Below are 67,933 nucleotides of genomic sequence, written 5' to 3'. Positions count from 1 at the left end.
CTTTGATTTCTTGGTTGACCCATTCATTGTTGAGTAGCATGTTGTTTAACCTCCATGTATTTGTGGTCTTTCCAGATTTTTCTTGTGGTAGACTTCTAGTTTCATAATGCTGTGGTCAGAAAAGATGCATGGCATGACTTTGCTCTTTTTTAATTTGTTGAGGCCTGTTTTTTGATCTAATATGTAATGTATTCTGGAGAATATTCTATATGCACTTCAAATTAAGGTGTATTCTACTGTTTTAGGATAGAATGTATCTGTTAAATCCATCTGGTCCAGTGTATCATTCAAAACCAAACACAAAACATGATTTGTGTTTGGATGATCTGTCCATCAATGTAAAGTCTCCCACTATTATTGTGTTACTATCAATTAGTTCCTTTATGTTTGTTATTCACTCTTTTATGTATTTGGGTGCTTCCATGTTGGGTGCATATATTTACAATTGTTATATCTTCTTGTTGGATTGTTTCCTTTATTATTATACAGTATTCTTTTTGTCTTTTTACGGACTTTGTTTTAAAGTATTTGGTCTGATAGAAATATCACTACTCTGGCTTTCTTTCAACATCCATTTGCATGATAAGTGTTTCTCTATCCTGTAACTTTCAATCTGCAGGTGCCTTTAAGTTTAGAATGAGTCTCTTGGAGGCAGCATATAGATAGGTCTTTTTTTTTTTTTTAATTCATTGTGTCACCCTATGTTTTTTTTGTTTGTTTGTTGATTTATTTTTTGGGAGAGGCAGAGAGAGTGAGCACAAGTGGGGGAGGGGCAGAGAGTGAGGGAGACAGAGAATCATCCAAAGCAGGCTCCTTGCTGTCAGTGCAAAGTCCAACATGGGGTTTGAACCCACAAACCATGAGATCATGACCTGAGCCAGTCAGAAGCTCAACCAACTGAGCCACCCAGGCTCCCCCAAAATTTCCCACATTTTTTAAAAGTTTACTTAATTTAAAGAAAGACAACACGAGAGAGAGCAGGGAGTGGCAGAAAGAGGGAGAGATAGAATCCCAAGCAACCTCTGTTAGCGTCGAGTCCGATGAGACTGAGAGTCCTACTCAATCTTAGGAACCAAGAGATCATGACCTGAGCCAAGATCAATAGTCAGATGCTTAACCAGCTGAGCCCCCCATCACCCTATGTCTTTTGATTGCAGTATTTAGTCCATTTACTTTCAAAGTAATTATTGGTAGGTACGTATTTGTTGCCATTTTGTTTTGTGGTTGTTTTTGTAGTTTTTCTATGATCCATTCTTTTCTTTCTCTCTTTCATGGTTTGCTGGTTTTCTTTAGTGATATCCTTGGGTTCCTTACTCTTTATTTTTGCATATCTATTACTGCTTTTTGATTTGTGGTTACTATTCAGTTTATATATAATGACTTATGCATATAGCAGTCTATATTAAACTGTTGGTAACTTGGGGCGCCTGGGTGGCTCAGTCGGTTAAGCGGCTGACTTCGGCTCAGGTCATGATCTCACGGTCTGTGAGTTCGAGCCCCGCGTCGGGCTCTGTGCTGACTGCTCAGAACCTGGAGCCTATTTCAGATTTTGTGTCTTCCTCTCTCTCTGACCCTCCCCGTTCATGCTCTGTCTCTCTCTGTCTCAAAAATAAATAAACGTTAAAAAAAAAATTAAAAAAAAAAACTGTTGGTAACTTAGTTTTGAACTCATTCTTTCCTCCTTTTCCCTCCATGTTTCAGACATTTGGTATCATATTTTATATCCTTTTATATTGTGCTTCTCATCACTGATTTTTATAGATATATTTAAAATTTTAAAACTTTTTTTTTTGCTTTAGTGCTTCCTATTTTTCTTACTCTTACTTATGGTTTTTGTTTTCCACTTACAGAGTCCCCCTTAACATTTTTTGTATAGCAAGTTTAGTGGTCATGAATTCCTTTATCTTTTGTTTGTCTTAATGCCCTTCTATTCTGAATTATAGCCTTGCTGGATAGAATATTCTTGGCTTGCTATTCTTGGCAGATTTTTCCCTTTCAGCCCTTTGAATATTTCCTGCCACTCTCTTCTGGCCTACAAAGTTTCCCTTGAAAAAATTAACTGATAGCCTTATGGGGTTTCCTTTATGTAGCTTTCTTCCTTTCTCTTGCAACTTAAAAAAATTTTTTTTATTAAAAATTGTTTTTAATGCTTATTTATTTTTGAGACAGAGAGAGGATGTGATGGGGGAGAGGCAGAGAGACAGACACAGAATCTGAAGCAGGCTCCAGACTCAGAGCTGTCAGCTCAGAGCCTGATGTGGGGATCAAACCCTCAAGCCATGAGATCGTGACCTGAGCTGAAGTCGGATGCTCAACCGACTGAGCCACTCAGGCACCCCTAAAATTCTTTTTTTATCAATATTTTTTTTGCCATTTTAATTACTATGTGTCTTTGTGTGGACCTCCTTGGGTTAAATTTGTTGGGGGATCTCTGTTTCCCTCTCCAGATTCAGGTTTTTCAGTTATTATTTCATCAAATATATTTTCTGCCCCCATTTCTCTCTCCTCTTCTTCTGTGATTCCTATAATGTGAGTGTTATTATGTTTGATAGAATTACTGAATTCTCTACATCAATTCTCACTATGCAGTATTTGCTTGTCTCTCACCTGTTCAGCTTATTTTCCATTACTCTATCCCTCAAGTCACTGATACATTCCTCTGCTTCCTATAGTATACTATTTATTCCATCTGTTGTTTTTTTAAATCCAATTATTGAGTTCTTCATCTCTGATATGTTGTTTTTATCTCTTTGTCAAGGTCTCACTGATGTCCTCCAACCTTTTCTGAAGTCATGATTATTGCTTTAAATTCTCTATCAGGTGTATTGCTTATTTCTCTGTTTCACTTAGATCTCCTGCTGTGATTTTGTCTTGTTATTTCATGGGGGACATATTTCTCTGTCTCCTCGTTTTTTCTGCCTCTCTGGGTCTATTTCTATGTGTTAGGAAAGTCAGCTCCATCTTCTCCTCTAGAATGTAAGGCTTTATAAAGAACAGTTTCTGTAAGGCTCTGCAGTACAGTGTCCCCTGGCACTTCAGGGAAGTCTCCTATGTGTGTTGTTTTCATCCCCCACCCACCAATGATGAATTAGTTAATAAATAATTATACATATAATACATAATATAATGTATAATACATGTAACATATAATACATAAACATATACAAGTACTTATTAACTAATCCACTGTGTGTATATGTGTGTAAAAGGGAATTTTTTTTCTTACAACTATATAGATTGATAGTTATTTAGATGAAGGACAGGGGACAGGGACAGAGGATAGGGAAAGACAATGGGAAATATCTAGAATATAGTTGGTAGAGGAAAAGCAAGTTACTTTGCAAAAGTATGTTGAACTATGGTTCATTTTTATAAAAAATAGTAATTACATATACATTATGTAAGATATTCTTAAATTTAAAAACCTTGAAGAATGCAACTGAATTTTTAGTAGTGATTTTTTCAGAATTGAGACAGGCATAATGAAGGAATTAATTACTGCCTTACATTTCTGAAATGTTTGAACAAAACCCATTACATGCATATATACATACACTTACTGTCTCCCCCCACACACATAAAAGGGTTAAAGTGTAATATCTTTAAAAGCCCTCATTCCGGGGTGCCTGGGTGGCTCAGTTGGTTAAGTGTCTGACTTCGGCTTAGGTCATGATATCATGGCTTGTGAGTTGGAGCCCCAGAATTGGGCTCACTGATATTGGCATGGAGATGGCTTTGGATCCTTTGTCACCCTTGATCTTTGCTCCTCCCCACTCATTCTTTCTCCCTCGAAAGAAAGTTTAAAAACACAATACGTAAAAGCCATTATTCAGATTTTCCTCATAAGAGAAAATTTGTGACATTTCTTTAAGTTATAGAACAAAAAAATTAAGGATAAAATTAAGAAAAATGAAGACTTTCTTTTCCTTTATGACTACTCCCAATCTTTTCTTTTTGATTGTGTTCAAAATGAGTCCATCTTTTATGCATATCTGTTTCAATTTTTCATTGATTTATTTGTCATAAGGCTCAACCTGTAAACATGTATCCAGTTTCCTGGGATCCATGACACTACCCAATATATTAAATTCCAGGCTGTCAATATTCCCCTTCACATAATTCAATAGTAGTCTGATCTGAGATGACGTTGCTGATGTGAGCACTAGATATAAGAAAGAGAGAAATATCTTTCTGTCAAAATACTAAATAGGGCAAAACTTATACTCTGAAATAACTTTATATCTAATTTATCATTAATGTACATTATAATCTTTTTTTTTTACTTGTTTATTTTCCATCCACATAATGCAGTCAGAAGAGAAATTAGGAAATGAAGTTCATCGCTTACTGGATTAGTTTTGAGGTGATTATGGAACATCAAAGAGAAAAATATTGATAGGTATCTGTTAGGAGAGAGCTCTAGTTCAAAGGTGTAAGTGTGGGAACTGCAGAGGCTTAGGAAGATGACGTAGTAGAAGGACTGGACTGTAAGTTCACCTTGTCCCACGTTTATAACTAGATATCACTCACATCTGAGTAACTAAACCAGAGAGTGATCTGAAGACTGGCAGAACAGCCTCCACAACTAAATGTAGAGAAGAAGCTGCCTCAAAGCGAGGTTAGGAAGGTTAGAAACGGTGTCTGGGGGCTGCCCACAGGAGGTGGGGAGCTGCAGTTGGTCATGAAGACAGGAAAGCACGGGGAGCCCACATGGGGGAAATGAATCCTCATAACATCTAGCCTTGAAAACTAGTGGGGCTAAATTCTGTGAGATTGTGTCATCAACCGGACTTGGAGCCTGGAGCTGTAAAAGTCAGCTGACTTACCACTGGGCGAGTGGGAAGGCAAATGCTAGTGGGAATCATTTGGGCAGTCTAAGTCCTTAGACAGTCTAGGGAGAGGCAACACAGAAGGGTGAGTAGCTTACACAACAGGAGGAGGGTCTGTTTATCCTGACTTCAGAGCAGTCAGGGAATTGTCCAGGCGCAAAGGGGCTGGCAGGTGGCATTTTCCTCTCCCACCCCCAGCATAAACACAGGGCCACCTTCAGGAGGGAGTACTAGAAGGACACTTGCTACCCGACCTGCTAGGAGTGTGCCCCACCCAGGAGTTCTCCTGAGGACTTGCCCACTCCAAGCCTACTGGCCTTCGGCCCTGGGCTCAATCCACGTTTTGTTAACTATACACGCATCCCTTGCACACACCACACTTCAAGGAATCTAGCCTAGGACCAGGGGCTCAGTGCCAAGTTTGCTAATGCCACCATCCCACTCAGGAGCTCTTCTGCAGTCAGTCTCCCTCACAGACAGCTTACCTAGGTCTCACTAACCTCACAGAGAGCACGCACAGCCCACAACGGGCCGAGAGACCATTTGCTTTATTGTGAGCATTAAAACAATTTTGCCACTAGGACCCTGATACATATATCTTTAAAAGCAAAACAAGGTTGCTTGCTTAAGTAATGTTGCAGGATTTTTTTTACCTCAGTACACGAGGTTCGTTGTCTAACTGCTTTGAACAAGGAAGAGGGGTACACAAAATAAGCAGCAGGCAAAAGTTTATTAGCATATAAGGCCAGAAAGGAAGAATGGTATGAAGGATGTCTTCATAGAAAGGGGGCATTCGAAAGGGAAGGCTCACAGCTATAGGCAAGGGTCCTTGTTTTAGAAGGTTCTGGTTGTTCCCCCCCGCCCCCCTTCCCTTCCCCTGTGTTCCTTCCCGTCCTACCCTTATTGGCTAGATAGCTCTAGGTGCTGGGCTGTCCATTCCTGACTGGCTCGATTTCATTGTATGAGGGGTGGTCTATGGCCATAGCATTTCTTGTGGGTTATACATTCTATGGTCTACCACTTATTTTTAGTTAGGTCTTTTGTCGAATTCCTGAGGGAAACCTGAGAGGGAGTAGGTGGTGTCTGTTACATTCCTAACAGGAACTTTAAGCCTGAGGGGGTTTGCTGTGGTCAGGCACTCACAACATTGGTGGAAAATCTGTGTTCTTCCCCCACCCATGGACCTCAGGTCCTAACCCTTTCCTCTCTGCCTACTGAATCTTATCTTTTCCTATCATAGTAATGTCTACACTTAAAATTTTTTATAGTTAATGCCAAATATTTTCCTTCTGATTAACATCAATTTACTCTTCCATCAAGAGTGTATAAAAAGTGTTGCTTTCTTGAGCCTTTGACAACAATATATAATTCAAACTTTTGAATCATCTGTTATCTGACCCATTTCCTTAATAGAAAAAATTGAACAGTTTTATTTTTACTAGCCATTAATATTTCCTTAAAGCTTTTTTTTAATGTTTATTTATTTTTGAGACAGAGAAGCACAGAGCCTGAGTAAGGGACAGGCAGAGAGAGAGGGAGACACAGAATCTGTGGCAGGCTCCAGGCTCTGAGCTGTCGTCAGCACAGAGCCCGACGTGGGGCTCGAACTCACAGACCGTGAGATCATGACCCGAGCTGAAGTCTGACGCTCAACCGACTGAGCCACCCAGGTGCCCTATGTCTTGTTGCAACTTTTTTCTTTCATCTTAGTTCATGTTGTGTTTTGCATAACAGAAAGTTTTTAATATTCTAGAATTTTATAATTTTATTTTTATATAGAAATCTCTGTAAGTGATCTTAAATTATACTTTAATTTTTTTACATGATTATATCAGATAGCAGTCTTTTTAGGTTTATGTTATAGTCTACCTGAATACTCGTGGCTTAAGCTTTAAATGATTTTTAAAGCAGGTTATTTATCTCACTTAAGAATTTTGGAGATAGATTGTTCAGGATAGGTGTAAAAGCTCCATCATGTCATCAAAGACCCATAATCTTTCTCTTATTTGAGTTGTCATTCTTATGAGTATTGACTTGCTGACCCATTAAGATCACTGCTATATTTTCAGGCATCACATCATGTTCCATGGAGAAAGAAGTGGGCAGAAAAATAGAGCCAGCTTTTCTGCCCTTTTAAACAGAAAAGTTAATGCTTTACTGGAAGCCCTAATAGACTTCTGGTTATGTTTCACTGACAAGGTCTGAATTACAAAGGGACTTCTGGATACAAAGAAGCTGAAAAAATATATACTTTTCAAAAAGACCTAGGTCTATTCTGCATTCTGGCTGTCATGCTTTTAAGTATGTATCTAAAAACATTTGCTATTACTCTCATGATTGCATACCTGTGCTTCTGCTATAGAAAAAAAATTAACTTTTGCACTCCTCTCTCCTATCTTTTCACACACATCCCACAGATAATTATTTTTGATTTTATAAAGTGATCAAAATTCTGTATACTTCTGCAAAGTAATTTGCTTTTTCTTCACCTATTATAATACAGATATTTTCTATTCTATCTGTCCATATATCTATATATCCTACCATTCATCAGACTTAAAATTCAATTTTAAGAAAAGAGAATTCTATTCTTTGTGTGAACAATAATCTATTAATTCACCACTGTCGAGCACTTTATATATTTATTAATAGTCTTTTAATGTAAAATCTAGTATGGTAAAGAGATCTATGGACCTGAAGTAAAAGAAAGTCATTTAATTTTTCTACTTCTTATTTTCTTTTCTTTTTCTTTATTTTTAAATGTTTTTATTTATTTTTGAGAGAGAGACAGAGAGCGCTCAAGCAGGGGAGCGGTAGAGAGAGAGGGAGACACAGAATCCGAAGCAGGCTCCAGGCTCTGAGCTGTCAGCACAGAGCCCGACGTGGGGCTTGGACTGAACTACCAGATCATGACCTGAGCCGACGTCGGATGCTTAATCAACTGAGCCACCCACGTGCCCCCTCATTTTCTATAATGTAGCAGGATCCTCACACCAAAAGCCATGATACCGAGGCTTTTCTTTCCAGGAAGCAACTTTATCTATGCGGATATGGGCTCAAATGCTTTGTACCTGAAAAACTGAGCCCCAAATGCTGGGTGGTGTAGGCTTTTACGCATTTTTTACTTCTTTGTCTCCCTTATATGGGTAATGTATAGACATACAGTCTGATTGGGTGGTCTCATGTTATAGGATCATGAGGGATGTCACCTAGCACATAGCCAAGTTACCTTCCCTTATCTCGAAGTCTTTTCTCAACACATTCCTTAGGGAGGGGACTCTACCACAATAATTTTAATACAAGGAAGTTGTACCCAGTCATCTCCAAAGTTATGCACAATTAAAGCTGCTTTCTTGTGAGGCCCAGCCAGCTCTGGTCATTTGTATGTGTGGAATTGCTTTGAAATACTCTAAAGAATTCTACCAATATATAGGTGATAATACTACCCTTATTGTGATTTTGCAATCACTCAGTACATTGAAAACATGAGTTTAAGACAGTAGACCAGGGACCTGGCCAGGGATCCCAGAGAAACATGGCTCGACTGCAAAGGGTTCAGACTAGTGGGAGGTTTATGTAAGTAAACCGTAGCCAGATTACTGAAAGCTTTGAATGCCACATTTGGATTTTGGACATAAAAATAAAGTTTATGCTGTTGTGTCAGCATTTAATATAAAGTTGTTTGTAACACTGGTTGCATATTCATACTACTGGGAAGATTTTTAATAAAGAATATGTGACCCAGAAGACATGCCTATGGATTTTCGTCATATTGGTTTGGAATGAGCCCTGGGCATTGGTATTTTAAAAGCCTCTTCACACTGATGTTTTAAAAAATGTGATTTGTACATTCAGACTGGATTGAAAATCACCCTTACAGGATAAAGTGGATTTCTCTATATTTTACACTGCATTTTCCCCACTTCTGCTCCCCTTCCTCCCACCCTTCTGGATTGAATATTTGTTATGAGTTTTGTGTTCCTATCACTTTATTATCTTAAAAGCCTTTTTAAAAAAGGCTGGTGCATCCTTGATCAGACTTACTCACCCTTGCTTGATGAACCTGGAATCACCAAAGCTTGAAGAGATTGACTCCGTGTATGGGCCACAGCTTTGCCTATACATTTCCTGTGAAGATGATCAAGATGCAACATACAAATGATCAAAGTGAAGAGATTGCCTGCATGATTGTAAATCATTCTAGATTTTCTGTAAGATTGTTTAGCTCTTTTTAAAATTTTTTTTAAATGTGTATTAATTTTTGAAGGAGAGAGAGATACAGTGTGAGTGGGGGAGGGGCAGAGAGCGAGGGAGACACAGAATCGGAAGTAAGCTCCAGGCTCTGAGCTGTCAGCACAGAGCCTGATGGGGGGCTGGAACTCAGGGAACTTAACAACGGTGAGATCATGACCTGAGCTGAAGTCAGACGCTTAACCAACTGAGCCACCCAGGTTCCCCAAGACTGTTCAGCTCCTAAGTGAGGAATAGCAAATCAGATTTGGGAATCTACTTTCAGTTTCATGGTTGCCCTTATTTAACTATTTGATAAGAGAATGTTACTCAGTTTCCTTGGAAATATAGGAATATATGCATTCACGGAATCGATTGAAAATGTATTCATGGGCTCCTGCGTGGCTCAGTTGGTTAAGCCTCGGACTTAGGCTCAGGTCATGATCTCACCCCTCGTGAGTTCGAGCCTCGCGTCAGGCTCTGTACTGACAGCTCAGCCTGGAGCCTGCTTCGGATTCCGTGTCTCCCTCTCCCTCTCTGCCCCTCCCCCACTCATGCTCTGTCTCTGTCTCTCAAAAAAAAAAAAAAAGAATAAATGTTAAAAAAAAAAAAAAGAAAGAAAATGTCTTCCGTCTGTTCATCCAAAATAGTAATTACTAAACTTCTGTGTTGCACATAATGCATATATAAAAACAGTCTATTTCCTGTTTGATAAGAAAAATAACATCAAATGTCTCGCACCGGTATGTAAAATGATTACAGATTACGGAAAGAAAAAAGTGAATACTCAATAGCAATTTGTCTTTCCATGTGTCTGCTGGTATAGCTACGCAGAGTCGATAATGTGAACTGCTGCTGCCATCTGCAGCGTGGAAGGCTTATTAAAAGCATGTTACCTCTGTGTATACGAAGAGGGAGTGTGGGGCAAGCTGAGGGCAAAATACAAGCTAGCACCACTCCCCCCTCCACCCCCACCCCAGGTGGGATATGTGGGCTATTCCTCAGGCACTCCTGGATGCCCAAGAACAAAGGAAAGGAAAGAAAACAAATGGCTAGGGGTCTCCATCAGTTTATAACTATCTTAGTAAATTACCAGAGGAAGGCAATCTTATCACTAGCCTAATCTCCAGAAACCTATAGACTCCCATTCCCTAGAGCCCCAACATCACCCCTCCCTGGTTTTGTGGGGAACAAAGGCAAGAAGGAAATGGCAGGTACAATTAAGTTTCCTTATAACCTGCAACTCATTGACAAATATTTGAAGCAGGCAGAGTAAACTGTTTCTCCAGGAAGTTCGTACTGTCTTCATGTTAATACTATGCTAGAGGGAAAAACAACTTTAGCTTGACAATTAGCAAGGCCTCAGGTATCTTTGAGTCCTCTTTAACATATCAAGTGTCCCTCTGGAGGCCTCCCTTTTGTCTTTACCTCCCCCAATTCCATAGTAAATAACCGGTCACTCTTCAAAACCCCAGGGCACAGGTTTTCCTACCTACGGGTCCTGTCCCTGTGCTTTAATAAAATCACCATTTTTGCACCAAAGAAGTCTCAAGAATTCTTTCTTGGCCGTCGGCTCTGGACCCCATGAACACATCCCCTATCACCAGAACTTCATATATAACTGGGTTTTGAACACCTTGCTTATTTAAAAGGTAAGAACTATTTATAGATTTCTCTATTAGTCTATGTATTTTCTACAGCTAGCTTTAAATGTATGTAGAATGTAGTATATTTTAAATTATTAAAAGCATATATGAATACGATCTGCACCAAAACGAATACTGAGATTATATTTGGTTATGCTGAAATTAATTTTGAACAAGCAATTAAATGATAGACTAAAATGGCCCTTATGATTCATTGATACTAGGAAATATTTTCTAAATCATTTATGTTTACCAAAGTTTTATAAAAGTCACTAAAATACAATTTAAATGTTTTTTTCAAATAGTTTTTTTTTTCAGGTTTACCCATTACTTACTTAATCTATCATATAGATTAGTAATACAGGTATCCACAAAGATGACCCCAGACATGCACTGTCAATGGATGAAAGATTTTAAGTTGTGTATATGTTGCTTTCCTAAACAGAGATAGCACAGTGATGAAAATACTACTTACTGAGATCTTAGGGGGATGAGAAATTTTCTCTCTTAGGTTTCTGAATTCCCTATGTATTTAAAAAATTCTCCTTTTGCCATTTCTTGTCCACTCATATTCTCATCATAAAAGGTAGACAAAAAGTTAACAACACTGTGAAACTTGCAAGTTACTTAACCTTCCTGAGCATTGATTTCCCTAACTGTGCTTTTGGGTTTATAATAATCCTTTTGTTGTTGCACTGCAGTTGAATGAGAATTGTATGTGAGAAGTGTAGCACAATATCTACAACATGCTCATTAATGTTAACTTTTACATTATGAAACAAATCATTTCATCATGTTTAGTTATGTTCAAAATAACCAAGTTTTCATATTTTATTTTTTTAATTTTGAAAATTTAATATTAAAAAAAATTTTTTTTAGAGGCAGCAGGCATGAGTTGGGGAGATAGGCAGAGAGACAGAGAGAAAGAAAGAGAATCTTAAGCAGGCTCTGTGCTCAGTAGAGCCTGAAATGGGGCTCAATCCCATCACTCTGGGATCATGACCTGAGCTGAAGTTAAGAGTTGGATGCTTGACCAATCGAGCCACCCAGGTGCCCACAAATTTTCATATTTAAAATCTCTTACATTTCTATTGTAATTGATTGTTAAAAACTTGACATTTATAATTAAATGCAAAATTCCAAGAAATGCATTTTCAATTTTTTTATAATAATATTTGGCAAATAAGATACTGGCTCATTCAACAAAATCTAGTATGATTATCTCCTTTTCTTTAACAAAATTTTAGTTACTTCATTTTTTATCTTTAAAATAGATCATAGATTTCTTAAATTATATAACTTAAATTTGTGATGCCTCATTGAACACCTACACAGTTGGATAAACTACAACACAGGTCACTAGATACAATGCTCACATGTTTTTATGACAAAAAATGTCGTAGCATAAGAAATAAACGAAATCCATTTGCATTTAGAGAATTTTTATTAAAAAGGCTTTTTCTTTTTGAGATAGTTCCAAACCAAAATGTTGGAAGAAAAAAATAAAAGTTTAAATGAAGGAAAAATTGCTGAACTTGATAACTCAAAATCTCAAAATATTGTCAACAATAGTTTCTTTTCCCCATAACTTTAACAATTAAAGAGACTATGTCAGAACTGTTAAAATAAGAGTAAGTTGTGAAGTATTAATATTTTATATTATTTCCTATGTTCACATTTTGATAGCAAACAACAAATCTAAAAGAAATGTATATAAGCCTCAATGAATTAGTATTTTAGTGAACTGCTACATATGCTGCTGGGCTAGACTCTGATTCTTCATATCATCGATCAAAACCCCTCTTTTGTAGGGAAATTTGGGTGACTTGTCTAATGAGTGTTAATTCCTTTCCTCCAGGATATTATGGATAAGGAAGGATATTAAAAAGTGTGTGTGTGTGTGTGTGTGTGTGTGTGTGTGTGTTGTGTGTGTGCGCGTGTGTTTTTTTTTTTTTCAGTACCTGTTGTTTCACCCAGACTCCGTTTGAGTTCAGTCTAGTTTGTAAATAATTTTCAAAGCCTATAGAGGATGCTTTGGTCCAGTATAGACAAGATGCATCCAGGAGAAGCTATTTTTTGAATCATGATGTAGCACTACTATTGGAGGAACACCTATGGTGCAGCTGAGGGGAGAAGGGTGGCCTCATTGCTCAGAAGAGTCTAAATTCATTAGGTGCATCCTGAACTCATGGGGCCTCTTCATTCTTGGTGATAATTACAGTGTTTCTCACTTCTGTGTCTTGTGCTGTGCTCTTGGCTTGGCATTTTTTTTTTTCCTTTTTTAAGTAGACTCCACACCCGGTGTGGGGCTCAAACTCACAACCCCGAGATCAAGAGTTACATACATGCTCCTCCCACTGAGCCAGCCAGGCAGTTTGCTCTTGGCTTGGAATGTTCTCCTAGGTGTACACTTCTGCCTTTGACCCCACCTGGCCGGGAGGACACACATAGACTCATCTCATGACTTGTTATCCTCTCTCTAAGGGCTCTAATCTGTCACGCTAAATGTATTGACTGTCTCCTCTTTTTGTGCCTGGACATACGTTCTTTAATGTTCTTTAACACTGTAGTATTGTATGGGTTATGGTGAGTGGTATGGGACTGGGGCTGCACAGAGATGGGCTTTTCCTTGAGTTCTTGATATCCCTTACATCTCTTATCCAATCAAGTGCCCAGTTTTGTTAATTCCTCTTAACATATTTAATTCCTCTTCCATACCTTACCTTGCAAGACTCTATATGATCTAGCCCTGACCACTTTTCTTACTGCAACTCATGCCTCCCTCTCTCTTGTTTATTATACCTCATTTGCACAGGCTTCCTGTGTTTCTCAAGCTTGCCAGCAGGCTCTTGACTTGGAGAGTCAGGTGAGCCTGGAACTCACTTTTCCATCAACTACGAACTCTGTTTTTCCATATATTCTAATGAATTGCTGCTGCCTTTTCCCCTTTCTCTGCTCAAATGCAAAGGAACAGCAGCTCCATTTTTCTCGATTTATTTATTCTCAAGTACTTTTCTTCATGAAAAGAAAAATGATTGTTCATCATAGCAATGGGTAACAATCAAAACCAGTATTAAACTTGTTTAATCAGTGATTGATTACAAAAGTGCACACATGTATGAAAGAAATTCAGTAACATTCTCTGCAATCTACTTTTGAAAAATCAGTAATCAGCCGTAGCTGTACTCCAGTGAACATCTCTGACAGTCAGCCAGTCAGAAACTGTCTTACTTTGGTAAGTTAGTTTCCATAGCTAAAGTCAACACTCTAGCTTCTACACTTCTCACTTTTCCAAAAACCCTGTGCAAGCTTTCTCCTTTGCTTATAAACTATGTCTTACAAACTCAGCTCTCCCTTGCCTGAGTAAGCAATAAATTCAACTTATTGTTTTAGATATTGAGGGATGGACTCTTGATCAGTATTTATGATCACCTATGATAACGTGATATTTTTTGTTACCTGTTGGTTAATGTCCATCTGTATTAAAATACAAGTTCCAAGAGGGCAAGCACCCTGTTGCTTTGTTCACTGCTGGAACATCATACTGACAGAGATGCCTTGTACATAATACCAATGTCCTAAATATTTGGTGAATGCATCTTTAGAGTAGGAATTGTTGCCACTTAGCATAATGTCTCCACTGCCTAATATAGTGCCTAGTACATAGAAGGAATTCCAGAAGATACTAGTTAAATAAATTAATGAATAAACTCATGGACAGTACATGTTTTAGAATATTTTTTAGGCATGTCCTTGAAGTGAACCAATGATTATTTAGATCTCTGTGTGTCCATATAGGTCTTTTGTACTCATCTCTCTCTTCAGAAATATACTAGATGAAAAGATGCCCACTTGCCTCTTTGACATCTTCGTCTGGAAAACTTAAAGGAATTATAAAATCAGTATGTTTGAAACTGAACCCATGCTTTTTATCCCTAAACCAGATCATCCTCTAATTTTCTATCAGTACATTTACTGATAGGCTGGGAATTCCCTTTCTCCCTCAAATCTTGATTTTCAGTCCAGCATCAAGTAATGGTGATTTTATTCCTTAATGGATCTCGAATCTGCTCACTTCTCTTCCTTTGCATGAGTGCCACATGTCCAAGCTACCATTAACTGCACCTAAGCTACTAATTGGTCAATGAACATCCTTTCCTATACTCTTACCAATCTAAACTTTAATTATAGTTAACTCTCTTCTTATAAACTTTTATGAGATGCTTTGCTGATGAGACAAAGTCTAGAATCTTTAACATGGCCACAGGCCCTATTCATCCCATCTCATACCATATTCCACCTCACTGTCTGAACTCTAGTTACTGGCCTTCTTTATGTCACATGAGATTGTCATGTCTTCATCCTCCCCCATCACAGAGCTCAGCCAAACACATTCCTCCTTCTGCTCCACTTATTGTTCATATATTAAATCTACAGTTACTCCCTCACAACCTGACCAAGCCAAATACCTCTGCCGAACTTGGCACCTTGTCCATCTCCTATAAACACTTGTAGTTAAAGTCTAACCTTGATGTGTGTCATTATTGGATTAATAAGGATCTCTTGGAACTCTAAGCTCCACCAAAGTGGGGGATACAGTATTTTTGGCATACTGGAGAGAGTCAATAAATATTTATTAACTTAAGGAAAGAATGAATGAATAAATGGGAGGCATTTGAATTTGGTCAAATCTTTCCTAGTACATCTCAGAATAAACAGGGATGGAGCCTGTGTTCTGAGAGTGTAGTGGGGCCAAGAAGAGTCAGTAAACCAGAAAACTGTGATGTACAGGGGATCTTACTCATTCTAGAGCTATATGCTTTTTACTGAATATTTTACTGAAAAGTGAGAGAGTCTCGCTCACCTCTCATGAACTCCTGTTTGGTGGGAAAGAAAAAAGAAAAGTAGATCACAGAAGACATGTAAAGATTAATTTCACCTGTAGTAAGGAAGAGGAGAAAGGATGGATCTTAATTTGTTGTAGTGTGCAATTCAGGAGCAAAGTACTACAGGTTTTTGTTTAATATAGCCAACTTTAAAATAAGTGCTATATTCTAAGAAGGAGTTTTATCTTTCGGGAGTGTCCATTAGAAGTAGGTGTTTTACCAGTCAGAGCGGCAAAAATTAACCACTCAGGAAATGTAGAGAACCCTCTTGCACTGTTGGTGGGAATGCAAACTGGTGCAGTCACTCTGGAAAACAGTGTGGAGATTCCTTAGAAAATTAAAAATAGAACTATCCTATGACCCAGCAATAGCACTACTAGGAATTTATCCAAAGGATACAGCAGTGTTGATTCATAGGGGCACATGTTCATAGCATGTTAAAGCTCAATGTTTATAGCAGCGCTTTCAACAATAGCCAAATTATGGAAAGAGCCTAAATGTCCATCCACTGATGAATGGATAAAGAAGATGTGGTTTATACATACAATGGAATACTACTTGGCAATGAGAAAGAATGAAATCTGGCCATTTGCAGCAATGTGGATGGAACTGGAAGGTATTATGCTAAGTGAAATAAGTCAGTCAGAGAAAGACAGATATCGTATGCTTTCACTCATATGTGGAACTTGAGAAACTTAACAGAAGACTTTGGGGGAAGGGAAGGGGAAAAATAGTTACAAACTGAGGGAGAGAGGCAAACCATAGAGACTCTTAAATACAGAAAACATACTGAGGGTTGATGGGGGATGAGGGAGAGGGAAATGGCTGATGGGCATTGAGGAGGGTACTTGTTGGGATGAGCTCTGGGTGTTGTATGTAAGTGATGAATCATGGGAATCTACCCCCAAAACCTAGAGCACACTGTATACACTGTATGTTAGCCAACTTAACAATAAATTATATTTAAAAAAAAGAGCAAAAATAATGCACAGCCACCAGCTCATAAAAAAAAGTAGGTGTTTTAAACTTTTTACTAGTTTTAGGGTTCATTTAAATAATTTTTTAAATCGAAATGTTGGTCATATTAAAATGTAGTATTTTTAAGTAGTATTTTTCTCCCATTTTTCCCACCATGAGAATCTCAAATGCTGCTGTTGTGACACCAAGTTAGAAAGTATTCCACTCTAGAAATCAAAAGTACAAGACATACAAGAAGAAAATATGAAGCAGGTACACCTTGAAGGAGGAAATTTGGGACATGGAGCAGAACGGGGAGAGGAAAAGATAGAATCACAGGCAGTCTTCCACATACTGCCTGATATTCCTGTGTTTTTACTTCCTTTTGTTCCTCGACCAGGAATTCATAGGAAGCACATGCCTAATATGTGATAAGCCCTCAGAAAATGCTAACAACTTTTCTACATTTTATTAGTTAATAAGCATCTGCTTTAAAAATGCCACTTCCTGGGGCTCCTGGGTGTCTCTGTCAGTTAAGCGTCTGACTTCAGTTCAGGTCATGATCTCACAGTTCCTGAGTTCAGGCCCCACGTAGAGCTCTGTGCTAACAGCTCAGCCTGGAGCCTGCTTCAGATTCTGTGTCTACCCTGCTCTCTCTGCCCCTTCCCTGCTCGCACCCTGTCACTCAAAAAATAAATAATAAAAAAAATTAAAATGCCACTTCCTTTAGCTGGTTGTGAATGACTGACCATAAGTCACACACACGTCAGTTAGAATAGACAAAGGGGAAAAGGAGGAAACACTGAGGTCCCCCTAACTGTCACCGTAGCTCTGCAAAGTGGCAAATGGGAAAGTGAGAAGGTTCAGAAAGACTACAGGAGAGATGTGAAGATACATAGCTACCACACAGCAGAGCTAGACTGAAGACAATGTCTCACACACAGGACTGTCGTTTGCTTCTGTGACTGTACTGTTCCCAACATGCAGGTCACACCCGTTACACTGAAAGAATGGATGGGGCCACTGGGAGAAAGATTGGGTATGATGTGGAAGCACGGTTCTATTTTTGGTGGTCAATGCTTAAACTATTCTGCCCCACTAATCCATTTTTTATGGTTTGCTGAGGCATGCCAACAGAGAGGGCACTCAAAAAGGTGATTCTTTTCCTTTTCATCTTAATACAACCTAGAACCCTTACCCCAGAACCTAGCACTAAATTGCTATTTGTGGGCTATCTTGGGAATTTAACTAACACATTCAACAGTATTTCTAGATGATAGATTCTTAATCCCAAGTAATTAACTTAGTTTACAGATGCTTGGAACATAGTTCCTCTACCAAGTAGAGGATTGCTTGGAGTTGGTCTAAACACCTTTGTCAGTAGTTAAAAATTTGGGTAGTATTTGTATAATTCTAAAGTATTTGTATAATTTGGGTAGTATTTATATAATTTCAGATGGCTACATGGTGCTTTGCTTAAAACAAGTTTGTTTCCTCATTTTGAAAAGGGAGGAACTATCGTCATTCCTAAAAAAAGATTCTAAAAGCTTCTTGTGTGGGCTTTGGGAAAGAGTGGGTAACTAGATGTAGTTACCTAGAGGACTCCGAAATGTTAAAATAGAAGGCATTAATTAACTGAATTAACTATGTGCCCTGACTTCTGCATTTGCCGCATGTATTAAGGTTTTATTTATTTATTTTTCTTTGCTTATTTTTAAGTAAGTCCTGGAATTGTGCTTTTTTTTCAGAGCCCTAGATTCCTTTTCTGACTGAACTTTCACTGTAATAGATAAATTTCCTGCTCTACACTACTGCTTTTACTAACTTAGAAGTCTGTTTATATGCTTGTTTAAATCTCTGGTGTGGGTATGTGTTTACACCATGCTTTGGTTTGTAAATTTTAGCTTCCTTCTGGAAATATTAGCTTCTTACCACTAGAACAAATTGATTTCATCTATCTTCCTCCTCATCTTTAAACATATTATTTATCCAACTTTTAGCCTTTCTGATATAAGGTAAAAATATCTCACTACAATAAGGTTAATAAACAAAGTCAAAGACTACTTAATGAAAAAATATTTTGGAAAGCCAGTCCTTTTGATTAGTAACCAGCCTTAGTACCAGAAAAACTTCAAAGTGCTCTCTAAACATTGAATTTTCATCAGTGATGCTGCAAGCCTTAGTTCTCATCTTTCATGCTTACCCATGCAACAACTTCAAAAGGATTAAAAAGAAAGAATGACAATCTCTCAAAGCAATCCTGCGCTCAGGCCAGTAAGGCCAGTAATCTTTTCTTTAGCTAACATGCATTTACAACCAGATAATTGCTTCATTACATTATGCTTTAATAAATGTAATAATTAACATTTGTTACAAAAAAAGCAAATATTGCAAACCATTGAGAAATGAAATCCAGAGCCCAAGGGATTTCTAGAAGAAAATGAAAAAGAGTTAGACAGCGTCAAATATAGACATCTTCAAAGGGAAAGAGATCATTTAAACTTTACTTACTGAAACATGTTCTTGCATACTTGATCGTTTTTGTCATCTCGCTTGTTATAATCCAGCTAGTGAATGTTCAAAGAACATAAAATCCTACAAATAAATAAACTGAGTATGAGTGAGTTTACAAAAAGGCGACAATTGAGATCAGGAGTCTCACAGGTAAGCTTTGATTATATAAAGCAATTACGTTTCCCAGTGGTGTTTTAGCAACATGAGATTCATCAGTAAGAGGAAAGTCAAAACGTTTTAAGCTTCATGACACTTACATGTCTAGTTTTCAGAGTACAAGTTACTTGGAAATCTTATTGGAATCAGCAGGGTATCATCAGTCAAAATCTTAGGTGATCAAGACAGTGCAGACTTCGACCGCAGGACGTTCTCTGTCAGTGCGGGATGTTGTAATAGACACTGACCTTTGAACAAGTATTAGATGTATCCTCATGGACTGTGTGGTTAGCAAGCAGGTAGTCATCTGAGGAAGTACTGAAAACTCTACCAGAGGGAACTTAGAAATGGTAATTAGGGCTGTGGGTTGTGGAGTGGTAGCCTCAAACCAGAGAAGACCGAAAATTAGATAGTACTTGCGAATTTTGCTGTTTGGATCAGGGAGTTCTCATACCAGCTACTTTCTGATGGTCTCTCTCTCAACACAAGGTAATGAAATGGACACAGTATTTAAAAATAAAAACATGCCTGGGTGGCTCAGTTGGTTAAGCATCCGACTTCAGCTCAGGTCATGATCTCATAGTTCGTGAGTTTGAGCCCCACATCTGGCTCTGTGCTGACAGCTCAGAGCCTAGAGCCTGGTTCAGATTCTAGTCTCCCTCTCTCTTTGCCCCTCCCCTGCTTGCACTCTGTCTCTTTAACTCTTTCAAAAATAAATAAAAATATTTTAAAAAATGTTAAAAATTAAAAACACAATTCTTCCTGTCCAATTATATGTAGAAGTAAGTAATTTATCTTGTATCTATGTAATTACCTAATACATGTCAGAAATTGTTTTAAAAGCTATATTGGCCAAAAAAAAGTGCAAATGTTTTATATTATGGTAAAAAGGAAAAGAAAGAACTGGATGGGGCCATTAGATATTCTCAGTAAGTAGGTTTTTCCCTGAGACAATGGAGTTAAAAAGTTATCTTTTCAGGTGATTGGGGTGTCATCTGGATCAGAGCTTCTCCAATTCATAGCGCATAGTGAATTATTGACAGTACATTTTACTGTTTGTCTGTTAAATGATATAAGTGGGTAGGGCAGATTAAAGATGATCTGGTTTTTATTTTTTAAACATTTTTTAAATGTGCATTTTTATTTTGAAAGAGAGAAAGAGCATGAGCAGGGGAGGGGCAGAGAAAGAAGACAGAGAATCCCAAGGAGACTCCACATTGTCAGCACAGAGCCTGATGCAGGGCTTGAACTCAGGAATCGTGAGATCATGACCTGCGCTGAAATCAGGAGTCAGATGCTTAACTGACTGAGCCACCCAGGCACCCTAAAATGATCTGTTTTTTAATATAAACATTAAGTGTGGAGCTTAATCAGAGAGGCCAAATTAAGGTTTTGGGGAGAGGGTGTGTATGTGTGTGTCTTCTGTTTGTCTTTGGAAAAAACGGAGTAGATAGAGCCATTTTTTCCCCCCACAGCAGCCCACATTAAAATATCCATAAGATTTAGGATCCTAAAACCCTGAAGGACAACAAAATATGAAATGAAGAATGTAGGTTTATTTTAAAATTCCATGGGTTTTTGTGAGAGCATTGACAATGGTAAGCAGTGAGGGAGATATTAGAGGAAAAATTGGGACAGGAGATGGGCAACCATCTGGCGTAGGTGTTACTTGACTTCTGTTTTCTATCACCAATCTCCACACCAGGAAGAAAATATTTTTGATAAAATTATAAGTTGGAAAGAAAGGACAAAGATGTAATATCTTTGTAATAATGGAAGCTGATAAATATTAACCCCTCCCTCTGAATTCATGTATCCATGTTCATGTTCGAAGGGAAGAAAACTACTTTTCACATTCTGAGTGTCACTTAGTTCATTGTTAAACAATGAAACGGCCCTGAACTTTACCCAGGATCAATAATGTGATATTTACATATTTTTTCAGTGAAAATGAAAATGAGCCAAAAATCTAAATTGAAATGGAAAGAGAATGGATAACTAAGTTTTTGAAGAAATGCTGAGTAGCACATGACAGGGCACTGCTTCTTGTTTTTTTTAATCTTTTTAATGTTTGTTTATTTTTGGGAGAGAAAGACAGAACATGAGCAGGCAAGGGGCAGAGACAGGGAGATAGAGAATCCGAAGCCGGCTCCACACTCTGAGCTGTCAGCACAGAGCCCTACGTGGGGCTCGAACTCAGGAACAGCAAGATCATGACCTGAGCCAAAGTTGGAAGTTTAACCAACTGAGCCACCCAGGTGCCCCGACAGGGCACCAATTCTTGACGAAGACCGTGTATGAGGGTCAGCGGAGAAAGGCTGTCTATTAGAAATGCAGGCTCCTAAATTCTGACTTCTGAATTGGTCCCAACCTAGCCTTCTATGCATAAACCTCTGTGGGATAAATGTGGTGCTGTGTAAAATGAGATTGGCTCTGTAGTGATTAATGAGAAAAGGGTGAGAAATAAATCACTCCTATGCTTTTAAGACCATACTTACAGGGGCGCCTGGGTGGCTCAGTTGGTCGAGTGTCAGACTCTTGATTTTGGCTCAGGTCATGATCCCAGGGTTGTGGGATCGAGTCCTGTGTTGGGCTCTGCACTGAGCATGGAGCCTGCTTAAGATTCTCTCTCTCACTCTCTCTCTCTCTCTCTCTCTCTCTCTCTCTCTGCCCTTCTCCTCTGCTTGTACACGCTGTCTCTGTCTAAAATAAAAAATAAATTAAAAAAAGAGCATACTTACAAAGAGAAAACAAGCACCAATCATTGCTGCTTTGACTGTCACATCTAGATCTGCGGGAACATGAATTCCGAAGTTGTCAGCATTGGTAAAGACATCATTTACAAATCCTGACCAGTACTTTGAAATCTTCCCAATTGTAAGTTTTTCATTAATGGTCTTCACCTTTGAAAAGAAAATAAGAGATGTTAAACCTGAAGGTGAAATGGATGGCTTTACATATCTTAGTATGTTTGCTTCGAGAGAGATGCGAATTATTTTATTAGTCATCTGTAAATGACAGTTCCATGTCATTCATTCCGTTATATAAGCATAAGTTTGGAGATTTAACTTTCCAGTTTACTCTTCAGGAATTTTGCCTTTTTGACAGTTTTTTGATTCATCATAATTCCTTTATTTTTTCTTGCTTTTTGTATGCAGATTGAGAAAATAATAGCAATAAATAATTAAGGCCAGACTACCACAAGATGGCAGCAGGTACATAGTCTCAATTACATGGTCTAACCTTGAAGGTAATTCCATTACCTGAAGTCTAGATTTTAAACCTGAATTCTTCAACAACAACAACAACAACAACAACAACAACAACAAAAGGAAGAAAAAGCAAAAGAAAATATTTTTGAGAAATATTGGAGAAACAATTTTTAGAAGAAATTCGTTTCTAAGTACAATTTGTAAACTTTAAATTTTTATTGTTAAGATTATAGAATTACTAACATATTTAAACATTATCAGCTATTGCTTAATCTCATTTTTATATTATACTCCAAAATTTACTAGGTCTTTCTTTTATAACTAAACCTAAGTCCTATTTTCACTAAAAAAGAAAAAAAATCCTCTGGACAAATGTAGCACAGGAAATTCAGATTAATTTGACATCAAAAATCTATAGTCCTTCACAGCTAGAAGAAATCTACAGTTAAACTTTATCAACTATTCATTTGTTTGCCCTGTTTCTCATTCAAAGGCTGAAAGGATTCAATATAAATTGTTACTTTATGTATAGTGGGAAAAGATAGAAATGGAGAAGGTTACTTAGGACATCGATATACCTTTACTAAAACTTTTTATTTCTCAATCATAGGACATATTTTTATCTTTTAGTCTTAGGAAAGCATGCCAAGTCTTTTTGGAGTGGGGTAGAGTTACAACAGTTTGCTTTGTAAAATTTCCATCACATTCTCGGTAAATAGTGTTCGCTAAAGTTCCTCAAACTGAATGTCCCAGGTGGGCTATATATGAATGTATGAATGAAGGAAGGGATGAATAATAAATAGACACTTTAAATGAGCTCTCCTTTGCCTAAAAGATATTTCCAGGAATAGTAGTTAACATAGTTCTTATTGTTACAATTGAATGTACAACTACCTATTGTTTTTTAACATTGAGTTAAAATGTTAAACATTTAACTGTTTATGTTTATGTAAGTGTAGATTGTTTTGTAAAATGAACTTAGCAAGTCTTATGATCATAGCTTTTAAATTAGTGATGTGTTCTCAAATGTGGATCTTGAGAAACTTAACAGTAGACCATAGGGGAAGAGTAGGGGGAAAAAGTTACAGAGAGGGAGGTAGGCAAATCATAAGATCTCTTAAATACACACTGAGGGTTGATGGGAGGTGGGGGAGAGGGGAAAGTGGGTGATGGGCATTGAGGAAGGCACTTGTTGGAACGAGCACTGGATGTTGTATGGAAGCCAATTTGACAAAAAATTATATTAAAAAATAAATTAGTGATTTTTAATGGAGTGTACTTCTTAGATGAGATCTGAAGTAGGATATGTTACCACCAGAGCTAGAAGAAAAGATGATCTAATTTAAGGTGATTCTAAGCTAATATATATTTACTTTATACCATGGGTGCTGTAATTCCACATAAATCAAAAAAGTTTTAGTGTGTTATTTTTATTATTATTTTTAAGTTTATTTATTTTTGAGAGAAAGAGACAGTACGAGCTGGGGAAGGGCAGAGAGAGAGAGGGGCTCAAATTCGGGAACTGTGAGATTCTGACCTGATTCTTAACCAACTGAGCCCCCCCCCCCAGGTGCTCCTTAGTATGCTTTAAAAACAAAAACAAAAACAAAAACAAAAACAAAAAACCTTGAACTTAGTATATCTGAAATTATGAGTTCTTACTGGCACGCATAATATGGGCTTATTACATTATTTCACAAATATATTATTTTCTAAATTTATTTCAGAGATATCCCATGATTTGAATATTTTAACATTGAATTCTGTTGCAAGCCATGAGGACCTACGTGAAAACCTCCTTCACTCTGTCAACCGTACCTCAAAATCCACATCGCCAAAACAGCCACATGTTGCACAAGGACCAACAATTTTCAAAATATCTTCTTTGTTTGCATTTTGGATTGTGAATTTAGGCAGAAAGGGGTCCCACTTCTGTGCAACATAACCAACTATAGTACCAGGAGGGGCTTGGATTTCTAACTGCAAGAAGAGATAATAATAAAATAAGATTTTCCTACAGTTATTGTATTTTAATTTTACAAGTCGCTTTCCTTCTAAACAGTAACTTTTATGAAATTATTTTTGTATTCTACAAAATATTCTAAATATCTGCTTCTAAGGAAGCACGGCAGTGGATTTTTTTCATATTTTATAGAAACAAAGATATTCACTATACAGGTATTTGCTTGGCATTACTCACTAAAAATTCATGTCTTTCTTTGATCTTACTTCCCTGAAGAGAACCTCTCCCAGAACGGTCTTCTGACCCTGGGACACTGTCTTCTTTGGCATTTTGTTCCGGGTGTGGCGGTTGGCCAGGCACTGTTTCCTGTGTCTTCCACTGCCTCTAATGTGTTGCCACAACACACATCTATTTGTAACCCTCACTTACCAGTTGTTAACTATTCATGATTGTTTGCCCTTCAGGCTGTCAGCTTCCAGCTTCTCTGGGTTCAATTAAAAACAAATGCTTCTTGTGAAGTTACAGTTTTACACACCAATTTGATTGCTGTTTCACTTTTTCCAAAGTGTGAGAGACTTGTAATTGCATTTTTAGGCTTTACTTTAGTGCTGTACCCCATTACTTTCATTTCCTAAATTTCCTTACTTTTCATCATGTTGTATTTCAACATGTTTATATGGTCAAACCAAGTCAGACCAAGTTGTGAAATAAGCCAGAGGTGGGTGAAAATAGTGACAATTGTTTGCTTTTAAATCCAATCCACTCCTTATAATCTGTTTTCCTTTTGTCTTTTTTTTTTATTATTTATTAAGTTCATAGTCATACGTGTGTATCTGTAGTGCTCTTGGATCAACAAAGGTGGTTTCAATAAGAGTGCCTAGAATTACAGGGATTTGACTTGTCAAATCGCTAAATTGTACACCTGAAGCTAATGTAACATTGTATGTCAACTACACTTAAATTAAAAACAAACAAACAAAAAAAACACTGAAAAGGCAGAATTATATAGATTTGTTCTGGGATCACTTTCAAAATAATTGGCTTGATTCTGAGCAAATCTTTAAAAAATTGTTAAGCGGTATCAGATACATCTTGTTTTTAATTTATGTGACATTGGACTACTATGAAATAAAACATCAATTATCAGAAACATTCATCAGAAACATCAGAAACATTCAAATGGATATATTATATTATACTGACTATACCATCTTAAAGCATATTAGATCTTAAATATCCTTAGTAGGAGGATGAAAATTCTTGGACACCAAATGAGTACCTTAGCCACTTTATCACTTAGTCAAGTAATTGCCTATAACAATTGGAGGATTAGCTTCAGTATATACTCCAGAAACTTCCCTACTTAACCCCAATTCATATTAATATTTTTTTTCTCATCTTGCTAAGTAGAGTACTTATACATAGGTGCACAGTAGAGAAACTTGGGCTTGAATAAGTATACCTGGATCAAGCCCCATTCATGATATTTCCTGGATGTGTGATCGTAGGTAAGTTACCTCCACTCTCTAAGCCCTAGTTACCTCAATTGCTAAATATGGAGAGTAAAATCTATTCTTTCTAGCTCATAGAGATGTTATGATATCAAAGACATTAGAATAAGTAAAGGTTCCTTATCAACTTAACTGCATTATGTCAGTGGAAGTTATTATAGATCTACTAGATAATGATGAAAATCTATTATATATTAAAATAAAATAATGAAATGATTCCCTTCAGAACAATAGCATAGTCTTGCCAAGGTTTAAAGTTTGTCATAAATGGATGAATGGAATGTGAGATTCTGTACTAAAACTGATACCTAACCAAGAGAACACCTTGGAAGATTTTAGTATTACTTAGTACTTCCCGAACTTTGCTCCAGTTAGAGAAGACAAAGGGTAGATTTACTTAATGGTGGAACTCATAGGTATTCCAGTTATGTGGCTAACACAGAGATTCAGGAGGATGTGTCCCATTTACATGATACATGAGCTGTCTGCCAATTAACAAAACGAAAGCCACCACAGTTTTTGGTTGGGAAAAAAACAAAAACAAAAACGAAACAAAACAAAAAACTAGTGAATCACCATCCTTAAGCTGTTTGGATCCTAAAGGAGCAACTGATAGGGGAATGGCCTTATAGCTCCAGATGAATGCCATTTGTTAAATAAATAATTGCCAACCTTTTCAAACGTAGAAAAATAAAAGTACACCCAGAGCCAATGACTAACCTCTTGCAGGTAGCAAGGGCACCAGCAGCTATTACACCTCAAGGGCCTGTTTACTGTAATCACCTCCCGACCTGAGTTATCCATGACCTTCAGAGTGCAAGCTCGAAGTGTGGAACAGAAAGTACGATTGAAGCAGATGCTTTCTTCCACTGCAAAGTAAATTCTTTGTCCCAAACTGTTTTTAATCTCATATTTGTTGGAGGTCTCAGTGCCAAGTATCACTAAGGGAACAAAAAAACCAAAAAACCAAAAAAAAAAAAACCAGTCATCAAAACAGTGCTATTGCCTAGTATCAAATCTTTCAATAAGTAAAAGGGGTAGTGTTATTAAAAGAAAACAGTAGCTAATTATTAAGTATGGGGTATCTTCTTCACCCAAATCTACTTCCATGCTCTAAAATTTGAGGACTTAGCTATGGAAATCAAAGTAAACTCAGAGCAAAGCTGTGTGATGATTACATTTTGATTCCAGATATAGGACCTACTGGGCACATGTAGTTCCACATTTCAACTAAGGAAGCAAGGCTGTAAAGAATGGAATCCTCAAATAATTCTAACACTGCTGTGGAATTTACGGGATGACTCACAGCATAGTAATGATTTTGTTTAAAATCTATTTCACAGTGTATCTATGGCCGCGGGCTATCCTGCTACCTATATATTACGATTTTGACATATTTTAGATGTTAAGGAAAAAAATAATTAATTGGAATTCAGTCAGTCATCGAAAATCTATGTACTGTTAAATAACATGCCATTTGATGAATCACCGGTGAAATGATAAAACATCAAATTTTGTTTGATGGGTTTTTGTTATTTACTCACTTATCATTTTCAAGTTTTTATTTAAATTCCAATTAGTTAACATATAGTGTAATATTAGTTTCAAGAGTAGAATGGGTTTTTGTTATTTAGTCTCAAACTTGATTTCCATTTATGAAATTATTAAGAAAATATAAATTATTACCAAACATGGAAATGATAAAATCTTTTGTTATTTTAAGATAAAAATTGCTAGATTCCTGATAAAATATTATCAAAGACTCGGAGAGTTCATGCTTTTAGGTGTACCTATATCAGACTAACAATTTACTTCAAATGTTTATTTTAAAAGACCTACTGATCTTTTTTAAAAAAAATTTAATGTTTATTAATTTTTGAGAGACTGAGAGGGGGAGGAGCAGAGACAGAGGAAGACACAGAATCTGAAACAGACTCCAGGCAACAAGCTGTCAGTACAGAGCCTGACCCGGGGCTCAAACTCACAAACTGTGACATCATGAAGTTGGAAGCTTAACCAACTGAGCCACCCAGGCACCCTGACCTACTGATCTTTTTGATCTACCTTTATCCTCAGTTTAACATTATTGTTTAGAAGATATTTAAATATAACAAAATTTCTGAAGCCTAAAATATTTTTAACCGTTTTAATAAGTATAGAATATAATATACTTACTTCCAAGAAGCTCCACCTGCTGGTGTATAATTATCAGGTCTAACTGTTAAAGAATGACATAAAGGAAACAAAAGGTATTACATCACACTTTGAAAACCTTTGGAGATATTACTATTAATTTGCTTATCACATGACATTCATTAATTTCCATGTTCTTTACTGGGGAAATGGTTGAAAACAGCTCACATTTTATAATGAAAAAGAAGATACATTTTTTAATTCAAGTAAAAATTTTTAAAAAAATACAAGAACCCTGAAAATTCCAAGGCAGAAATGCCAAGAATCAGAATAAGAACCGTGGTTAACTCTGTGTTCTCCTGTGATAAAGTGCTAATAGAGTAACTCTTGGAAACAACACTTGGAGAATATTTTAAAACAGTCTCTGAACAATGATGCCTAAAAGGTTTCAAAACTCATTTTTTTAAAGGAAATGAAACAAAACATCAATGACCCCCGAATGCCTGGCCTTTCCTCTCCACCCTGCCTAACTTCTCTTTCACTCTCAACTCATTCCTCATAGCGATAAAATGTCTTTGTTAAAGCTGAGAGAGGTTATTTTATAAATTATTCTCACTCACACCTTCCTTTGGATTAGAAAACACGAACAAATCCTGCTGATGCCAACAAAATACCCATTTAAGCAGAATAAGTTATGCCACTAACAGCTAATATAAGGAAAGTTGCTTTATGTAATTAAAAATGAAGTTAACTTACAGAGATAAAAATGGCCACAGATAGTTGAGAATGACTATATTAAAAAGTATACAATGCAGATTTTTAAAGGAAATATTCAAATATGTTGTGAGAATGAATTTTCACTAAGGTAGACTCGTGAACCCTGAAGACCATTGTCTTTTCTAACACTTTCTTTTCTATTTCACCTCTAAATTATCTTCACTTTATTTTCCCTTCACATTAATAAACTCACTGGTAATGCTTGAGCTGAAACAGTCATTAGTAATATTGGGTATTGATTGGGCATCACAAGTCCGGAAAATTTGACATTACATTATTTCCTTCATTCTCCTTGTATATCCTGAGGTACAGGCAAAACTAAATGTCCTCTATTTAAATTTTATTATTGGTAAAAGAGTGCATGGGTCCTCTTTTTTTAAGGTTCACAAAAAATCTTTTCCATAAACAATTTATGATTTAAGATATTATAAAACCTATTTTCAGAATTATGGCAATTTTTAAATATTAGAATCAGTCTTTCATAGAGTACTATTGTTAGTTCTGTTCTCTTCTTTTGAGAAAAATGGAGGGTTGAAAGAAAAGTCACAAAGGATATCCACAGTTATTTAGCGGTGGATCCATTAGAGGTAAGTTAGGGATGAAGAAAATTATGGGGGCAAGACTAAGATTTGAATTTAGGAACTTTAATGTTGGTGCCATGGATCAAGTTTTAGTCTTGAAATTTAGAGACTATCAATTGAGATCCATTCCACATTGGAAGGGTAAATTGTACCTCTCTGCTTTCTAATAGTAGCAGTTGTTTATTTAATGGCTACCGTGAGGTAGTCCTTGTGGTAGATACTTTGACATAGTGTATGATGTAATCCTCACAAAAACTTAGAGACATAGGCATCATTACATTTATCTTGTGAAGAAACAATCCCAGAGAGATTAAGCAGTTTGCCCAGGATCACAGAGCTTGTAAATGGTTGGGCTAGGACTTGAACCTAGATTGATTGTACTGCCACCAGTTTTGACATGCTTTCTACTCTGTTGTATTGGCATCACTAAACAAGTGTTAGGAACTGGGATAAACAATTCTTAAGTGATACTGTGGAACTTCTGAATACCTTTCCTTCCTATTTTCTCTACCCTTACACCCACCGCAGCCTCTGTAATAACATTTGATTTGATCTGTCTCTGTGGGCAATACCCCTGGATTTGAGGGTCTTGTTTTGTTCTTGCAGTTTCCTTCAAGTAGTGCTAGGCCACTTACACACTGTGCTCCAAATGAGCCCTTACCACTCTTTGCTATTATTTGATGGACCAGGAATCTTGGAAACTTTAAACAGATTGGATCACATATTTAGGTGTCAGGGCCAGTAAAGCACTCAAGTAGGAAAGCCATAGGATAGAAATCAAACGACAGCCTTGGATATATAGCTTAAGAATAAATTCTTATGTATAACTTATCAGGTTTACAAGTATTCCACTTAGTATACATACTTCCAAATAAATAGGATCTATACATGTGTCTTTGTAGACTTAACTCACTACTCTTACCTATAGGCAACTAAATTATAATAATTATCCTTTGTTTTGACACTAATAGTATAAAATGATATTACCTATTAGAACGTGTTAATCCAGAGAGATAATCTGTTTGTTTTATATTTAGGTTTAACTCTACATGAACAACATCAATGCATACACATACATCCATACATGTATACACATGTGTACATGTGTATATATGCATTATATATTTACATACATACCTGAAAATTTATTTTCAAACTGTTAATGGAAAAAAGATTTTCATTAGTCATTGGATGGACTTGATTAAAGGAGAATAGATGTGTTTTTAAATTTTTACTGTGATTTTTTTTTAATTTAGAAGGATTTCTTGTATTTTCCTGTTTATTGAAGAATGTACTATTTTCAAATGTTCATGATTTTATTCAGTTCTTACAGTTCTCAGAAAAAATTTACCACACAAAAATTCATTTATATATATCTCTTGCAGACTTGTGGTATAAAACATTTAAAATGCTCATTTACCCTGTTTAAGTACACTGCTTTAACGCGAGTAAGTGTTCTTTTAGTGTAAAGTGAATAAGTTATATTTCCCTTTGAAGTAAGATATTTGCCAATTTGTGGCATATTTTTATTTTCTGAAATAGATCACCAAAGGTATAGGTATGGAAAATCGACTTCATTTTAGAACTGAAGCCAATGGGCTCATATCTCTATTTATGGAATGTAAAAAAAAATGTATTCATGTCAAGCATCTGGCTCCGGGTGTGTCATCATTCATGGATGGAAGAAGAATATGTGATGACCATATGTGATCATCAAACCTCAGCCCTCTGGCACTGGTATATCACTTTTATACTTGGCAAAACCTTGTCTGACAACATTCCCAAACAGCTTGCAGCAGTTAATCAACTCTAGTCAGCTATTACAGCTGATCCTTTCTGCAGATGGAAAATGGTAGGTTAGCTTTTCCAGCTCTTTTCCACATCTCCCTGAGCTCTCCAGTCTCTGTAGTACATTTGTCTGCCAGTGGGTTTCTGGAGAAGGCATCTGCAATTATAAACATTTTCCCAGGAACATATGCTGCATGCAGCTTAAACCCTATCAGGCATAACAGAAATCTCTTGTACCTTAAGGGAATTAACACAGAGATTTGATTTTGATAAAGGAGATAGACTTTATGGTTTGAAAGAATGCCAAACAAGCTGAAAATTGCAGCAGATGTGCTGACATCTCAATATCAGTGTATTTCCGATCTTCTGTGGGATAAAGTACAAAAGCAACAATAATATATAAAAGTATAATTGTCCTTTGTATGCCACATAATTCAGAGGATGGTATTTCTTGATTGATTTATTATAGGGCTTTAATCACCGCTTACCCTCCAATGACTATGTCTAATAGTAATATGATCTTGTAAGCACATCGGCCTAAAGATGCAACAGTATCAAAGACAATGATGTTAACTTGGTAACTTGCTTTCCCTTGGATTTATAGTCATCTTTTGAGATTCAGTTGAGGACCCTGAATTCTTAGATCGTTATGGAAGTCTCTCCTGAGTACTTAGATCCTTAACGGCTTTCTCTGCTCTATGCACCTGTACACATTACAACTGTGTGCTTATATGGCTTTAGTACATCACCTTGCACTTCTTGTCAACACTTCTTGCATGCCAATTAGATTACAGAGTGTTTGGGTGAGAGGGACTAGGTTTTATGCTTTTTACATGTCTCGATTATAGCAAGTACTCAATAAATATTCTTTAATTAAATAGCTGTAGGTGACTAGACATGTTAGGCAATTCCTTGAGGATACATTTGCTTATACCTTGAGCAATGAGCAGAAGGAGGATAAATGTGCTAAACAGCTCCATCAAAAATGTTTAGTGTCATCACTCTGCCAAATAAATAAGAAAAATAGAAGTGGAAATAAAAGAGAATGAATTTCTTTCCAAATAATAGAAACAATTTTTTTTCATAATTTCATGATTTATAATGCTTTTCTCACTTCAACACATCATTTGTTGAAGTCCTTCAACCTTGGTTGATGATGAGGGAGCATAAGGCAAGCTGAGAGCAAAGTACAAGCTAGCACCTCCACTCCCACATGGAATATGTGTGATACTCCTCGGACACTCCTGGCTGCCCAAGAACAAAGGAAAGGGCTTTAAGTGCTTGCCATGATGATGTGAGAAACGAAGGCAAATAAAAATTAAATTCCCTTACTGCCTACAGCCCATTGGCAAGTCCTTGAAACCGGCAGAGTGACCTAGGAGCTCAGCTGCCTCGATGATGACACTTTGCTGGGGGCAAAAGGGAATCTTGACTTAACATTATCCTGCCCCCCCCCCCCCCATCCTGTAAATCTACTTTAACATCTAAAAATCCCTTTGGAAACTTCCTTTGTCTCAGCTTCCCCAAGATGTATGCTGGCAATCATATTCCAAGCTTATGGCCCCCTGATATACGCCTGAAGGGTCTCATGACTGAGGTTTTACTAAATGGTAATAAATGGTGTTTTCCCAATAGGGGCCTGGAAACCTGGCTTCCAAAATTCCTTAGTGATTTACTCTATCCCTAACCCCCTCCCAACTGGAAGGTATATAATTAGTTACCCATCACAACCCCAGTGCAGCTCTTTCTGCCCAGGGGTCCTGTCCCCGTGCTTTAATAAGATCACTTTTTTGCACCAAAGAAGTCTTCAAGAATTCTTTCTTGGCCGTCAGCTCCGAACCCCCATCACCCCAAAACCCCATCAGTTGAAAAGCAAGAAACCAAGTTTGTATTCATTTTAAGGGGCAAACGTGTGTAGAAATAGAAAAAAATACCTGGCTTAAATATTCTAGCCCAGGAGGAAGACTGCCTGGCCGAGGGAGAGCTGGCTGCCACACTTGGTTCTCCGGGTGGGGATGTGAGAGGTGAAAGCTGCGGTCAGGGGCTGAAGCTCCAGGAAGAAAGCCAGGCAGACCTCTACTTCTTTGGTCCTGTGCGTCTGCAAGAGAATGAAAATCTCAGCCCATATTTAAATTTAGGCCATTTCTTTCATTTTTCTCATAGTATCTGTGACTTCTGAATTCAGAGGACCAATGATCTCCTGCCTTCTCTACTGCCTTTCCTGCATTTTCCCTATTCACCGTTGCGGTAACTTACCCCCTAAACCAGAGGAAAAGGAGTGCGGAAGATTGCTAGTAGTGGTTGTGAGAAAAATGGTGGATAATTTGGGCGGAATAAATGATTTCCAAATATATATATATATATTTAATGTTTATTTTTGAGACAGAGAGAGACATAGCATGAACGGGGGAGGGGCAGAGAGAGAGGAAGACACAGAATCTGAAGCAGACTACAGGCTCCGAGCTGTCAGCACAGAGCCCGAGGCGCCTCGAACTCAAGGGCCGTGAGATCGTGACCTGAGCCGAAGTCGGACGCTTAACAGACTGAGGCACCCAGGTGCCCCTAAAAATATATTTTTTGGAGGCACATGAAACGTCTGCTCAAAAAGCTGCAAAATTATAAACTCCAAAGTGAAACGGTAAAAGGAACTAGATATTCTCTACTCCTAAAAGGATAAACTTAGACATAAGTTTTGAATCATAATTCTGAGTTTCAAGGCATAGTCTCCCTTCCCTAAATATTATGAGGGTACCTTGTAATTGCTGAGGCTGTTTTATCGCTTTTTATCAATCCTACTGCTATTGCAAAGTTTGCTTCAGGTGCTTATTCTTTCCGCTGTACCGGAACCACGTGGAGGGCTTGTTCAAACACAAATTCCTGGGCCCCTTTCTGGAGTTTCTGATTTCAGGAGTTGGGGGTGGGGCTGAGGCTTGAATTTGCATTTCTATTTCCAGATGAACTAATGCTGCCCCCTGACCATATACTTTGAGAACTAGTGGTTTAATTCTATATACTATGAGAACACACAAATCTAATTGATGAGCTTAAGGGTAGTATAATATCTAATGGAGCTTTGGTTTCTCAGTACTTTGTAATAAAGCACCCCAAAATTTTTGATAGTGTGAATGCCTTTGTAAGCTTACCCGGTATTACAAAAGATAAAATATGGAATTCTTTAATGTTTGGCTTTGATTTTTTTAGAGAATCACCTGTTTTCTATATTATTGCCAGGTGAAAATGTTACTATTTTACTTATCTGTTAGCTTCAAATTTAGAGATTTGCTGCATTAGTCAGGAGCCTGTGTATTATTATGTATAAGCCCTAATGCATGAAAAAGTCTTCTTTTTAAAAAAAATATAAATTATAGCTTTTCTAGTATCATTTTTCCTTTTTCTCTTCACATGACTGCCATTTATATTACTCCCTAATTAGATACCATTTTTTTCCCAAAGATTATCAGAGATTTTACTCCTCGTCTTTATGAATCCATAAATTATTGGAGTTCTCACACCTGCATTCATTTAGTCTGACAACACTATGCTGTCTTAGATTGAACATAGGTGTGGATCAAGATTCATGATAGTTATTTTCAAAAATTAGAGGGACCGTTATGAAAACAAATTATTGTCACTATTCTAAAGACATATGAATGGGAAGGACAAAGGAAAATTGTCCTGGTTTACTGTAAGGAAGAAATTTATAACAGCTGCACGCAGATTTGGATAAGTACCCTCACTATACATAAAGTTGGAGTGACATCTATATAATTCTCAGATTAGAATGACCTTCCTTCAGCACTGATACCAAATTCATGCAAGTTGTATGTATGTGGGGGTATAGTTTTCAGAATCCTTTAAGTCTCTAAAAAATAAATTTGAAGAAAGGACTAAGTTTCCTTTGGAGAAAGTAAGTTCTCCACTATTAAGAGAATTCAAGCATAGCATGAATGAGTTCTTGGAGAGGGATTAAAAACAAACAAACAAAAACTGGTGAAGGAACATGGACATCCAGTGGATGGTCCTTTAAACATTTACATAAACTTTGTAGTAATGATAGGCTCATTAAGGTTGTGTATACATGTGGTGTTAATGAGGAACAGTTGCCAGGTGATTCATGTATTTATTTAACCTTCAGGTTGGAAGAATGGATCAAGATAGGTATTTAAGTTTGTACATTGAGAATTTGGACATTGAGAATTTGGGCATGTTTAGGGTTAGGATCATGTGGAAACAAACTTGTCATTTGGCCTCATTAAACTAGAGGTCCATATCAATGATATATAGCAGTTTGCTTCCCACGGGATTCAACCTGAACTTCTCCCCTCTGGGCATACAAAAAACATACAGGCAAAAGTATTCCTTTTGCTCTTGAGAAGGTGGTCTAAGTGGTACCTCAAGCAGTAAAGTGGGAGGAACACCGTGTAACACCATGTCAGATTTGGGAGAGGAGAGAATGGCCAATCAATAGCAACCGGAAATAGTAACACGGGAACAAACAATCCTTTCTTGGGTTTGGTGCCAAAAGCACTGTTGTCATTGGCTTTCAGAGAAAAGTAGAGGCAAAACTGTGATGTAGGGAAAACTAGTTCGTAATGATAAAATTGCAGAGAGAAGTTCAACCTGGATGTGGAGGTGTAGGACTATGGCTAGAAAGGGAACTTTATGAAGTGCCAGAAATGTTCTATATCTTAATTTTGTTGGTGGTTACAAGTGCTCTTTAAAAAATCATGAACCTGGGGCACCTGGGTGGCTCAGTCGGGTGAGCTTCTGACTCTGGATCTCAGCTCAGGTCTTGATCTCATAGTCGGGAGTTTAACCCATAAGGCTCCATACATAAGGCTCTACTACTTAATAGTGGAGAACTTTTAAGTACATAAAAAAATAATGTACTTCAGTTTGGTGCTCTTTATGCACATATATAAGGATCAATTTTTTAAGTGTGTTTAATGTTTACTTATTTTTGAGAGAGAGAGAGGGAGAGCTAGGGATGGGGCAGAGAGAGAAGGAAACAGAAGATCTGAGTGCTGATCCATGCTGTCAGTGCGAAGCCCGATGCAGGGCTCGAACTCACAAACCGTGAGATCATGACCTGAGCCAAAGTGGGACGTTTAACCGATTGAGCCACCCAGGCGTTCCTGTCTACCAAAATGTTTTAAGTAAATAATGATGATAATCTGTCTTGCCCTCTCAAACCAGATTTCTGATTCAAAAGGAAGCTTCCTTTTCATTTCTTTTAAATAGAATAGAGTCTCTGACAGATGTTTTGCCCACTTCATGTGCTATTTGAAATAGGTTGCAGGAGTATTGGGTTTCCATCTGTAAATTTGCCTCTAAGTTTAGTGGTGAGTCTTTATCATTACTGAACATCCTGCTTTTTTGGTAGATTAATCATATTTTGATCTTACTATTGCTTTCCAGTCACAAGTTTCTTCAAAGTCTCAGACCACCAGATAAAGAAGGAACTCCTTTGAATTTCTATCTGGCTTTGAATTTCTATCTACTCTTTTAAAAATGTATAACTAGCTTATAAATATTTCACGTACTCTGCAACTCTTTACCTTACAGGCTACTGTTGTTGCTGTAACTCTTATAAAGTGATGAAGTGTTTTGGATTAAGTGTTTGTGTCAGTCTTCGGTGAAAGAAAAGACTTGTCAAGAGTTTTTTTTTTTTTAGTTCGTCTTCAAGTATAAAAATGAGGCACACATATTAAAATTCATGATTTTGTTGTTTCATGTCTATATTTTACAATTTGTTTGAGCTTTCCTTGTGATACTCAGGGACTGGTGTACATTAAATGTTGAAGAAAAACGAAAAGATTATCTCCTCTGTTCCATATTAAATAGCATCCAAAAGTGTATTTTGATGAAGAAAGCAAATGAGCAATACATGTTTCTTTGAATGCTTCATTAATTTAATTTCGGATATTTTAAATTGGTGTACTCTCTTATCCTATTTGTGATTAGGTTAAAAGGTTTCTGCCAATTATACTAATTTAGCTTCATGCTAAAACTTTTTATTATAGGCTAGAGTTTAATGGTTTGTTCTGATAATGGAATGAATACACATCATAATTTCAATTTTTATATAACTTCACAAGTGTTTTCAGTGAGACCGAAACTCATTACTTACAACAAATCCCTCTCTCTTGTCTTTTGAGAAGGTATTTAAAGTAAAACAGCACTTAGGATATTTATGCACTTTTAGGAACTTGAGAAAATTCCCAGCTCCCCCTACAAAATCCTTAATTAATCTGCTTATTTAAATTAGTTATTTTCTGTTTGCTTTTTTATATATAATTTACTATCAAAGAAGTTTTGAAAGATTTTTGCTCAGAAATGATTACTTTTAGTCCATTAAATTTATTAGAATTTACCACTACACATATTGAATTCTTTAAAATAAATGGGTATATCACACATTTTAAACAACAAATAGGAAATTTAAAAATATTGAACTGTACTTTAACACTTCTTAACTTCTGTGTGAAAAGTTTTCTTCAAATCCCTTTAAACTTGGAATATCAGCCTGTCTTTGTGTTTGGCATTAAATACTGCCCTTCTGAATTCTGCTATGCAGCTTTTCTTATTAAATCACTATGTTTATATTCATGATAACTAAAACATTGTTTATATCTTAACTTTTACATTCAATCAGGTAGTTTTTATTATTTTTTTAAATTTTAATGGAACATGCTCCTTGAAGTTAAAAATTCCAGTGTTCAAAAGGGATAAGTGACAGGTTTTAAAGTATCAATCTCACTGATTGTAACATCCCTGCAACTGCATATTTTTAGTCATAAATAAGGAAACATTTATTAACTGGCTCGATTTACTCTTACCTTTACAGGCCATGAGGATGTCTGAGTCACTTCTTCAAAGGCAGCCAGGTTAAAAGAAAGGCTTTTCCTGTTGCATCGAGAAGAAAAAACACAGCATGCATAAAACTTCAGAAGGTGTCTGTCTACTTCACGTCAGCTTACAAATAACAGAGAAAGGGAGTGTCTTAGTTTCCAGAGTGATGTATTGAATCACTTTGGACAACAGGGGGAGACGAAGATATCACCAAAGGTAAACACTACTCAGAAACCATCATATCTCTTGGTGGCTGAAGGAACAATTTAAACATAGTAAAAACCGTAAAGGAAGACTCATTTTAAGAGTCTTGTTTTCAAGACTCTTTCAAGTTTCTTTCCTTTTTTTAAAAATTTCTTGGAATATATACCTTTGCATTCACTATTATGTCAGAAACATTCTATGTTTCTAGTTTCTAGAAATCGTCTGTGCCAGAGTTTATGATTCATTTTTCTATCCTGTGTTAACTTCCTAAGAGTTCTAAACATAATATTTCATATTTTGGAAATGTTTGAACTTCAATATATTTTTCTCTTGGGATTTTTTTCACACTCTCTCCCCCCAAAAGCAAATAAGCAGGAAGTAGATTATTCCTTACTATTTATGTAATAAATAAATCTGTATTTTCATTTCTAATTGAATTTGACGAATCAGAGGTATTTGAAAATGCAAGCCCTCAATAACCTTGCAAAGTTAATGGGAACACACAGGTGATATTTAACAGTATTGCATACTGAGGGGGAAAAGAAAGCACTGTAACCTTGCATAGACAGCTCATCTTTCTAAATGCAGGTGACCAAGTGACCATGGAGATTTTGCTCCCCAAGTTAAATCCCCTGGATGGCATGAATTGCAAAGGTTGAATTTGCAAGATATACTGCATTATAAGTAACACTGTCTACTTCTAAAAATAGTTAAGTGGCCTGATAAACCATAGCCTGTGATAAGAAATTATAAAGTCATTCTCACAGGTTGTTGGCAGCCAAAAGTTTATGTTCTTATTTGGCAAAGAGATATTTCTTTTTATTATTGTTGTTTTGAAGTATTTGGGGTTGAAGAGCTGCTGTTATCTGACCTGTCATTTTGCAGAAGAGGTGAAAAAAGATGATTAGTATCTTAATGAAATTATATGTTTCCTAGATTTCTTACTGTTTGTCCTGGTTATTCGAAAGAAAAACTTCATTCCAAAGAAACTAAGTTGTTATTAACACTAGCAAACCTGGTAACTTTAAATTGTGGTCGTAATTGACCAGTTAATTTTGACTTGCTACAGAGCACCAAGTTTGAAATAAAAATCTAAGCCAATTAAACATATATTGTGGCTGTATAAGGCCATCCATCCATGTATTTGGATATGGCCGTATGACTGAGGGAGGCTTTCAGTCATTTCACCTGCAAGGGAGAACTTCCAGGCCACCTAACTTGGTGTGGTGTAGGAAGTGCCCGTTTCTTTCTCTCTCTGTCCCGCTGGGGACAGCATCCATATTGCTCTTTCTTTGCAAAGGCCCAGCAGATACCAACCTGAGGTTTCCCCTTCTCTCCATTCCTTTCTATTTCCTAGCTGTTCTAGAAGAGAGGCTCACAAACCCTTCTGATGGACCTTTCGGACGTTGAAGCGTCCTATTACCAAGTGCTTGTCCTGCCAGGTAGTGTTGCCCCAAGGGCAGGCCTGGCCACCTCTCCCGCTGCAGTTGCTGCGGTCATTCAACTCCACCTGCATGGTGCCCTCAATTCCTTCTCCTCACACCTGCTGCCTCCACAGAAGCACCAGGACCGTGCTGCCCTTCAGCACGGTGCTCAGAACGCTCACTCTGACCTCTCTGCTTTGTGCTCTGAAGCCCTTGACTGTTTCAAGCAGCATCAATACCAATTTCCCTTTGCCATCAGGCTGCAGTTTTCTCATCGGCTGGCTTGATTCCACGAAATATAGCCCATACAAGGTGGGCGTGTCTAACAGACATAAACCAGGGGATCGCAGTGCAAAAAAGGAGACTTAAAAATGAATTCTCAGGAAACAAGACAATGGGTCTGCCCCTTTACAGGAAACTGCCCTCTCCCGAGGCTTGCTCTGCTGCTCTGCTCCTTGGGCGTGCTCATTTTCTGAGGATGTTCTGCCTTGCCTGTCCTTGTCCCTTCTAAAAGAAGGGTCTTTATTTCCACCCCCAACTTCAGCCTTAGCCAAGAGGAAATGGAAAAAAATTGCATCATAATTTCACTGCAATCACCCCCCCCCCACTCATGGCCTTTCTGCTGGACACATTGCAGCTGTTCTGAAGAGCTGTTTATTCAACATTACGTAATTGTTTAGAACTTTCCCCATTATTTAATCACTTCATGGTTAGACACTTGACTCAAATTTTCATGTCTGAAAAGGCTCACCAAAGCAGTCTGCCTCAGTATGAAGGAAGAAGCTGCACATTATTTAAATCCATAGAGTGACAGATAAGCTCCCTGCTATGACAAAAACTGCATTATGCTTCAGACAGCCTCCTTTGAGGAAAGGATGGCCAATGGAGTAAGATGTAAGCCTACAGGCCTGAGGCAGGACCAAAGACCAAGGAAGGGAAGAGCCAGCTCTAGGAATATTTAATGATTATGTTTGTTTTATTATACAATTATGGGTTCTTAAAAATTAAATATATACATATGCAAACATACATATGTGCATATATAATTGAATATATATACGTACATACATACATACATATATATATGGAATGAGAAGGAATTATTTTGTTTTCCTGATTTATATTGAGGTATTGTTCCAAAGCACATTTTATTTAGTTGAAACTATGTCTTCTAAAATTCATGACAATGCAGGGCTCCTGGCTCAGTTGGTTAAACATCTGACTTTGGTTCAGGTCATGATCTCACAGTTCATGGGTTTGAGCCCCGTGTCAGGCTCTGTGCTGACAGCTCAGAGCCTGGAGCCTGCTTGGATTCTGTGTCTCCCTCTCTCTCTGCCTCTTCCCTGCTCACTGAGTCACTTCTTCAAAGGCAGCTCACGCTCATGCTCTCTTTGTCTCTCTCTCTAAAATGAGTAAACACTAAAAAAATTAAAGAAAAATAAAATGCATTATGATGCATAAAGTTACATTTGTTTTTAGCCACTGCCTGTTACTACATTTAATGGATGTTGTCTTTCCGTGGTAATTTAGATTGTTTCCAGTATATAAGGCAGTATGATTTTTATGCCCATGCGTAGCAGTCTTTTGAAGGTGGTGTACATCCAGAAATGAAAATGCTGGCTATGGAGTATGAAGATCCTCATTTTTGCTAAGTATCATTGCAGGATGTACTAAGTACTAGTAAATATTAAGAAATTACTAAGTATCACTGGAGATCATCGGAGACTTGATCTCAAATGTGTTTGTATCAATTTACATTCTCAACAGTGATGGGTAAGTATTCCTATTTCCACATATCCCTTTCAACACTGGCATGGTCAGTGGGGTGTGGAATTAACTAGGGACTTCCAAATATTGATTTATAAGAGGGTAACATCCAGTCTTCTTTACACTATACCTAAGTAATGTAAACGTTTTGTGTCTTTATGTTTTCAGCTATTCCTATCATACTGTATCATATAAGAATCATTAATAGCAAATTTTATGAATAACTGGCCATAAAAGTAATTGCTATAGGTGGGGAATGGTTTGTAAGTGGACCATAATTTAGTGATAAAATAGCTTCTTTCATTCAGTGAGTTTTGTGGCATAATCAGTTAAAATGTGAATCCACTTTTAGCAACTGTGCAGCACGAAAGGCATGCATTTCTATGCATAAATCTTATCCCTTGATTTGTAAGTCCCCATACTGAAACTTGTTGTGGAACAAGACAAGGTGTGTATAAATAAATTAATAAAGAAAATAAACAAATATGTGGTGAAATAGCATTATTATAATCTTTTTCCAGAGTTATTTGATTTATAACCTCAATATTAAATATGAAATATACAATCTCTTAATGTAAACTTGGATGTTTCTTTCCTGGCAATGCACACCTCCTATTTCATTAGTCACTTATGTACACTTTGCGGACCTATCAAAGTGCATATCTCTACTAACTTATTCAAATCTGTCCTTTTGAGACAAGGCTTTATTCATTCATTCACTAAACATGTATTAACTTTTTACCATGTGCATACCATTATAGAGTATACTCAGATGTAATGATATGGCCCCCACTCTGGGGGATACTCTAGTGAAGTATCATAATATAGGATTGTAATATTCTTTTTATTTTTTAAAACTAAGAGTAAGTTTACAACCTCCTGAAAATACAATGATGTAACTCATCCTGTATTTGAAGAGCAAAGCTAACTGGAATCAGTAATGCATCATTCAAAAGATCAATTCTTCGTTTCACACATACATGTCTGATTTTCCTTACCTCTGTTCTTATCAGACAGGAAAATAATAATTATTAAGATTTTTTTCCTTAAAGAATGAAAGGATAGTAAACTGGATTATGCTTCTTAGCTGTTAATAAAAGCTGGATGTCTTACCCCCTCTGCATACTTAAAAAGATATCGATCCAAAGGATAAGAAAAAAAGGAAAAGAATTCTGGATACAGAGAAGAATCTGTAAAACTAAGAGAAAGCTGGTTCTAGAGCGAATCTAGAGGGAGGGTCCCCATTCACCAAGATGGCATGGAAAGGACTCTAATAATTTAAAGTCCGGTGCATAGACTCCATGGGACAAAAGGTATCCCATAATCAGACTGTAAAGGCTAAGGAAGAAGCAATAGTTTAGTTTGTGTATAGAAGTTCTTTTTAAATTTTCAGCCTTATGCATTTTCTTTACATAGGACTACGTAGAACCGAATGGAGTTTTTTGAAGTATTCTGTCTTCATTGTGTTTTGTCTTCTGGCGTTTGCCTGATCTGTTATGTATATTGCAACTTGGAAGAGTTCGTAATTGTACTTTCCTTTAAAGAGTCAAAGTAGAGGGAATATTCTGAGAGGTTCTGGCTCATTCCAGGGTATATTACTAGAAAAAGAAATGGAAATTATAAGCAGAGATGTGGACAGACATCTGACATCAACAACTGTTTATTTATATGTCCTTCAGGAAGTATGTTTATGTGTGTATCAGAGAGAAAGAGAGAGAGGAAGATATATAGAGAGAAATAGAGAGAGAGAGAGAGAGGGAGAGAGCGAGCGACTGAAGCTACTAACTAGATTGAGAAGGAGAATTAAGATGTCAAAAATCTTCAGAGACTTCAATGCTCCCCACCAAGAACTGCTTTACCATTTTGACAACCTCTTTATTTCTACCATTATTTTACATATACTTACCTTGTGCCTTGGTGCTTTGCCTGGCTCGGTGTGGTCACTGTGTCCTCCCAACATTTGCGTTTATGTGAGACATCATCAAAATCCTGCACCAAGCCCTTCGGTCGCTGCTGCTGACAGCCCAGCAGTGCTCTGCATACAACCGCCTTCATTGGCAGCAGCCGTATCACGCACGGCCGGTGCAGCTGCGATTCAGGGCCAGCTAGAGTACACCAATTGTTTCCCGCAGCACATCTTTGCATTTCCAGCATTGAAAATAAGCCTCTGCAAGCTTGGAACCCCCAAGAGCCCAGTTCCCAAGAGCCTGAGATAACGGTTACAACAAATCTACATTAAACATATAGGCAAAGTGCATTAATGTATGCTTAATAGTGCATGTTTAGTGTTTTCTTGCGCTGCTGTTTATAGACTGGATCAGCCAGGAAACGTTACCACATTTAAATGCATGCTTTGCTCAGCGGTGGCTAAAAGAGTGGGAGGTGTCCTATATGCCGCGGAGAATGTGGTTTCACTGAACGGGAGCGGAGAGCGAAGGTCTGCTCTCGCGATTTGTGTATGTTCTTTTCGGTGGTGGTGGTCGCGGCGTCCAGTGCGGGTCCCGCCTCGTTGGGCGTACTCGTGAAATAACTGAAAGAATGACGGATCGACGTAACCAGCAGCACTGTTTCTCGTTCGGACCTTCTTCCTTTCCTTATTTCGTCTACAAGCAAGTGCATGAATTGTGACACATGGACAAGAATTAGGATCATGCTCCTGACTTCAAATCATAGTCAGTTGTGATTTGAATGAAATTTATACACAAATGCTACTGTGTTTTGGGCATATCTAGGAATGACTGTGTTTGCCTAAAGTGAAGTGTATTTATGTTTGCCTAGTTGTATTTTTTCCTTTTGAAGTCTCCCTAGCTGTGTTTTTCTCAAGTTACTAAGTATATTTTCTGCAACAGAAGTGTATTTTGTCGATAGAAATGTCTTTTGAGCCACATGTGTAATTCAAACTTTTCTAGAAGCTGCGTTACAATAGACAAAGAAACAGGTGAAGTTAATTTAAATAACATTTTATTTAACCAGCTCTTTCAAACATATAATTTCAACATGTGGCACTCACCAATTTTCAAGGGCTCAGTATCCACATGTGGCTAGTGACTACTGTATTGGATATGGAAATCCCTGTGTATTTATCCAGCGAAAGACTTGGCTGGTGACAGATCAAAGGTGGCTTATTAATCTTATGTGTTTGTTTAAATAAGCATGTGCTTTAAAATAATTTTGAACTTCAATTTTTAATTTATATGAAAGCTACTCTATAAAAGTAGACATTGATACGAAAACAAGTGGAAATTATACTGAAAAAAATATATATAAAAGGATATCTTCTTTCCCTCACCAGTTTGTTCCTCCAAAATAATAACTATGAATGCTCGTGTATGTATTTTCAGGTAAAAAAATATGCTTATAATCTGGGAATATTTTTGTATTTAGAAGACGACAATATATTTAGAATTTCTACCCGTATGAAATCTTACACGAACAGACCTGTCCCGTGCTCAACGGTAAACAGAAAAATTAAATGAGATAGCCTTACGTCCTTCTTAGAATGGCAAAAATTGAAAGGACTGACAATACCAAGTGTTGCGAGACAGGTAGCAAGGTTAGCTCTTTTATGCTGCTAGTGAGTGCGTGTTTTGCTACAATATGTTGAAAACAGTTCGGCATTATTTAGCAGGTTTGAAGAGACACATACTCAATGCCATAGCGATTCCATTTCTAGGTACATACCCTAAAGAAACATTTGCACATCTATACCATAAGAAATATGCAAGAATATTCCTAGAGGCATCCATCATTATCACCCCGAATTAGGCAAACGATGCCAACTGGCACCTGTACTGCAGAGGGCAAGGAAAGAGGTAGATCACTCCAAACTGGGCGGTGGTAGTTGTAATAAGCAATGAAATTTACTTACAAGGCTTGTCTTGGGCTCCTGCAAGACAACCTCTGCACCTTCCTGCCAGATTCTTAGGTTTATATAGAGGCCTTAAGTGGGTTTAGTCATGTACTACATCCGGATGGTCTTAACACCTTTCTCTCTCAAGGCCACAGACTTGAGGAGCCTCTGTCAGGGACTAGCTTGAGGGTTACCCAGAGATTATGTCCTCTCGACCTGCTTTAACACAACCAAAAAGTTCACTCACAAAAAATTTGTGGTGAATAGTGTGTGTGTGTGTGTGTATATATATATATATATATATATATATATATATATATAGTATGCATATATAGTGAATAGTATGCATATATATGTCAAGAGCCAGACAACTAACTGAGCCACCCAGGCACCCTAAATCACATATAAATGATGAAATACTACACAAAACTCAAAGTGAATAAACTACAGCTGCATGCATGCAATATTGGTATTTCTTTCAATTATGATATTGAATGAAAGAAGCAGGTCACAGAAAAATGCTTGTATAGAGTGGTTCAATTTCTACAATGCTTGAAGTAGGCTAAACCAAAGGCATACATAGATACTAAAACTGTACTTTTAAAAAAAATGCAGCAAATATCAGATGTGTAGTTACCTTTAGGAAGGAAAGAAAAATGTGTGACTAGGCAGAGACCTATGAGAGTACACATAAATGATCCCAACAATGCCGTGTCCTTTTACCTTCCTCCAGTGACCTTGTTTCCTATTATACCTCAGCCTACCTTAAAAATTGATATATGCTTGGGGCGTGTGGGTGGCTCAGTCGGTTAAGCGTCTGACTTCGGCTCAGATCATGATCTCCTAGTCTGTGAAATTGAATCCTGCCTGGGTTCTGTGCTGACGGCTCAGAGCCTGGAGCCTGCTTCGGATTCTGTGTCTCCCTCTCTCTGCCCTTCCCCTGCTTGTGCTCTGTCTCTGTCTCTCCTTCTCAAAATAAATAAAGATTTAAAAAAATGATATATATTTTATAGGTATATCTTAGAAATTTTTGTAACCAGTAAATGCAGTCTTTCTATCGTATCAAATTCATGTATCCTGTTCTCTATTTCCTTCCTCTATTCCTGGCTCATTCTCTCTGGTCTTCCACCCAAACGAACTTTTGATGCCCCAGTACCTTCAATCCTACCCATCAATGGCCCCCTTTAATGGCCTCATTCTCTGGTTCATCCAGTCTAAATTCCATGGAGAATTGTTATCATCACACCCTTGTGTATATACATTACTTATTTCATAGTACTTAACTGAAAAATAAAATCCTGATCAATCCAACTCTTCTGCTCTTGGCCTGCACCTACACATGTACAAAGCAAACAATACAATACTTACTAGTTTCACCTTTACACTTACGATCTCAAAATCGAGCAGCCCTCAATGCTGCCAGATTATCTTCTCATTGACTCTCGTGGATGACTATTTCACACCTCTCTAAACAAGCATCAGTACCTTCTATCCTATCTTTCTCTCAGCTTGTGATTTTGCATCCTACTTCATAGAAAATGGGGGCAGTCAAGATGACTTTCAAAAATTCCCACCACCGTATGCAGTCACATGCCAACAACGCACATGCACGTAGACGTGTTCCTCCACGTATTCGTGCATGATTTACCCACGCTACTCCCTTCACATGTGCATCTGAGCCTCTCTTGCAAACTGCAGGACACTGAACCAGTAAGTCCCTCCTTTCTTTGATATCAAGTTTTCATTCTTCACATTAGTGTACCAGCTGCCATGATGACTTCCATATTAAACTTTTCTTGACCCACTCCTCAACCAACGATAGCTCATTTCTTTGCTCCTTTTCATAGCAAAACTCGTCAGAAAAGATTTCTGCATTTGCAGCCTCTGATTTCTTACCTTCCGTGTTCTCCTAACCCACTCCACTCAGGCTTTTGCCTTAACCGTTCTGCAGATAGTGACCTTTGTTAAGGTTAAAGATAATTTCTGTGCTCTTAAATCCATTGGTTAAGTTTTGGTACTCCTTTTGCTTGATCTACTGATGACACTTGACCCAAGTTGATCATGCCTTCCTCCTTGACACGCTTTCCTCCAGAGGCCTTTAGCTTTATCTTTTTTTTTTTTTTTAACTGATCACTCCTTTTCAGTCTATTTTGCTGGTGATACCTCTTTTTTCAAATGTCCGTTTTGGAGCACCCCAACTCTGAATCCTTAGTCATTTTTTTTCCATACATCCACTTCCTTGCTGATCTTGTCTAGTCTTAGGGCTTTAAAACTTTTTTTTTTTAATTTTTTTTTAACGTTTTTATTTATTTTTGAGACAGAGACAGAGCACGAACGGGGGAGGGGCAGAGAGAGAGGGAGACACAGAATCGGAAGCAGGCCCAGGCTCTGAGCCATCAGCCCAGAGCCCAACGCGGGGCTCGAACTCACGGACTGCGAGATCGTGACCTGAGCCGAAGTCGGACGCTCAACCGACTGAGCCACCCAGGCGCCCCAGGCTTTAAAACTTTTATGTTGATTACCCCAAAATATATTTCTAGCTCAGGCTATACTTCTGAGCTGTCTACTTGTAAAATAACATCTCAAAGTCAGGATCAAACTGAACTCCTAATCTGCTTTATCCTCTAGGCCATGATTTGCCTATCTTTCTAGTTAAGCCAAATCTTGGGGGTCATTCTTGATTCCTCTCTCTATCACATACCTTGTATTTCATAAAGGAAATCCTTTGGCACTTGTCTTCAAAATACATCAAGAATCCAACCAGTTCTTACCAACACTGCTTCCATCTTAGTTGGGCCATGATAATCTTATGACTGGATTATTGCAGTACTCTCATAAATAGACTCCCTGTTTCTACCTTGTCTCCTACAGTTAATTCTTAATGCAACAGCGAGAATGAGCCTTTGAAAATGTAAGATCAGACCAGTCCTCTCCTCCAAGCTTGGAGTGAGCTAGATAGACCTTGTACCGTCTGATCTCCATTGTCACGTCTGATCCTCTGCCCCTTATCCACTCTATTTTAGTCACACTGGCCTCCTTGTTATTCCTGGAGCATACCTGGGATTCTTTCACTTTAGGGTTGTGCTTGAAATATTCCCTCTATCTAGCATATTCTTCTGAAAGACATTTGCAGGTTAGTGCCCTCATGTCATTTACATTTTTGCCTAAATATCACCTTTTAAATGAAGTCTACTAATCCCCACATTTAACATTCCTATACAACCTCTCCGTTAAGAGTTTCTTTTCCCTTCTTGGCTTGAAAATTATAGATTCCGTTTCTATTCTTTAAAGCCTAACTTTACATATTGAGCATTTGTATGCACTAAAGTGTAAAGTAGTTTTCTATGACTGTGTCTTAATGACATTTGGTCTTCATTCTATATATAAAATTTTCAATGCTTTACCGTTTATCATAGCTTCACCATATCAGGGTGGCTACATTTGTCATGATGTTGTGTTTTCAAGAAGGGCTCATGGGATTATGTTTTCTGAATTCATGCATATTTGAAAATTTCTTTCTGTTGTCTTTACACTTGCTTGACAGATTGGCTGGGTATAACATTCATGAGTTTTGCTTCATTTCCCCTTAGATCTTTGTAGAGTCTGTTTCCATTGTTATTTTAATATTTATGTGGTTGTCTGAAGACAGTAGGCATTTCCCACTCCCTGTATGCCTTGCTTTCCTTGCCTACATGACTGAAGAATTCTTTCTTTATCCTCACAGTTCAAGAAGTTGACTGTCACATGTTAGACCATTGTTTGTTTTGTAATGCTTCTTTGAGAAGCACAGTCTTTTGATCCAAAGATGCACATATTCTTTTATGTAAGGAAATTTTCTTTAAAAAATATATATTTTTTTCTGTCCCATTAATTGTGCTCACTACTTCAGATGTAAGAATTATCCTAGGTTTCTTCATTGTCACCTGCTCTGTATCTATTACCTTCTTTATGTCCTTTTTCTCTGCATTCCCACTATTATCTGAAGACTCTGTTATCTTTCCTGTTATCCATTTTGCTATGTTACTTCTTTAAATCTAGTTATTGCCTAAGTTGCCTGTTAGTTTCACATTATATCTTACTTCTGTAATGCTGTTTCTGCTCCCTCAATTTGGTCCTTAGCTCCGCGTTTTCATTTCATTAAGCTGTTTTACCATTGTTAACTTAGTATGTCAATACCTTGGATCTATGTTTTCTTTAAATTCCTCTTCGGTAAGAAGTGGTTAGAAATTTTTTCTTTATTTTCATAGCTAACATTTTCTTTAAGAGTTCATTCAAATTTTTTTTAATGCTTATTTATTTTTGAGGGAGAGAGAGAGAGTGAGAGTGTGAGCAGGGCGGAGGCAGAGACAGAGGGAAATACAGAATCGGAAGTGGGCTCCAGGCTCTGAGCTGTCAACGCAGAGCCCAATGTGGGGCTTGAACTCATGAGCTGTGAGATCATGACCTGAGCTGAAGTCGGACGCTTAACCGACTGAGCCACCCAGGCTCCCTTTAAGAGTTCATTTTTTAATTTCATTTCACTTATGCCATAATTTCTCCTTATCTCTCTTTCTGCCAGTGTCTTCTTTTTTGTTCTTTCTTTTATCTCTCTCTCTTTTCCCTTTATTCCTTTTTCTTCCCTTTCAGTAGCATTTTTGCAGTGCTAACATGCTTCTCTCTTTCATTCATCTGTCAAGGCCTTCTAATTCCTTTGATGTAGGGTGGATAAATCGTCCATGATTTTCCTTTCCAACCTGATATGAAATTCAGAGCTTCAGCTTAACATCTTAGTATTTTGTAATCTATTACTTTTAGGTAGTATATCACCATGAAGGTCAAGAGGGGAATTCAACCTAGAGTCTGTGATATCTTATTTAGAAGATTTGGTCTCTGGGCTCCTTTCCCCATTTTTGTGTCAATTGCCAATTTTCTAAATTACTGTGCGTCCTCTTTCTGTTCTGTGGTAGATACCCTTGCATCCCTACAGCCCTCCTTCGCTTCCCAGAAGATAAGCCAGGTTAGTTCTCTTGCCACTTCTTCCAGCAGCCATTGCCATATGCCCCCCACCCCAAGCAGTGGACAGAAACAATGTTGGAAACTTGCTTTGGCTCACAGATTTCCAGAATGACTAGTCTACTGTCTGTGGGCATTAGAGTTTGAGGGATTGGGGCACTGCACGGGCAAGGCAATGAAGAGACTGCTCTTCAAGTGTGTAGACCCAAGGCCTCTGGTGCTCACATTTCACTAGGCTTCACTCCCCTCTCTCAGGCCATCTGCCTTGCTTTTTAATTCTTTGTCTTGGACGGCTTTGCCTCCTGGCTGGACACCACTCTGGAAAAGAGGATTTATTTAATTTTCCCTTTAAACATCCTTTCTGCTGGGGAAATCTACATGAAGAGTCTCAGACCTTTTTCCTGTTTCTTATGAGACTTTGACATGGGAGGGAGGAGCTAAGTATCTAGACCTTTTGTTTCCTTTTTTTCCTGCCTGCCTATGCATCTCTTCAATTTGCTCTTCATGTTGGGAGAGCATATTTTAAAATCATTTAATTCAAGGAACAGAAAGGGATCTTAATTTTTTTTTAAGAAACTGCTTTTTCGTTTCTTTTCTTTTTTAACATTTATTTATTTTTGAAAGACAGGGAGACAGAGCGTGAGCAGGGAAGGGGCAGAGAGAGGGAGACACAGAATCCGAAGCAGGCTGCAGGCTCTGAGCTGTCAGCACAGAGCCTGACGCGGGGCTGGAACTCACCAACTGCGAGATCATGACCTGAGCTGAAGCTGGTCGCTTAACCAACTGAGCCATTTGGGCACCCCCAGAAAGAGATCTTAAAATCAGTGTTTCTTAACCAGTAACTTTAGAAGTTTTTCAATTTCTGTGCTGCTTTCGATGGTAATGATTGTTATTTGGCAAGAAAAAAAGCAAATTGAAAATAAAATGATATGGCTAAGTGCATGCACCTAGTTACAGAGATATTCTCGGACTCTGTATCTCTTAGTGCCCTTATAAATATATTTCTATTATATTGTTATTTCCTGCTAAACCCCACAAAACAATGCAGAGATGTCGAAAATGTTGATTTTAGTCTTTGTGTCATTCACAATTTGAGTCAGCTGGTAATTTTGTATGCTAATTTTAAAAGTTCTTTATAAACAATATAACATATTTTGGCTAGTTAATCAGGAGCAGGGATTTTGATTTACAGTGTCCTGCTGTTATAAATTGAGATATTCTGTCCATTTTTTGTATGAAGGAGCAAAGGGATGTTTCATTAAATTTCAAAGGCCTGTCTCGTGTCTGACCATCAGTGTGCTATTATTACACTTAATGTCTTGTTCCTCATGAGGGAAATCTTTTTCTTTTTTAATCCCCTGTCACTTTCCAAATCATCGTTTTTGAGAATCTACCAATCAAAGGAAATTGTGATTCTTTGAGCCTCTCCACTGTACTCTTTGTAACCATGGAAACCAAGCCAAACTGTTACCATGGTAACCTTCCCGAAGCCATGATTTCTCTCATTATCAGTTTTTCATGAGATTAATAAATTCATTGGAGGTTTAATATAAATAATGCTGTATTTGTGTATAATTTATGGCTTATTTTTAATTTACTCTCATTTAAAATTTTATGTAACTGAATTTATGATTCATGATGGAAGAACAAGCACACTCAAGTGGCAATATTTTGAGCAATTGACTGAGAGTCTGAAATGAGAATTAATTTGATCTTGATGCTGAGAATCGTGGCACATATTTAGTAGCTTCAGGTTACTTTCCACCCCCTCCCTTCCCTCCCCGCCCCCCACAACTTGGTTCTGCAGTATTATATGCCATTATATTATATATGCTATTTTTGGTGTTCAATTTGTATAATCAACCTATGGATAAACACAGAGGACATAGTTGTGGATAAATAACAGAAAGTAAATTATATATACCTTGGGAACATAAAAGCAATTGTATCTTTATGTATATAATGTGTGGTGAAAGAGAGTATGATTTTATTAAAGAGCTAATTTGATATTCTTGGGAGTCGGTTGCTACTGTTTAAATTGGTAAATCAGGAATTAAAGCATAATCATATTTCAGAATAATTTGATAAATATATTCAGATATTTATAATATTTTAGAATATTTTTAGAATATCTTCTGATATGCATCCAAAGAGGGAAAAAAGTAAATTGTTAAAAAGAAAAGGGGATCAAGATGGAAATTAGGATGTAAGAATCGTTATTTTAAACTCTTATATGGTTTGTTTATGTTTTAAACAGTAAGCATTATTTTTTTAATATAACAACTGTTTTCATTTGCTTATATCTTTCTAATCTAAATACACACATATTTTCACATAGTGGTAATCATAAGTAACATATAGATTTAAATTTTTCACTTAATATTACATCTTAAACAAGGAGCCTGGGTGGCTCAGTCGGTTAAGCATCATGATCTCATGGTTTGTCAGTTGGAGCCCCACATCAGGCTCTGTGCTGAGAGCTCAGAGCCTGATGCCTGCTTTGGATTCTGTCCTTTCTCTGCCCCTCCCCCGCTTGCACTAATTCTCTCTGTCTCTTTCTCTCTCTCAAAAATAAATAAACATTAAAAACATTTAAAAAATGTTATATCTTAAACAAAGTCCATTTAAACAATAATTAAAAAATTTTTTAATTTATTTATTTAAATTCAAGTTAGTTAACGTACAGCATAGTATTGTTTTTGGAAGAAGAACCCAGTGATTCATCACTTACACATAACACCCAGTGCTCATCCCAACAAAAGCCCTCCTTCATGCCCATTCCCCCCACCCACCTCCCCTCCAGCAACCCTCAGTTTGCTCTGTATTTAAGAGCCTGTTATGGTTTGTCTCCCTCTCTGTTTTTATCTTATTTTTCCTTCCCTTCCTCTGTGTTCATCCGTTTTCTTTTTTAAGTTCCACAAATCAGTGATATCTTGCAATATTTGTCTTTCTCTGACTGACTTATTTTGCTTACCATAATATGCTCTAGTTCCATCCACGTTGTAGCAAATGACAAGATTTCATTCTTTTGTAGTCTTCCATTGTATACATATACCCACATCTCATCTTCTGTATCCATTCATCAGTTGATGGACATTTGGGCTCTTCCCAGAATCTGGCTATTGTTGATAGTGCTGCTATAAACACTGAGGTGCATGTGCACCTCCGAGGCAGCATTTTTTAATCCGTTGGGTAAATATCTAGTGGTGCAATTGGTGGGTCATAGGGTAATTATATTTTTAATTTTCTGAGGTACTTCCATACTGTTTTCCAGAGTCGCTGCACCAGTTTGCATTGCCAACATAAACACTAAGCACTTTAAATGAACATCAAATCAAGATTTTTGTTGTTCTGTAGTTTACAGTGGTGTTTTCGCAGTAGAAAGGAATGTTTAAGAATTTTTACTTCTCTCTAAATTGAGTACAATCATAAGCATATATTCTAGATCTTTTAGGAGGGTCCTAGTCCCCATAATTACTTCATTCCAGATTGTCCCTTTGTCCTTTATTTCTATTAGGGACAGAATATAGGGTTAGGTAATCAGTAGAACTAAGGCCTTGAATTTGGAGCATGAACACATCAGAAGGGCTAGCACATGCACTGACCATGTGTGATTGATGGTAGAACTCCCCGCCCCCACCTCCAGCAGTCTAAGTACCAACAGGAAACAGATGGCACCTTCAAAATAGAACAAGATGGGGGTGCCTGGGTGGCTCAGTCAGTTAAGTGCCCAACTCTTGATTTCAGTTCAGGTCATGATCTCACAGTTTGTGAGTTTGAGCCCCGCATCAGGCTCTGTGGTGATGGTGTACAGCCCGCTGGGGATTCTCTCTCTTCCTCTCTCTTTGCCTCTCCCCTGCTCATTCTCTCTCTCTCTCTCTCTCTCAAAGGTAAATAAATAAACTTAAAAAAAAATAGAAGATCAGGAAGCTTATTTACAAAGACATTGTTTCTTTTTTTTCCAATGTTTTATTTAGTTTTGAGAGAGAGAGAGAGAGAGAGAGAGAGTGCGAGCAAGCTGGGGAGAGCAGAGAGAGGAGGACAGAAGATCTGAAAGTGATCCTGATGTGGGGCTTGAACTCATGAACCTTGAGATCATGACCTGAGCTGAAGTCAGAGGCTTAACCGACTGAACTGCCCAGGCACCCTCCAAAGACTTATTTCTAAATTTGTGGGTGTTGGGACCCAAGATGAATACCGCTCAGTCTACTAGTCAGCCCCCAAAGGTCAAGAAAGGGACAGGACAGGGAGATAGCTAGTCTGACCTCACTCTCCCTCACCTTCCCTTGACCTCCTCATGCCCCACTCCTCACTTGTTAAACTCCAACAAGATGCCAGAAGACATCAAAGTTCTGTTTTCTAGAACAATTAAGTCTGTTTCTCTGGGCAGAAAACAGAATAGGGTTAAGTGGAGATGGGCAGAGAATGATTTTTAGGAGCAAAAGGAAGATATCTGTCATGAAACTCCCATCTTGAGACCTTTTGTGATATTGTTAGAACTGGGATTTTATTGGGGCGCCTGGGTGACTCAGTCGGTTGGGCATCCGACTTCGGCTCAGGTCATGATCTCACGGTCTGTGAGTTTGAGCCCCGCGTCGGGCTCTGTGCTGACGGCTTGGAGCCTGGAGCCTGCTTCAGATTCTGTGCCTCCCTCTCTGTCTGCCCCTCCCCCGTTCATGCTTTCTCTCTCTCTCTCTCTCTCTCTCTCTGTCTCAGAAATAAATAGACATTAAAAAAAAAAAAAGAACTGGGATATTATTCTTGTCTGACAGAACAATTGCTGTAATCAATATACAACCTGCCCCGTCTGTAACAGGAGTGGCCCCCTCTTAGGTATGGCAACATTGTGCATTGTACCGCCTGCAAAGCCATGAGTTGCTGCCTTATGTTTGGGTAAACCTTTAGAATGAGGAACCTGACCGGACTCTATGCATGGTGTCTTTTATTTATAATGTCATAATAATAAAAAGAGCTACTATGAATTCAAATTTCATTGCATCACCAGGGTCATATAGATGGAGCCCAGAAAGCGGGAGCTGCAGGTCCCCAAGATCCACCATCAGAGAATTCTTTTAAATACCATTTTTTTTTACAAGACCTTATTCAGAATATTTATACCCCTAGTTGGGGAAACACAACAAATGAATTTTACTGTAGAAACAATGACCTTAGAGATCTCTTCTTGAAAAAAAAAAAATTGGCCGGTTTCCTGGGTGGCTCAGTAGGTTAAGTGTCTGACTTTTGCTCAGCTCAGGTCATGATCTCATGGTTTGTGAGTTCGAGCCCCACATCGGGCTCTGCGCTAACAGCTCAGAGCCTGCCTGGGATTCTCTCTCTCCTCTCTCCCTTACCCTCCCCTCCCAATAAATAAACATTCAAAGAAAAAAATAAATAAAAAGCAAATATTTGGGGCATCAGTAGAGTCCTGTTTCACTTGAGAAAGAGAATACATCAAAGAAGAAAAAGGGAAGGAATAAAATTCACGTGTCCTTAACATCTTTTGCATCAGGCGCTATGGGAGAGAATTAAAAATATATATTTAATTTAGGTTAGTTAATCACAGCAAATTGATAATGCAGGTAATTTTTCCTTTATTTTATTTATTGAAAAAAATTTTTTTAATGTTTATTTATTTTTGCGATACAGAGAGAGACGGAGTGCAAACAGGGGCGGGGGCAGAGAGAGGGAGACAAAGAATCCGAAGCAGCCTCCAGGCTCTGAGCTGTCAGCACAGAGGCCCACGTGGGCTCAAACTCACAGACTGCAAGATCATGACCTGAGCTGAAGTCAGACGCTTAACCAACTGAACCACCCAGGTGCCCCCAATTTTTCCTTTATTTTAAAACTGCTGTGTATGTTTTCTACAAAATTTGGTTCCAATCATGTTCTTTGATTGCTGTTCAGTTCAAGGCGATGATGAGGTACAAAATAACTGAAGTTAAGAGTGGAAAGGAAGGTGAGAAGGTAACAGACTAGATGAGAGAATTTCAAAATGTGTGTTGGGAACTCTTCATGTTCCAGGAGCAGTCCTCTGGGGCTTCTGAGGTGTGAGGGGCAGAGCAGGATTTGGGGGTCTGAGTGAGGTTGGGTCGGGAGACTTTAATCTCCTTTTCTTTCAAACAGAGAAATTTGATTTGAACTGCTTCCAAAATTTTCTTTAAAAGAACCGGTCTAGAAATTCTAAAAACTGCATGATCAGCTTCTTAATATTCTCTCAAAATCGCCTCTAACATGTTAGTGGCATAAAGCTTTCAGACTATATTAAGTAGAAATGAGGCAATAATCAGCTTGCTATTCACATAAAAAGCAGTATTGCTTATTTTGCTCTACAAACAAAGGTTCATTAACTCATTTTCAGCCAGACACTTCATTAAACAAACATGTGATCAGCCACAAGCAGTTCTTTCAGAGAGAGAAAGTGAGACACCCTGAGTAGAATGTGACCTCCCAGGGTAAAGATTCTTTTCACTTTCCTTCTTAAAACCTGGCATTTGTCTCCTCTTTTGAGGCTCTCTTTTTGATTGCTTTCTTACATTTATCACGGGAACAATTTTAAGGAACTTACTGAATTAATAAGCAACGATAATCTGTCCAGTTATTGTATGAGTTCTGCGTTTTGATGGCAGTGCTGGGTCCAGAAGGGAAAAAATAACTTGAAGCACATTTTTCTCATATGACCGTCTTTATTACATGTGTTTTTAATTGAAATATAATTGGCATGTAACATCGTATTAGCTTAAAATGTAAAAAGTGTTGATTTAGTACAATTATAGATTGCAGTATGATTACCACCATAGCCTTAAGGTAACATGTCTACGACATCACACAATCATTTCTTTTTTTGTGGTGGGGACCATTACGATCTAATCTGGTAGCAACTGTGAAGATGATAATACAGTGTTGTTGACTGTATTCACCATGCTGTACATTAGCTCTCCGGGACCTGCTTATCTACCCGTTCCACATTTGCACCTTAAACAACATCTGTTCAATTGTCTCACCCCCTAGCCTTTGGTAACTATCATTCCACTTTCTGTGTTTGTGAGTTCAACTTTTTTAGCTTCCACATGGAAGTGAAATCATGCAGTATTTGTCTTCCTCTAATTTATTCCACTTAACGTAATGGCCTCAAGGTCCATCCAGCTTGTCCCAAATAGCAGTCTTTTCAATTTTCTTTCTTGTTTATAAATAAAATTGGTTTACCAAAGCAGGAGACCCTAGGGACTCTCACAGAAGCCTACCATGTTCCTTTTGTTAGGTGCCAGAGGAAAGGAGACAGTCTCCTACTAGTTTAAGCAAAGGGGGAAAAAGCTACATTTGAAAGTTTTTAGTTTTAAAAATTGTTATGTTTAGCAAAAAAACCCCAAAAAGCGAAAAAAAAAAGGAGGGGGGATTATACAAGTTTTCACCTAATTTATTCTTTAGCTGATTTAATTCATTTAATTCATTTGCATACATTATCATACAAGAGAACTCATGGAATAAAACCAATTATTTAAGTTGAAGCAAACAAATAATGGTGAGAAAGGAATGTGGAAATTGTAGTAGAATTTAACTATGAGTACTTGTAGATAAGGAACTTGAGGTAAAGGCTTATATATCATTATGTTTAATTTTTCCCTTCATATTGTATATTCTTTATAACCAGGAAGAATCAGAGATATTACACTGGCTTTTCTAAGTTGTTCTTCAGAAGGCTAATTAAAGTAAAAAAAAAATAAAAAAGAAACGATAATGCTCAGAGTTGTAAGGGGTCTCTCGGGTTTAAGTACTTCATTCCTTACCCCAAGGCACATTTTACAAGTAATTTGGACAGATAAACCTAGAGAAAAGGTGATTCCACAAACCATTTCTGGTAATTCATTGTAATGTTTAATTGACCTCCCCTTACTGGCAAAAAGTTCTTAAATTCATATGAAATGCTTTGTGCAGGAACTTAAATATCACATGAAAGAAAATCTGAAGCAGTGATTCTCTCATTTGTGTCCGGTCAATTACAACCAGAGACTTTGTTTTCTTTATTTGAATAGAAACTTCCTGAAATATATCAATACTTGCCTTCTCCACTTCCTCCCCCACCCATAACCGCCATTCTCTACTTAGACAAGGGCAATCTGGCTTCTGCTTCCTAATTCAAAGGTCTGTCCCTTCTCTGCAATAACTGTTTCCAAGGTAACACATGGCCTTGAAATTCTTACTCATTTGACCTCTCTTGGCACTTGACTGGGATGAAAACTCCCTTTTTCGGAAACACTTTCCTTCTTTGACTTACTTGACATTATTTCCTCCTGGTTTTGCTTTTACATTTCCGGGAGTTTTCTATTTTACGTAACTTTTAATTTTGTGTTACCTATGTCCCATCCTTCGTCCTCTCCTTTTTTTTCCCCCCCTCACCCTACTCTCTCTGAACACTCTTATTCACGTGTTGGTTTTCCAGTCTATCAAATCCATATTAGTTCATACCTCTCTTCTGGTCTTTAGGTTTGTGTAACAAATTTCATAAAAGCATAGTGATTCCTCAAAGAGCTCTGATGTTCCATAAATTGTACACATACACCATTACCACACCTCAATGATATATCAGATTTTCGACACAAAATCTCTATTATATGCTTTTCTATTCATCTCTTAAGGGCTGCTGTGCCATCTTGTCCTTCCTCATCATGGCTTATACCACGGTGTGTTGTTTCCTCATGTATATTTCTCCCACACAGTGTCAAAAGGACAGAGACTCCTTCTATGATGTTTATGTCTCTTTCTAACTTAATATGGATTAGTTGATTTACATGAATGAATTTTCCAAAGTGCCATATACCCACCTAAGTATATAAATTTGATGTAAAAAGAAAATTCTTATTTGCTTTCCAGAGTTTCATTTCTGTACTTGTGTAATTGTTTTTCTAGCAGGCCAAGAACATTCTGTTTATTCTTTTGTCAACCTTACAAATAAAATAGTCACTTACTTTACTAGTAAAAGTTGTTTACTTAGAACAGCAGTAGAATTGCAATTTGGGACAAGCAAGCTATGCCAAACCATAGTCAAGTTCAAAGAAACAAAGGCAAGGACAGTTTTTATTAGGTCTTAGGAGGAAATGGGGAGAGCTGTTTTGAAAGAAAATTCCCTGGAGAAGAACAAGAGTTTGAGGTTGTGGAGGTTGCTCATGGCTGCAAGCAGTGGTTAAGGTGTTGTTGAATGCCTTGTTGCTGGGGCTGGGAGAGATCTTTCTTCTTAAAAGCATGAGATAAAATTACTGTGTGGAAAGTGTCCTTCCTTGTGAAGATAAGAATTATCTTCCGTCTTGCTGCTGGTTAATGTAGGCTGTAACTAGTGGCTTGTGCATGAGAACACCCCCTTCAGGGCTTCTCGGGTCCATTATACATGAGGTTTCCTTTACCTATTTTCTCACTTCCCAATATGCATTTGATATTTATGAATGAAATAGAAACACTCATGTAAAATCCAGGTGACTTTTAGTGAATATATGGCCTCTGGGACCAAAAAAAATATTTATAGAAATATAGCCTCAGATATTAAAGAACTACCAACTTAAGTAAGCATCTAGAATTTATTTTCTTGTACCATTCCAGCTAGGTTATGAAAGAAGTCACAATTTTGACACTTAAAGAATTCTTACCATGTATTTATACTGGGCTGTTTTTGTAATGAAAAACAAAGCTTGTTTATTGATATTAGCCTTTGTATTACAGTGACAAATTTTGATAATAATTTCTAAGATCCTTTACTTGTATTAGGGCAGTGGTATTCTGTAAAGTCTTTGACTTTGTATACAAATGTTGGTATGTGTACATAATTTAATTATATGGGGTAGGCTCTGTAGCCTTTATCAGAGTCTCAGAGGGGTCTGTTTTCCCCAAGATGTTAAGAACTACAATGACATACTCTTTGTTTTATATTACATCTGGAAATTATTAGTAAGAAAGAAGAATTTTTCAGAGAAATTGTCAAATGAATACCTTAAGCCAAAAAAAGAATATCTTTTTAGTTTTGAAATTTACACTACACAGAAATGCAAGCTCTCTTGATGCTGACCCTACAAGGGCATTTCTATTTGTATCTGAATAGATTCATTTCCAAAATTGGAGAGTAGCCCATGTTCCATTACCATGTAGCCCACAACATGCATGAGATTGCTAATTAGGGTGCAAATCGTGGTGGTATTTCTGGTGACCTGGACATGTGTTCCATAGAAACAGAAATGAGCCCCTCAACTCATTTCACATAGGCCAGAAAACATCTGCCAGATGGTTATAGCTTTCAGTAACTATTAAACTGGATCACATTTGAACAAATGACTTAGATATATAGTGTTTGAAAGCTTATTCTGAAATTTCTAACATATCCATGGAGATTAGTCTTAATGAAAAACTACATTAATCTACCTCATGCATTGTGATTAGCCTACAATGGATAATTCCCTCTCACTTTTGCCAAAGTCAGCCTAAAAATGCCTTTATCCACTTTTATATAATGTTAACAAAACATCTGGGAGATTTATTGAGATAAGGGTATCTATTAGGACATCAAAATTAATTTTGATTCCCTGAGGTATCTTATTTTAATTAACAAAAACCATGATCCTGTTCTATTAATTAGCATGCTACAGGAATAAGTTTGAGATAAATTTAATTCTAGGAAAGCATTTATCTTCTAAAATAAACAAAAGAGCATTAACCATCTCAATCTAATTTGTTTTATACTTTTAATAACAGTCTTGAAATTCCATCCAGAAGAATAATATAACTAATATTCATTATTTTTAATTTAAAGCTTCATTTTCATGTGCATATTTCTTATAAGCCTCATTATTAGTGGTACCATAGTTCTAACATCGTATCTTCTAAAGATTATGAATGTGAGCACAAGTTCATTTAGTATATTATATTATTAAACTTTCGGTTGAGTGTAAACCTCATATTTATCTCCCTCCCAGTGTTTTTTTTCCACTGACTTATGAAAGTATCTGAGCATGCCAGGATACAACCAGGAAGCAATTCACATAGAATTTGTAAATAAATCCCTGTTATTTGTTCTGCCCAAACATATAACTCCTGTATAATCATGTATTTTACCCTAGACTGCTATTATTGATATATCCTTATATTTTAAATACAGCCAAAACATTTTAGGCAAAATTAAATTAACAGATCAGATTAATAGTGCGTCTGATACCATATTTAGATTACTACTATAATGGAGCATGTTGAACAATTTCAAATAACTTTGTCTTATGTCAAGCCACCGATGATGGCTTCAGATGGCATAAGATTATGGGAACGGGATTGTAAAACCCTAAATGGCATCCTTCTGAAACTCCTCATAGAACTTTTTCACTTACATATCCATTTTGTTGCAAACAGGCTTGTATTTGAAGGCATCATAGAACTGTTCTCAAATAGAACACTGGAGAATGAGTATATTCAATTAATATCAAAATACAAGAAAAACAGCATTTTGTATACAGTTGCTGTTTTTCAACTTTTCATACTTCTAACTGAAACCATAAAGAGGCAGACAACGAATATTTTAGGCTTTGTGGGACAAGAAGCAAAATTGAGAATATCACGGAAGTTGGGATAGAGCAAGGGAGAAAACATGATTACACAGATCTTGTTGATGACATTTGAAACATAATAATTGAAGACAATTTTTGATAATACAAGTCTACTAATGAGAAGAATGGAATTCTTCAGAAATAATATTTCACTTAATTGGTATTCTAATTAGTGTTTCCTATCATAAAAATTAATAACAAGTGTTTATCTGTCAATGCTGATCCATAATGAGATTTTATGTATTTCGTCTTTGAAAATGTTTTTTCACAGAGATAGTTCTTCCAGATACTGACATTAGTGCATAAGCATATGGAAGGCCCTTAGTGAATCCTCTTAGAGTCTTCTCTACGTATTTGCCTCTTAGCATGTCACTGCATTTCAGACTATTTGCTTCCAATTGAGGGCTGGGGGGAAGCTCCTCACTTACACAATTAAATGAACTTTGAGATATAGAAATTTCCTTTGAACTTGGAACTCTTGGAACTTAGTTTGAGCTGGAAATGTTTATCTCGTACAAAACCGTTGTAATAAAGGTATTCATTTTCATCTTAACTTCTGGCAGTCTAAGAAGCGTATAAAGCAGCTTGACGTTACTTACGATTCAAACAATATTTGTTGTCATCAAAATGACTTTCCTGCAGTATAAATACTGTTTTTTGCATATAAGTACTGTTGTTAGTACTTATAATTTTGCCTTGTAATTTTAGGTCAAGTTAATGAAGAAATATTATCAAGTCTGTAGCAAAAGTTATTTGCAACTCCATTCAGCATGCAAAAGTAGTGGTTGAGGGGCACCTGGGCAGTTTAGTTGGTTAGGCATCAGATTTTGGCTCAGGTCATGATCTCCTGGTTTGTGAGTTTGAGCCTCACTTCGGTCTCTCTGATGTCAGTGAGGAGCTGGCTTCAGTTCCTCTGTACCCCCACTCTCTGCCCCTCCCCTGCTCATGTTCTCCCAAAAATAAATAAACATTTTTTTTAAAAAGGTAGTGGTTGAAGGTTGTTCTTGGTCAGAAAAGTTTTGATCTTGGCTCTAAGCTCAAGAAAATCACAGTAAGATATCACTGCCCCTCTATATAATTGCCATGTGGTAGAGTTAGTTGGGTAGTCACCTTCTCTTTTTGACACACATTCACAGAATCAATGGTGACCACATCCATGGAAGCCATTGGAGATCACTGTTGATACTACTGGTAGTGCCTTACCTAATATAAAGTCTTTTATTCTCTACCTACTTCTTAACAATGTTACTGTGTTAGTTTGGGTCCTCTAAGGGGAAGACAACCAGGTGGGATTAGATGTGCAAGAAATGTAGTGGAGAACACATCTGAGAGGCACAGAGAGGAAGGGGCTGGAGAAGGTGAGGAGAGCCTTCAGATTCTAATGCAGTTCTGACTTCTATCATTGAGAAAAGGAGGGAAGGGGAGTTTTGCCCTGCAGTTTGAAGAAAGTTTCAGCTAGCCAATCAGGACTTCTTGAGCCAAAGTCATCCATTAGAGGAGTTTCTTCTGTGTTCCATCTTGGTCTAGAAGCATCCCACCACAGTCTACCACTTGTTTCACACAGATTTCTTTCTTCATACTTATTTGGGGGAGAATCTCCCCCATGGGTCCTATGGGTCTTCTTGAGGGGAAACTTGAAAGAGAAATTTTTGTGATGACCTACAGCCCTAGACACTGCAGTTGACCTCAGGGTGCAACTGGACCTCACTCACCCCTTTTCTCCTACACAATCCATTCTAAATCTCCCTGCCCTCCCCTATCACCTTAGCATGTTTTGATTACTTACCAGGTGGCGGATCACACCACATCCACCCTCATCCTGAGGGTCTGAATGCTTAATGACCATACTTTCCTTAGAACTGAGTTGCTACGGATATCTGGTCAATGAGCCAAGGGAGTACCGGGAACCAGTACCAACTGGAAAACGTGGGTTCCATGTGTTCCTCCCTCCCTTATTGTGTAAAAGCAGTCCTACCTTCTCCTGCCATTAAGAGCTACTGACTCCTGTTAGTATGGTAGCTTCCTTTCTTGTCTGCTAGTCATCTACTCATAAGGGGTCCTGGTGGACAAGGCGCCTTGGTGGCAGCTGCAGCGTATGATATAATGGTATTCTTGCCAATTCCCTTGGTAAGAATATATTAGTTTTTGAGTTTCGGGACTTCCACTCCTGCACAGCTCAGTTGTGGGAATGGAAAGTACAAAATTCCCATTGGATCACTGGAAGTAATGGTCCATAGGGTCGCTCTTGCTTCTACCTTTTGGTACTTGAGTTTATTTTTACTATTGGAAACACAATGCCATGTTGAGATCTCTAATTTAATGCATATAATATGCAAAAGGATGGGATTCCATTTTCTCAAGAGAATTACCTCTAAACTGGTGCTGAAACTAAACCTTTAAACCTGTTTCAGCATTCTTTGAGTTTGGCTGCTTTTAAATGGTTTGGTATGTGATACAATTATTGGATTCCATGGTAATGGGTTCACTCCCATACCTCTTTACTGCAAAGGAGGTCCCTTGGTCTGATGTCATGTCATATGAAATCCATAAATCTCAAGATAGTGGTGTTAACGGAAACATTCAGTTAAGAATGGCAAACCCATACCCAGGACAGGTACTTATCTCTCAGAGGCATGGACAGCTGGCCTTTCCAGCATGGAAGGACCAATGTAGTCAACATGCCTCAAGTGGTACATCGGTCTCTTCACGTAGTAGAGTCATATTGTTGTCAAGAACTGTGAAGAATCTGAGATTTTACTCTACTTGCAAGATAAGTTAGTGTGCCATAGTTTCATAGACATGAAACTCTTGGATCAGAGACAATGGACACTTTAATACGTACAGCAATGGGCCGCCTGGGTGGCTCAGTCAGTTAAGCATCTGACTTCGACTCAGGTCATTATCTCACAGCTTATGGGTTCGAGCCCCACGTCGGGCTCTGTGCTGACAGCTCAGAGCCTGGAACCTGCTTTGGATTCTGTGTCTCCCTCTCTCTCTCTGCCCTTCCCCTGCTCACACTCTGTCTCTCTCTCCCCAAAAAAATAAACATTAAAAAAATTAATACATACAACAATAATGGTAGTCCGAGTATTAACATTTTTGTGTTGGCTTCCCCAGTCCTAATTCCAAAAGGGCTTTGAAAGAAGAATACACACACAGTGAGTTGAACTACGGGATAGGAATTTCAACATTAGGGAGCTCAAATATTTTATAATGAGAAGCAAATGATAGATATATCACAGTTATTTTAAGGATAAAATATGATTATTAAAAACTTTTTGTGCGGCACCTGGGTGACTCAGTTGGTTGGGCATCCTAGTCTTGATTTCGGCTCAGGTCATGATCTCATGGTGTGTGGGTTTGAGGCTTGTCTTGAGCTCCGTGGCGACAGTGCAGAGTCTGTTTGGGATTCTCCCTCCCTCCCTGTCTCTCTGCCTCTCTTGTGCTCTCTCTCTCTTTCTCAAAATAAATTAATTAATTAAAAAAGTTTTTTTGTACAGTGACTTAACATAGCACCCAGAATATGATTAGGGCTCAAAATAGATAACCTATTATCATTAGTAGTAGTAGTTTAAAGGTTTACTTCATATACCAAGAATCCCTGTAAGATTTATAATTTGTAGTTAGAATATTAAAACGTAGGTACATTTGTTAGAGAAAGTGAACTTACACATTGTGAACCAAAAGAGAGAGAGAGAGAGAGCGAGCGCCTGAGTTTTTGTCTACAAACAGTACATATTTTCTTTTAAAATATGTTAGAGCTTTTATGAAGTTCAGTATTTGGTAATTGATGGTAAATCTGGCTTTTGCTAAGAGAACCTATATTGATAATTTTACTTTGGATGCTGCAATGTAATCCATACAATTGCACACTGAGGATGACTAGATAAGTCTATAAAGAAGCACTTCTGAGGAAACAAGCAGTATTACTGTGGAATTACATCAGTTATAATTGCATTATTTGTTCTAGTGGGTAGTGTCATCAGAGAGCAAATGACATGGTTTTGAAACAGCTTTACAGATTCTGAAAAAGTGAAATGGCCTTCAGGATGCTCATTGACCACAAAACTGTTTCAGATCTCGGCCTTTGCATACATATAGAAATTCCTCGGCATTTTTCTTAATTTATAATCGACATGGGATATTTTAATATACTCTAAATATGTTAAATAAATATAAGCCCTGGGACCAGGCAATATAATGTCAAAGTTTTATTCTTAGAAGCCTATTTCAAAGTATCTTGCAAAATTTAGTGCCATATCAATCTGCTTCCCTAGGATATTATCTCAAATTGTAGGCTTCAGGGTAAACAAAGGCCATACTTCATAAGTAGAAATGATTTTCCTAACAGAGAACTGCTTTTGCAACTCATGCAATAGTCATCTTAATGGGCCCTTCTTCTTCCATTCACACAGTCTTAGATAAAACAAAACTCATTTCGTGCCAGTTCTCTGCTTGAAAGTTTTCAATGGCTTATGGACACCCTTAGAATAAAGTACAAATTTATTACAAAGGTCTTCAAAGCCTTACAAGTTCTGTTTCTTGCCAGAGTATCCTCTAAATGATTTGTAATGGAAAAATATAGTGACCAAAAATAATCAAATGCCTATCAATCAGGAATTGGTATATCCACATCAAGGAGCACTATGGAGCTGTAGAATCCCTGTGTCTCTCTCTTTTTTTCTCTCTCTGTATGTGTATATGTGTATATTATTGATGTATATATCATGTATATTACATATCACATATATCACATAAATGTATGTGTATATCTATAAATCTACCTACTGACCTACCTATCTAATCAGGATGTAGCAGGGCAGAAGGGATAAGATGGCAACCAGACTTCACTGAATATACTTTGTTCTATAGATTTGACTTTTCTACCTCTTATATATTTCAATAACTATAAAGCTAACTTAAATTTAAAAAATTCAGTCCCTAAAAGTCAAACTCAAAATGCAATAAATGAATCTGTGTATTTGTTGGTAGCACAACCACAGAGAGAATTGAAAGGTCATTATTCCCTGATGATTTAGACTTTCCTTTAGCTTCTATATCCTAGAATGGTTCAAACTTTTCTATTGGATCCTTTTGAAATCAATTCATGTCCCACCATCTGGGGATTTCCCTGGGTGAGTGTGGCCTAGGGGAACACCAATGTGCTTGTTCACACTCATAATTCCTATGTCCAGATGACTCCTGCTTAATTTCTTACATTCACTGATCTCTAGTTGAGAGTTTGAAGACATGAACTCCAGATCAAGTTCTCCAAGTGGTTGGGTTAAATCCCTCCCACTTGTTTTGAGGTGGGTAGGAAACACATTTCTCCCCTCCTCAGAGGACTGGGACATTTCATGGCCCTCTGGCCATTCTCTCCAAAAATCTATTCTCTCCCAGTCTTCCTTTAATATTCTCACTACCTCTTATATATCCTCGTACGAGTGATGGGCTAAGTTGTCTGACTATTTTGGGGACACTACTCAGCAAGTTCGGCATAATTTCTCTGATCCCTATTTTAAACACAGGTAGAATTGTCCTCTTTTCTTCTCAGCTCTGGATCTCCAACTGAAAGTAAAAGTTTAGGTAATATAGGTGTAATTGTTAAATGGCTCTGGACAAATTTTTACAATAGTCACCACAGACTAGACCACAGAATTCGATAAAGCATAAGACTGCTAGCTTTGGATTTTTTCAGTACCTTTAAGAATAAATACCTAACAGAATACTTAATACTGCTTAGCTGATAAAGACATAGGTTCTTTTTGCGAAGTATCAGTGACAGATAAATTTAAGTTTTATCAGAAAGACACAAAGAATTTACTTGCTACTTGTGACGTTCCCATGCAGCCTAGAGTCAAGAGAATAGGAAGAGATGGAGAACGCCTGATCCTGAATTTAATCATTATGCAAAATAAATAGATAATGTCTATAATCTATCTAAACAAGTCAAGAAATAGGTGTAAAAACATGAAAATTAAAGATACAAATACATTACCAAAAAGAAAAAAAGGAGGTAAAAAATTGAAGTTGTTTCTCACTGGGGATTAAGAAATGGAAATAGAAAATAGACACTTCTCCAAAGAAG

General features: G+C 37.5%; 1 protein-coding gene across 1 annotated transcript; it reads right to left on the bottom strand.

The window, feature by feature from the left end:
- Positions 1–12,014: 12,014 nt before the first annotated feature.
- On the bottom strand, positions 12,015–38,251 carry PLSCR5 (phospholipid scramblase family member 5). Its single transcript, XM_027061646.2, has 8 exons — positions 38,023–38,251; positions 33,118–33,281; positions 28,080–28,122; positions 26,625–26,845; positions 24,249–24,410; positions 21,960–22,121; positions 19,060–19,143; positions 12,015–18,978 (listed from the first exon to the last, which is right to left on the bottom strand). The coding sequence occupies exons 1-7, from the start codon at positions 38,033–38,035 to the stop codon at positions 19,105–19,107; spliced, it is 804 nt and encodes a 267-aa protein (XP_026917447.2). The 5' UTR covers positions 38,036–38,251; the 3' UTR covers positions 12,015–18,978; positions 19,060–19,104.
- Between the last annotated feature and the right edge of the window lie 29,682 nt (positions 38,252–67,933).

This window comes from Acinonyx jubatus, chromosome C2, assembly GCF_027475565.1.
Source record: "Acinonyx jubatus isolate Ajub_Pintada_27869175 chromosome C2, VMU_Ajub_asm_v1.0, whole genome shotgun sequence".
NCBI lineage: Eukaryota > Metazoa > Chordata > Mammalia > Carnivora > Felidae > Acinonyx > Acinonyx jubatus.
This window is presented reverse-complemented; position numbering and strand designations above follow the sequence as displayed.

Coding starts and splice junctions, on each gene's coding strand:
- PLSCR5 (XM_027061646.2), bottom strand. Junction 28,123..33,117: donor GGCTAGAATATTTAAGCCAG/GTATTTTTTTCT, acceptor ATTCTTTAACAG/TTAGACCTGATAATTATACA. Junction 22,122..24,248: donor TTGGCGATGTGGATTTTGAG/GTACGGTTGACA, acceptor TTCTTTTCAAAG/GTGAAGACCATTAATGAAAA.